This window comes from Myotis yumanensis, unplaced genomic scaffold (genome assembly GCF_028538775.1).
Source record: "Myotis yumanensis isolate MYYU_CA2020_CCGP unplaced genomic scaffold, mMyoYum1.0.hap1 SCAF_3, whole genome shotgun sequence".
Taxonomy (NCBI): domain Eukaryota; kingdom Metazoa; phylum Chordata; class Mammalia; order Chiroptera; family Vespertilionidae; genus Myotis; species Myotis yumanensis.
The window spans coordinates 20,889-72,070 of NW_027223754.1; the positions used below are offsets into that span (position 1 = coordinate 20,889).

The 51,182-nt window shown below is 49.4% G+C and overlaps 1 protein-coding gene and 1 long non-coding RNA gene across 2 annotated transcripts; one reads left to right on the forward strand and one right to left on the reverse strand.

Moving 5' to 3' along the window:
• Nucleotides 1-7,153: 7,153 nt before the first annotated feature.
• On the reverse strand, nucleotides 7,154-13,340 carry LOC139004810 (uncharacterized). The gene is made up of 4 exons (XR_011470598.1): nucleotides 13,211-13,340; nucleotides 12,731-12,844; nucleotides 9,241-9,344; nucleotides 7,154-7,300 (listed from the first exon to the last, which is right to left on the reverse strand). It is a non-coding gene; the product is annotated as an uncharacterized lncRNA (long non-coding RNA).
• Nucleotides 13,341-28,560: 15,220 nt separating this feature from the next.
• Nucleotides 28,561-32,894, forward strand: LOC139005539 (beta-defensin 104A-like). The gene is made up of 2 exons (XM_070407765.1): nucleotides 28,561-28,609; nucleotides 32,752-32,894. Exons 1-2 carry the CDS (start codon nucleotides 28,561-28,563, stop codon nucleotides 32,892-32,894), a joined length of 192 nt encoding a protein of 63 aa, XP_070263866.1.
• The last annotated feature ends 18,288 nt before the right edge of the window (nucleotides 32,895-51,182 follow it).

Below are 51,182 nucleotides of genomic sequence, written 5' to 3' on the forward strand. Positions count from 1 at the left end.
CCACACAGGAGAAGGAGCAAAGCACTTCTGAAAGTCTATTCTCTTGGAGACAGCAGACTGGAAACGCTGGGAAATGAACCGTGAGAACGCTGCACACCCACTGGCATGAAGCTCGCACCAGAAAGGGAAGCAGCCCCACACCTGCCCGAACTGTGACCAAACCACTGGACAACGGGTCCACCTAGCACCGCAGCACACGCACTCACCGCTCCTCCTTCCTCCCACGCTCTGCCCCGCTCACCTGCAGCCTCCTGTTGGCAGCCACTCCAGGGAGGCCCGCCTCGCGCTCGCCTCAGCCTCCAACACACGCCCGAGGGCCCTTTCTCCGAGCAGCTGAAGCCAAAAGCAAAGGAGGCGCCAAGCGCCAAGGACCAACAGGACAATGCACGCACCTTCCCCTGAAGCGACCCATTGTGCCCTGCAGTGGGAATAGCTCCCTCTCCTCAGGACGAGCACTGCATTGCCAGCTCCTCAACCTCACCCCTGACGGCACCTTGTCTCTGGGCAGCAAAGACGACAGAGCCGTAAGCTGTGTGCCGTAAACTGTGTGTCGGGGCTTCCCTGCTTCCGGTGCCTGGAAAGCCAGAAAAGGCGCGTGCTAGGGCGGTCGCTCTTTGTGATTGAGATGAAGCTCACCTGCAGGCAAGAGCTCTCGCAAGCAGGCAGCCCCCATCCTGGCGGGAAAAGCTGAATTCTTGCCCACGCCCCTAAACTAACACCCAATAAGTAACAATGAGAACCAGTGACGTAGCTTCCTTCTGAGGGAACCCGATAAAAGCAAGGTGCACCCTCCTCATCCCCTCTGCACACCATGGCTGCCTTCCTCTCTGAGCACCGCCCGCTCAGGTGCCCAAAGAGCCGCCCACACAGATTCGCGGCACAGGTGACTGGAATCAGCGCACACAGGACTTGCCATAGTCGAGGGAAAATTCCAAGGAAGGTCAAGGAAGCACCACATGCTCTGTCAATCGATACTGGGATGCAGCGCGGGGCCCCGTGAACCCCGCAAGCTTCCCGCCGCATCCGGCAAACCCTGGGTAAGTTATTCCTTGGAATCCGGGGGGGGGGGACCCTCCCTTGCCTTTGCAGAGAGTCTGACTGAACTCGAACTGCACTCTTTAATGGAGGGGGGCGGGGGGGGCCTCCAGTAACGTCAGGGAATCACAGCAGGAAGAGCCATGGAGAACGGGAGGGGAAGGACGGGCGGCTACAGCTCACTGGGGAAACCAGTAAGTGAGAATCTGAGCAGAGACCCTGGGCCACACAAATGCGAGCTGGAAGACGTGGTCCAGGCAGACAAATGGCCCCATCCTCCCAGCTGCAGAGCTCCATAGTGTTCCTAGGGGCCCAAGAACCTGCTTTGGAGATGTTGGAGGGCATAAGGATAAATGAAGAGAGCAGCTCATGGGGAAATGCCACACACAGCGCATGTCAGGGACTGGAACCCCACAAGGAAGGCCTCAGAAGGCAGCAGTGACGCACTTTCCAAAATGGCACCCAGAAGGCTGCTGGGGACAAAAACTCCCAGCGCTGAGAGCTTGCTGAGGACAACAGCTGAATGGAACAGCATCTCAGCCCGCACCAAGCAATGCGGGGATGCTGTGCAATACACATGAACACTGCCTGTGTGCGACAACAGAAAGTGCACAAACTGCACATCCACCCGGTAACTGCACAGCCCGTGTGGATGGGGACCGCAGAGATCCCTGTGGGGACCAGGGAAACCTGAGGTAGCGCTGCAAGCAGAGGAGAAGGTCAGCCTGACAAACAAGTAAGTAAGAATCCCCAAACGCTCCCCACACGCTCCACAACTGCTCCCTGTGTTTGCTGCCTGAGATGCCTGCTGCTGAATTCCGCTGTACCCACCCCTCTCCGTGCAGGCTCTGCACCTGCTCCCCTAGCACTCCCGGGTGATGCCAGAGGAAACAGGGCCAACAATCCTGACACATGTTCCTCCAGGATCCCAGCAGCTCCGTTGGTGATACAGCCACTGTGAGGCCGAGGGACCCAGCGATGGAACGCTTCCTGGAACCACCAGCGGCAGGCACAGATCGGCAAGGCAAGTGCACACCTACCTGACTTCCTGCTCAAAGCTGTTGGGCTCGCAGAAATCTGCAGACACAGCAGGCAAAAACCATGCTCGCTACATTGGAGACCTATGAGAATGCAGACACCACATGGCCGGTAAGACAAGGAAACGTGCTGCACCTACCACAAACTATGCCACGATCCAGGAACACCTTGATGGCAACAAAAACTGGACAGGCAATCAGCAGGGGGGGACAACGCTGACTCACTGTAATTCACAGCTGGGCCAGCTCCTGGGGATCAAAGCAGACCGGGCTGAGGAGGACAATGCAATGGCTTCCTTGGAAATGCAATCTGACGAAGGGGATTGAGTCCAATTGCCGATTTCACATCCATGCACTGCTGAGCAAGGAAGTGAGTGTCTGTGCATGAACACAGAGGGAGCAACTGGGCACCCATCGCAGCTGAGTGCATGACAGTGGCACTACAGCGAGAGAGCAGGAGCCACCATTGAAGGCAGGAGGCACATAAACAGGTTGTGGGATTGGGGGGAGGGGGGAGGCTGCAACTTTCCGTAGCGGGATGGGGGGGAAGGCACAGGAAGGAGGCAGGTAGAGTAGGCTGTGTTCCAGAGGACCAACCAGCATCCCTGGGGTCACAGCACAGGAAGGAATGCTCCCACAAAAAGTCCATGGGATTTAGGGGAGATGACACGGAACCTGAGAGGCGTTGGTGGAGTCTCACACTTGCAATGGTCACTCCAACAGGATTCTGGAAGATGGGGAAAAAAGGAAAGCGGTTCCTGGGAAGAGAAGCAGAGCTGGAAAGAGGACAGATGAAGAGGTGAGTGGTGGGGTTGTCTCCAAAGAGATGGAGGGCTGAGCTGCAAGGCACCAGGGAGACAGGAAGGCTGATAGGCAGCTTCTGGACAGACGCTGGCTGAGGTTGGAAAAGGGGACCTGGAGAGCCTTCTCAGTGACTGCTGTGGGGAGAACAGGAGTGGCTGTGTGGGGGACGGGTGCAGAACACAATGGCTGCCCTGGCGCTACCAGGGCATGGACATTCCCAGGGCAAAATTAGTGACCAAGGCCCATCCCTTTCCAGCACACAGGAGAAAAGGTTCCAGGAAGCATGATGATGCTTATGGAGCCCAATGCCTGGAGAACGTGCTGCAGACAGGCGACTTCCACGGCTAGGACACCCTCAGGCAGAACTGCCCACCAACACCCACAGCCATGGACATGGAAGGGGACTGGGATGCATCAACCTGAAAGAGCAAAGCCAGGAAGGAGCGAGTTCAGCTGCAGCCTCCATTCCCGAGAAGCTGCAATAGCCACCCTGGACTCCAAACACCCTAAGACTGTGCCCTGCCACTCACAGCCTGGCCTCGCACCAATCCCTTGTGCTCGATGTACCTCCCATGAACCCCTTGCCCCAGCTGAAACCACACCCACTTGCTTGCAAGTCCCTGCCCTTGTCCATATACCCACAACCCTTTTGCCTGTGGCTCAGTGACTCCATGGACCGTTGGGGACAAGATGCTGTGTGAAGGTGGACCCTGGGGAAAAGATACAATGGCAGGACACACAACAGGACAGAAGACACAGTAGATGTGAATGTGTTACAGGCAAGGAAATGGGGAAAGACCTCTTCTGAGGGGCATAAGCCCAAGCTCTGGGGTGAGGCTTACACCAGCACATTGCTCGCTCAAAAAGCACTGGGGACGTGGCAACGGTGATGGAGGAGGCGGACATCACAGGACGGCAATGGGCTGAGGGAAAACATTGGAGCAACACCCTTGGGGGAGAGGGACAGCAACACAGCACTCCTGTCATTGGGCACAGCAGACTGCAAGGGTAGGATGGACCAAGGCAGTGGGGGGAGGGGGCATACTTGTCCCCACACAAGGTGACACGACAAGATCCACCAACATACACAGACTAACGTGGCACGCACAAAAGGGGGCAATAAGGGAGGAGAGACACATGCATCGGGCTCACAAATCCATGGTCTTCATCACCCTTTTTACACAGGCTGCTCTACCACATGAGCCATACTCCCTGTGCATACCCTAAACATTGGCCTCAAGTTCACAGATTGAGGACACATGGAGGGAAAAAAGGTGAGGGCACAGAGAACTAGACTCAGTGGGCTTCAAAACACTGACTTGATTTAATTCAGAAGTGTTCGGGCTCAAAAGCTAACCCAAAAAGACACACAGGGGAAACTGGCATCTGTGAGAAAGAAGGCACTGCGCATTAGGAGGTGGCACTGAGTGGGCGCAGATGCATCATCAGGACAGGGGGGGAGGCAGGTGGGTGAAAGAACCGGGATGATTTCCGGGGGTGAGGTGCTTGAAGACCAACAGCTACTCCCTGTACTGGCCATACAGCATAGAACACTGCCAGCATCAGTGCTTATCAGGATGGAATCGAAATCTCCCTGAAGTGCAGACAAATCAGGAGGCTTTCAACCACACACATTGACCCCGCGGGCAGGAGGGTGGGGGGACGGGGGCCGGTGGCACAGAAAACAGACACAACAGGGGAAACATGGTCGCCCATAGACAGGCAGACACACATGAGGGCCCTACAAACTACAGGGACAAAGGTGAAGGGGACAAGACATGGCGGAGGCCACCATGATTTTCCTTTGGGCAATGGGCTCCACCACATACTCCATGCAGACTCTGAGGTACCTGGGAAGAGGTCCTCTCAACTCCCCAGGTCAAGGCCACGTCCGAGGAAGAAATTACCAAGGACAGAGAACAAGCTCAGGTTCAGTTTGTTCCGGCCCCAAGGAAACCCCAAAAGCCCAGGGTAAGGCCAGCACAACCGGGCAATGGAAAGTAGAATGCAGCGGGCAACAGTCTGCATTGGGTGGGGAAACTGGAGGCACTACTTTGAAGGACGGGCATGGAGCCGGGCGGCAGGCCTCGGCTGGCCATAACCGTAAAAGACTGTCACGCGCACTACTTCATGGCGTTGTTTCCCTTTTTTTTCCCCCTGCAAAATGCACCAGAGTAGCAGCGTTCACCCCTAGGTTGCCTATGCGCCGGGAGCGGGGGGGGGGGGGGGGGGGGGGGGGGGGGGTTGGAGGTTGCACAGCGCGCCTGAAATATGGCCATTTTGGGCCTCTGGCTGCGGGGGCCCAGGAAACTGCGGGTTTGGGGGGGGGGCGGAGAGCAGCGCTGCTAAAATCTGGAAGCCTTCTGATGCCTCTTGCACTTGGGACGGGGCGCAGGGGGTGAGCAAGGTGAACACGTTGCGGGGGGGGGGGGGGGGGGCGGGTTGGAGACAGGAGCTTCTACTGGCAACATTTGCAAGGCCTGGATGACAGGTCAGAGCCACGTCTTCTTTTCTCATGAAACAGATGCTGGCTTCACCCAGAATGGTCGCCTGGTTACCACTTTAAACCATCCAGCCACAGGACCTCCACGTGAGGGAGGGGGGGGCAGGACCATAGCTGGACACTCCAGAGAACAAAACCACCCCATCCCTCCAAGAAGCCACAGGATGGCCAGTGGCAACAGGCACCTGGCACCTGGCACCTGGCACCTGGCACCGCGGTTCTGAGCCTTCCTCGAAAGAGCAAGGCGTGGGCAAAGGGGGGGGGGGGGCGGTCTTCATTCACAGGCTTTCCTCAACTGCAACTGCCTTATTAACAGCAGCCCATGCACCCCTTAAACCGGGATCAGAAAAGGGACTGATGCTCATCTGGCAGCAGGGCAAGAGGACGGGCACTTGACAGGTAAAAAGGAGGAACTGTTTTTGGGGGGGCTGTGGGACAATGGGAAAAGTGGCCTACACTGACTGGGACTCCCGGCTACACATCACCATTACACACATTGCCTTTGGACACGACCTGGAGCAAACATATAGACACCAAAGGGGCTACAGTGAGGGCTACAGTGGGGGGGGGGGGGGGGGGCAAATGTTGGAGAGGTAAAGGATCACATGTGACCCAGGTGAGCAACAAACAAATTGCAGTGAGGAACTGGGCCAAGTGGGATGTGGGCACAGGACAATACAACGCATTCATTGATGCACAATAAAGAACATAAGCAGGTGGGTACTCCACTAAGTTTGCAAGCCAGTTCAGTGGACACGGTGTGGGGGACCACTTTCACAGGCATTCATGCAACAACTAGGCACAGGGGAAGATCCTGCTACCCCTGTAAATGCTAACCCACCCTTGTCACAGGAGGGGTGTGCACACATGTCTCTACTTGCTACTTCTACGAGAACAGCGTCAGGGGACAATACTCTATGGACCAAACTATGTGCGGGAGAGGGGCAGCTGGTGGGACACAAGACAGAAGGCTGTTCATGTCAACGGCTTCCAACAAACCATGCCAAACACCTTTAGATCATCCATCGGTGACTCCACAGAGGCTTCCCCTCGGTTCTTCACTTCCAAGAAACATGCGAGGGAGGGCAACAGAACAGACAAGCACTTGAACAGATGGGGCCCACCTTCACGCAGGGCTGCGGATGTATGCATGCTTCACAATCCAAACACACATTCAGCCTGATGCACCTGAGGCACACCATTAAGTCAGGTGCATGACATAGGTCTGAAACATGGATGATGGGGACACAACATGGAGTTCCTCCGAAGACATGGGTGCAGGGTAAAGTGTGCTGCTTACAGATTCAACGGCTCAGAAACAGCAACACACACTGGGAGCCAACCAACCCCTCCATGTGGACTCGGGACTCACACTTAGAAAGAAATGCTATAAGCAAACAACTCCATGGGCCCCAGACAATACTCTCCCAGTCTGTGTCTTCTATGTCTCCCTCTTCTATCCTTAAAATGAAACAACAAAGATGCTCAGAGCCAACCCAACCAATACACTTTGTGTGTGTGTGTGTGTGTATGTCTCTGTGTGTGTATGTCTCTGTGTCTGTCTGTGTTTCTGTGTGTCTCTCTGTCTCTGTGTCTGTGTACACTCATATGGACACTAACATAGGAAACCACACAATTCACTCACAAATAAAACGGTGCTCACAGGTCCTATGGGAGACATATCAGCTCCCCACAGGCAAAACCTACACAGATACAGGGCGGTGAGCACACACAATCACAGCTTCCCTTCTCTGAGAAGCCGCACCATGAGGGGACCCTGGGGCATCACAAGCACAACACATGTCGTTCCACGCTGGCCAGCTGAGGGCAGGGGCACAGGCCACTCAAAAGCAAGGCACAGATCCCTCCAGAACAGCAACCTCAATCGTGTCAACATGGCCACCAGGAAAGTCACACAGACCTAGAAAACATAAATATCCATTAGTGGAAGCCATACACAACAGGTAAACAGAAGTTGAACCACAGAAAACCCATTCCTTGCCCCTACACAGGCCAGCAACCCACCCGCTCGCTCACTCGCTCGCTCACTCACCCACCCAACCACCCACCCAACACATGGAGTTCAGGAAGCTCCAAAAAAATACAGACCTCAGGGATGCCCCAAACACTATAGCCTACTCTATAACCCATACAGTTATCAAATATGACTGCCGTGGACTTCAACATGGACTACACCACTTAAACCTGCTTTTAGATCATGGGTGCAACAAGGACCTCTTCTGCAAGAGGGGGATCCCTTGGGAAAGGACTTCACTTACTACAATGATATGGCACACTTTACAGCTGCCTACAATGGACTGTTTGCAGGGACTATGGCTTTTCAAGACTAACCAACAGTATGTGGGAAAACACAAACCTACATACCCAAATGTCAGCCTCGGCAAGGTTTCCCTGACAGGGCAACGGCCCCCCATCCACGCCACCCATCTGCCCGTGATGGTTGCCTGCTACAGTGCCATCTCCTACACATCTTGCTTCATACATCTCCTCAGAGATTCTAGGCCCAACCAAGGCATGTCCTTCTCAACTCACAAAGACAACAAGAACTCTGGGTCCCAAAGCCATGACCTTTCCAACCATGGGTGTTCTATTCAACTTTCATGCTATCTATCCATAGCTCCTATGGATCCACCTCTCACTGGACCTCTATGTCCAAAACCTACATACCACAACAGCAGGAAAAGAACCCAGGCAACACAGACATACCCTCTTCTACTTCCATGTTTTCTGCAAGATGACAGAAACAATCTGCCCTTACCTCACGATCCCGTGAGAACAAACAACAGGCTTCCCTGCAGGGGGCTATCACCACGCACAACTGGACAGACGGACCCTCTGTGGGAGGCCATGCATGGCTCCAACAACACACTTTCCAAGGGTGGCATACACACCCAAGAATAGGACCAAAACACTCCACTCCTCTACAGTGCCAGGGGACATACAATCCACAGAAGCTGGGGATCACACACACAAAACTCCCATGGATGGCCCTGACAGATTGGAACAGTGAACACACATGGGAACGGCAGGCAGGCAGCCCTAAAAGAAAGACATACCAGGCTCAGAATAGCACAAATCTGACAAAAACAACGTGTGAAAGCCACTGCTCAGGTCAGTTACTACACAATAGGACCTCCTCACACTCCAAAACCGCACATGCGGGGCACTCACATGGGGACTTATTGTTTTCACGGGGGGAAAATAACAATTCCTAAGAAAATACAACCATACACATATTAGACGAGCATCTATCTCTCCTTTCAAAGCTCAGGACAATGGCTTCCCGTGCACCTGCACAGCACAACAGAAGGGCAATAGAGAAAGAAAAACAGGCCCAAACAGGCCCATAGAAGAAAAACCACACCTATGGAGGATCTGGCCTCCTCTCCTGCATGGGGGACACTCAGGCACACAGATCACACCTACAGGACAGGGATGGACACAGCACCCATTTACAACACAAGGCTCTCCACGCCAAAGGCCACCACGATCCACAAGGAGGAACACTGGACAGGGAAAAAACATCTTCAGGCCGTGACCCAGGAAAGCCTCACTCCACGACACACTCATCCATCATGCCCCTATTCGTTCTCTCTGTTTCTCTCAGCTGAGAGAAATGACAACACTCATCCATCCTTTAAACATTCACACACATCCTGGGCTAACTTACAATTGCCAAAACCAACCCACATGGACTTCATCTCTAAATCACTCAAGCTCAGAAACATGCCCATGCCACTTCAAATGCTGCCATGGCCACAAACCGCTTTGGATCACTGCACAGAGCATCAACCTGCACCATCAAATACCCCAGGTTCCATGACACCCAAATATGGATACCTTTCAGGTAGGCACAGCCGTCGCCAGTTGAAGCTGTGAAGAAGGTAGATGATCCATGGTTCCACCTCTGCATCCCATGCCTCTCTCTCCCTCTCCATTCTTCTCTGTAACACAATCCAGAAAATAGACTTTCATGGAAAAACCTGCCATGATAGACATCACCAACATCAGACCCTTCCATGCATCCTCTCACCCTCCCTTCTTTTCAATGGACATTCCCCTCTTTCAACGTCATTCTGCACAAGGTCCATATACAGTCCCCGTACATACCACTGCCTTGGGACACACTGTGCATTTTCAGAAAGGATGGGCACAGATGAGTGGCAAATAAAACCATGGCAAAAGAAAGCCATCAAAACAAGGACATCAGGATCGTTCCACCTTCTTTCATTCGGGAACATCCAGGCAACACACATCCCCAGACACTTGAAAACAGCGGTCATCGCTACCCATCACACTCCCCCCAAAACCTGGGAGCTCCACCACCGCTGCAGCTTTCACGAGGGACCACTCAAAGACAGCAGACCATTCACACACCACAGAAGGAGGACAGACAGGCACCCCTCAAAACAAACAGCACAAAAAAGGCATGCTCTGCAAAAAACCTACATGGACAGCTTTTAGGACACTCAAAAAGACACTTTGTCTTCTTAAATAGAAAAGACGGGTGCTAAAGAACACTGAACAGACAAGAAACCCATGTGGATAGCCCACTCCGCCAGAAAACTTGACAAATAGATTGCATGACGACGAGGAGAAAATACACATTTCTAACACAAGCAACAAAAATGTCCTGAAGTGGCTCCCCTAGCTCCAAGCACAAACACCGCTCTTCACATGGCCTGATCCTCCCTTCGTCACACACTTCCTCTCCATCCAACATGGGACTTCTTCACTCAAACACCACCCACCACTAGACAAAAAACAAGGACACCCTGACTTGCAAGGGCCCTACCCAAAACTGCTTCACCCAAAGGCCCATCCTGCACTGTCCTTCAACCTTCACTTCCCATCCGAAACTCCCTTGCCCTCCTGCCCAGCGCGACTGGAATCCCTGCAAAACAGCCTTTCACAACCCCTAGTACGACAGCAAATTCACAAGATACCGTGGGGATACTTTCCCTTGAGCAACTGCTTACGTGAAAAGCTCGCTTGGGATGACACACATAGACACCACCTGTCAGACCCTGGCCTGTAGTTCCAAAATACTGCCAAAGGGAACGGACCGAACACTCCTATTCCGTGCCACCCTACATCCGCTGCAGGGGACTGAGGACTCACAGGCAACACAGGCAGACGGAGGCTACACTGAAAATACAACCCGTCCAGGCAGCGGTTTCTTACACATGGGCGTGCCACACAACATGGATGTTTCCTTTCACTTCCAAATAACATCCACTTCCTACACCTGTCAGGACCCAGGGAACAAAGGACAGAAAACACCACCTGGGCCTAACACACAGGAACGCAGGACCTGCCAGCAATCAAGGAACCCACACTCGCCCAGGAGGTGGACGACACACTCTTACGCTGCACCACCACAATCATCAAACATCAAAACACACACCATCTTCCCCATGAACCAGCTCATCAGAGAGGAACCGAAGGGATCCAAGCACAACATTCCAATCTTCTTCACAAATAATAAATGGCTTCGCCAATTCACACAACATCAGTGCCAACACATGAAACATCTCTCTCACACACACACACACACACACACACACACAGGAATCCTACCTATCTGTCCCAACTCAACAATCACAACACCAACTTCCAGGATGCCCAACTTTCACTGCATACTTACTGCAAAACTTGGGGGACTACAGGGTCCTCCGTACCCCAGCCTCTCGATCCCCTACAACACTCCACACACGGGATCTGATTCGGCACCAGCGGCACAGACTCAAAACAAACCACCATCAAAACCTCCTGCTCTGAGCCATGCAACAGAAACACATACCTGCTTCCTTTTCAACTACAAAAAGGAATGGCAAGACTTTAGCGGGTCCACATGGGACACGTGCACATCCACAAACACTTACACGGAATAAGAATCACTCAACAACACTGCAGGACACAGCCTCTCTGACAAAAACACAAAACACATCCTCATGGCCTCACCTGTCACCTGTTCGGATGCTCGCTCGCTAAAATCCTTCCAAACATACTGTGCTGGGTGGGCGGCATATCTGGCACTTGGGCAGATGGCTCATGCTGTGCTGTAGGTTCCTAAAACACATACATAGGAAGGGATTCACATCAGGCCAGGCCTTGACAAAGGCTCTCCTGGCCCTGGCCCCTTCCCAGCACACGGGCCTTCTTTCTCCAAAGGCCCAAAAGTCTCATTCAAAATTGGGGAGACAAAGGACTGCAAAAAGGATACACAAACACAGTTTCCTCCAGACTGGAGGCCCACAACTTGAAACACACATTTTTCTCTGGGCCTCCACACAATTGGCTGATAAAATACAACTCCTAGAGTCGGCACTGCCCTTCAGCCTCTGCTTCAGCAGGGTGCTGTCACTAGAGTCGCTGGCCACCTCAAGAAATCCTTGCTTGCTCTTGAAGACCTCATTGGAGTCGGTGGTCTTATGCTCACAAATGTGGCTCTACAACAATACCGTGGCGCTCAACTCCTCTACAACACGACATGGCCACCTCAGCAAACGCTCCTGCTCTCGGAACCTCATGTCACTTCAACCGACTCTCACCCTTCTAAACCACAACACCTTCTTAACTCTTCACAGCAGAAAGACATCCACCCAAGGGCACGCTGGGTCACCGCACAGGGAAGCTCCAAAGGACAATGACCTCCCATGGATGGCCAAACAGGAACGTCCACCTTCCATACATGACTTCCCATGAAAAAAAGAAGCAACGAACATTTCTACGTCAGCCTTCACCACACACAGTGGGAAGGAACCCAAACCACACCACACACACTGTTGGGGGCGGGGGGGGGGGGGGCGTGGGCAGGGCGGGCGGGGCGGGGCGGGGCAGGGCGGGGGAGACCCTCACACACATGCACTGCACCCAGCACAGGATTCTCACAACTCACCACCACCTCCACCGGTCCACCACGGCTCCCTCCAACAGCTGCCCACACGAGTCCTGTGCAAACAATGGCACCAGACGACGACCATCAAAATGCCACAGGACCAAGGATCACAGCACGCACGGACCAACACCCATCTTCCCCACACCCACCTTGCTGGGAGGACCCCACACACACTCACACAAACACACACGACCTGCATCGGACCAAGTGCTCCCACCTACAACCAAGAAAAACAAACACATGCAACAATCAACACAACTCTAGGAAATTCACAATGACAATTCAACAATCTCTCACATCCATCTTGCTTTCTCTGCTCCCCTTCCTTCCTTCCTTCCTTCCTTCCTTCCTTCCTCCCTCCCTCCCTCCCTCCCTCCCTCCCTCCCTCATCAAAATCTACGGCACCAAAGACACTGCCACGGCACCCACCTGGCCTCTTCCATCACAGCCAACAGCCAGCGGGAATATCGGGCTTCCCGCAACCTTCTCACAGGGAACATCTTGGAAGCACAGGCAGAGATGAAGGGACACAGGGACGGAAAACTGGGGAAAGAAAAAAAAAACTAAAAGACCTTTTAGAAAAGGATCATCACACGCTCTTACAATTCGACTACGTTAAGGACACTGGCACACACACAAGGGAGGACGAATGGACAGTCTCCCATGCCAGACAACATCCTGGTCGGCTCAGAAACAAACTTGGACGCCAACACGGCACGCACTGCACACCTACATGCTCCACCACACACCCACAACACACACACGTCCAAACACACCTCTCCCTCAACACCCACTCAAACCACACTCCAAAAACGCCACCGCCTGCACAAGGAAGCACCCAAAAACAACACATGCGCCCACTCCCACACCAACGGGACAACAAAATCACCACACAACTCAACCGCTTACCTCAGCCGGCAACGGGTGGGTCACTTGCCCCACGAACAACGCACGACGACACACTGCTCAGGCATTAAACTTCCATCCCATCAGCCGCACAAAGCGTGGCTCAGCCGGAATGTCTACAAAATCCAGGCAGGGGAGTCGCCGGCTTTGAAAGCACTTTGGGCGGGATTGGCAACGCCCGGAACTTTTCGGGGCGGAGACTTCTTCACACATACCCGGAGGGGACACATTCCAACCTGCTCACCGAAACGCAACACTGACTGCCCTTCAGCAAAAGGACTGCCCGCACGGAAATCATCTCAAAAGCCACTTCTGGAGAAACGGGGACCAACGCCGTGGTTCCATCCAGCAAAATGGCACCTATCCCTCAACCTTGGGGACAAGACGCGCCTCGCAGGGCCTCCCTTTCCTCATCAGGACACGGACCCACTGGGATCCCTACACACAACCTGCACTCTCATCGGAAACAACACAATGCATCCCCTGCTACTGCCAAACAGCTTCAGCGCCTGGGACACACGCCTCCTCACTCCTACACGGTCGCATTTCCCTGGCCCCACCACACCTGCCCGTCTTCATCTAGGCTCCCACAAACACGGACGCCGCTCACCACACCCTACCCCGACTGGACCACAGGATACCGTTCACCGGCCCTGGGACACACACACCGCCTCTCCTGGCGACACACCACACAACCTTCAGCTTCCTGACATCACTCAACAACCAACCATCTCACCTGGCTTGGCTCCTCACTAAACGTCCCTGCCATCGGGCCTCACAGACACGCACCACACTCGGCCCACTCTCCCGGCCCACACGCACCTCGCCCCACCAGACAGGCTCCGTCCCACACAACCCACGCGAGCGCTGCACCCTCTGAAACCTCACCCTTCCTCCCCATTTCAAACCTAATAACATCCAAACAGACACAACTTCCAGCCACACACCACCATCGCCTGCCCTCTCCACAGCCACACCCACATGGCCATGCCTGCAGGGAGCCACAAACCTCCACCCTCATCCCCTCAACAATGGCCCATCCACCGCCCCATCAACCTTTGGCCCCAGGGAACCCCAGCGCTGGCTGATAAATCCTCCCTTCCCCCAACTGGTGGGCGGGGTAGGACGTAACCTGCAGCCCAGAAACACCTGAGGGACTAACCAGGTACCTCATATGGACTAGACATTGGACCACCAATCCACACCTGCCAAATACCCTAAGCCCTTGTCCTATATGGACAATGCAGTAAGCCACCAATCAGTGTGCGCCGAGTACACTAAGCCCCCCACCCCTTCCCATTCTGCCCCTCAAAAGGCGTGCCCACCCCTGCACGTGTTGCTGTTCTCCCCTCGAGAGACAGCCCGGCAGGTGCTTCTCCTCTAATAAAGCCTGTAGTCCTGGTTTTAGGCCTCCGTCTGATCTTTCACTGGCAAACAACAACGCCTCGCAAACACATTTCTGCCAAAAATCTCCAATGGCCTCTTCTCTTTGCCTTTGCAAACAGATGCCTTCTACTCAACTCCACACGACACTGGCTGCACGACAAAATCACACGCCACACACGGATGGGACTCACTACCTTCCCCGACAATACAAAACGCTTACCACATGAAATGCATTCAGAAAAATCACATCTTCACACAACACCTCTCTCTCTCGCTGACACCATCAGCAAACAGGGACACACTGGCCGCTGCCTACTGTTAGGTCGGAGAGAGCCCAGGATTGGATACATGCAGACATAGCATGAGACAATGGACTTCCCCTGGAATGTCTCAAAGATCAACATGCCAGACACAGATACCGGCTTCTTCTCCCTGAATCCACATACCCCCCCCCACACACACACACACTAACTTCTTCCTCAATACCCCGCTCACCCCCTGCGGCTGACACTTCCTCATTAAAGGCCGTGATAATCCCTGAGACTTCCTCAGCTCGGGCCCCCCGCCCTCACCAAACACCTCCATAAAAAGATGCCCCTCCCTCCCTGGAGGCGGGAAATTCCCTGGACCCACCTTTTGGGCCAGTGGGGCTCACCCGACAACACAAAGAAACTTCTTTTCTTTCTGATTCACCCGGTTCTCTTGCTTCTCTTCGCCGCTTTTCTGGGCCACCTCACACCTGCCATAGGGACCGTGCCACACAACACTCAACCACTTACAAAGGAAAAGACATACAAATCCCTTCAAAACAAACGACTTGACCAACAGCTCTCTCTCATGGCCTCATCGCTCACAGCCTAGCTAGACCGAAAAATGGCACAAGCTCACCTCAGGACCCCCGCACGGAGCCCCACGCCAAACCTCACCTCTCACCAACACGCCCTACCACTTGCACACTCCAACTTGCACTTACATCCGCCTTACGGCTCGCCTCACCGACCTTCCCATCTAAACGGAATGCCATACCTTGGCCTCACAACCACACTCGACAACTCCTACAAACACAGCCCCGCCTCTCGCCTCCACCCCCACACCACCTCTGCCCTCACAGCAAACAGCAACCCCTCTTGCCCATCGCTTGACGGTTCACAGATGCATGACCATAAAAACTCCTTCAACCAACAAGCACAAACCACACACTCGAACAAACACTCTGACCACGAAACCCATCTCAGACGACCATTCTGCTACAAATACATACAAGGACCAGGAAAAACACAACCACAACAAAGCCACAGAACCATCTCAACCACATGCACAAGGAACACTCAGGGAAAAGGGGGCTGCATGGAGGCAAACGGACCCTCTGGCGAATCTCAACAACACGACTCAGAGGCTCCAAATACACAATCACGCCACAAACACAGACCTTCTGCACCACAAACATTTCCTTGGGCCTAAACAAACTGTCCGGTATTCGCTGGCACCCTGCCCCGGGGGCGAAAAGACCCCCTCCCTCTCTTGGGCCGGTGAAAAACTGACCTCATCACACTGACGTCCAGAAACTGCCCTACCCTGGTGGAAAGTCCCTGCCGGACAAACAGCTCCTGGAAATGGCCAAAACCGCAGGACAGACCGCAGGTTTCACCTGACCCCGGACAACCCCCACTGCCACCAGTCTCTGCCAGCATAAAAACTTGCCCCTGTTCCAGTCTGGCGCGGCTTCTCCTGCTCCCCTCTCCGAGCTGGTGAACCCGCCCGTGTGTTCCCAATAAAGCCTGTTTAATCTAGTCTCTGATTGGACTCACGGTTTTTCCTTGTGGCGGCGTAAAACCTAATACAAACCTCCTCCGCCCCTTCCTTCCTTCCTTCCTTCCTTCCTTCCTTCCTTCCTTCCTTCCTTCCTTCCTTCCTTCCCTCCCTCCCTCCCAGCAACGACATGACCAGCCCTTGCAAATACCCACAGCCACTTCCTCCTCCCAAATCCGAAAAACTAGTCTCAACGACTTGGCACCCCGACGCTGCCCTTGCTCTCTCCACACAAAGGAACTTCTTTGACACATTGAAAATCACACCAGGACAGCTCAATGCATCATTTCAAATCCACGCACGCCTCACACATGGCGGAGGAAGGACAAACCAAACTGGACCAAACCTCTAGGCTTGGGGGGGCGGGGGGGGGGAATAAACGGACGTGCCTGCAGGACACTCAGGCTTAACCATTCAAACAATCACAACAATACAGCGAGTTCAGCTCCAAGCCATGGGGCGGGGCTGCGCCCTCAGGAGGACCAACAAATGCAACTTCAAAGGAACAAAGACATTTCACAACTACCTCCGCTCACACACAAAACGACAAAAGCCTCCATCCACATGCAAATCCATCTTGCTCAGGGAACACAGGGCCCGAGGACACCACCGACCAGGACAAACTCCTTTGCAATTCAACCATTCCCTTGGCAGGACATCCTCACGGAGGACTTCGGCCTCTTCCCTTGCTGACGCCGCTGCAAAGCACTTCCCTCAGGGACTCATGCAAACCTGCAAAGGCCACATTCAGCACATCCACCAAACAAACACAACAACCACAAACATCCCATCTGCTTTCTCCTACGATGACAGGGTTCAACGCACTTCCATGGCATCACGGACTCCAGATCAACACTCCATCCTGGCATTCAAACCACTGTTGTGCCCAGATTTCAAGATTCCCAAGAAACCACATCAGGGAGCCAATTCGATGCAAAAGCATAAGAATCTGTATTTCAAGCTAGCTTGGGCTCCCCATCCACCAGGCTCACCGACACCAAGGCAAACCAAGTGGCTGAGCGAGCGAACCCCGCCTGAAGACCGGTTATATAGGGGGGGTTGGAGTAAGCGGAGGAGAAAGAACTGTGCTCTGCCGCCTGGGTGTGGCTAGCAGAGTAGGACGTAGCCCCTACCCTGGGGCAACCTAGCCCTCGCCCTTTCAACCACATCCTAGCAGGGGAGGAAAATGGGACATGGCAGATACCAGCTTGTCCAATCGCAGCTACCAATTCATGGCGCAAACCTTACATCCAACACCCACCCCATCACAGGGACTCACCCAACATGCTCAAACACCTGGCCAGCCGTGGGCTCACAAACTCAAGCCTGCACGGGCACAGGGGCACAGAGTGGGGGGTGGGCAGGCCACCGACCCTCCCTCCTCACATGACCGACGGACCTAACCCCCCACCATGCCAGGAAGACCCTTCACATGCTTCACCTGAGAATCCCATCCTTTTCTGAATGACTCACATACCAAGCCTTTGCCACCTCACCCATCACACAATTCCATGGCCCAGCGACAAACCAACCCTCCACAAAACAGGCTCCTCGCAACATTGGGGACTGCTGGCCTTGCTTAAAACACTCTGGGCTGGCGGAGGGGGGGGGGGGGCAAAAACAATGCACTGCACAATGGACAGGGGGACCGCGGGCCTCAGGGCACATGACAAATGGAAAGACACCTTTTTCCTTAGCACCAGCTGAGCTGCCACGCGCTCACACTCAACCACCCATTTCAGGGGGGATGCAGGCAGGCTTAGGCATTTGGGTCCATTGGGCTCCATGAAAAAAAACACAGGGGCACACACTGCAACAAGGGACATGGCCACAACACAACCAAGCCAGGGGCGCTCACATCTCCATAACACAATGGAACACCAACACTCACATTTGCGTAACAAAGAAAATGCAAATAGACCACAAAGGTCAAGATTTACCAAAAAAGACAAGGAAGCCCTGGATTCCGGTGAAAAACAAGAAAGCCCAGAGGGAAGCAGGAGGGACGACCTCACAAGGCCCATGGCAAGGTCAGCCTTGGAGCCCAGGACTTACTAGGCGCAGGGATGGCGAACCTTGGGAGCTTGCCCTGTCGCGTCAGCATTTTGAAAAACCCTAACTGAGCTCTGGGGCCTTGTCACAGATAGAAATTTTTTGATATTTGCAACCATAGTAAAACAAACACTTATACTTTTGATATTTATTTTATGTATTTAAATGCCATACACTCTAACCAATGACCACGCCAGCACGGACACATTCCTGGTTCCTACCTTACCACATTCATTGCTGGGACTACAAGCCGCAATGCCTAGGCTCTGCCTCCAGAGACACTGTCACATGGGACTGCGCAGCTCAGGACACTCACAGGGAAGTGCTGCGCTCCACAATGCTGCTCTTCACCCTGAACGACATGCTCCTGAGAGGTGGACCCACAGCAAAGGCTCATGGATGTCCACCCCACCTCTCTAATTGGGAAAAATTCATACAGGTTCCTATACATCTGTCACCTACTGTTATGGGTTGGCTCAACGAGATAGACCACCGACTCAGAATTTAAATTTGAAAGCCTTTTTATTAAGCTGGCCAGCTGACCACAGCACCTATCTCCCCCTCTGGGAGATTCGGAGCATGTGGCAGAGACCAAGGGTGCAGTATGATCCTTTATAGCAAGACTGTGTTAAGAAAAATTAACTACAAAGCATTCCATTAAGGTTAAACAGAGTAACACCTGGCTGGAGCATATCATAACACATTGTTTTTCTAAGACAATCTAACAATCCTTCTTCCACTGACCCTGACGCACTTCTTACTCATACATCCCCCCTCTCCCTCCAAGCACATTCAATTTCTCATGTCTCATTCCCCCCTCAACACTTTCCGTAACCCTTTACTCTATAACATTGTAACATTCAGTAACTTTTTCATGGCTCAGTCCCCTGCCCCATAACACTACTATGTGTCAGGGTCCCAAAACCACTTATTTTACGGAACATGTGGACGCAAATGTTCTACAGAGACATCATCCTCATCCTACACAATGGATGGATGGTTGGGATCATTGACTAAAACTTCTATGCTGTTCTATCAATTTACATAACAATGCAAAAAGCAGTTATGTCTTTCCAATAGAAAAGTTTTAGGATATGGTGAAGCGGGGTGATATTTAGGGAAACTGCAGCACACTTGTCAGGTTAGACAATTTAAATGCCATTGAACAAAGAAAAATCAACCAAAAAAGGGACTTTGCCTGTCACCTCTAACACGCGTGTCATAGGTTCGCCATCACTGCACTAGGAGAACCAACCACAAGGAGAATATGGACCCAGCAGAGGGCATAGCAGGATCTACACCCTTGACAGCACATGGAAAAAAGGAACCTAGTGGGACCCTTGTCACCCTCCCTACGTGCAACTCTGCACTTCGTCGTCAACACATCTCCACACTTTCTAGCAGGGAATTCATTCTGCCATTCCGGCCGACAAAAAATAGGGGTTCCAGTACAAAAAAGACATAGCCACGGGATCACCCCTTTCATACACCCGTTACCAAAGGGCACCTCTGCCCACAGTGCCCACTCACGAGCCTCACATCCTGCAGGGATGACAAGCAAATCTCTCCCAACACAAACACACACACAAACATTCCTCCTCACCTAGGTCTTGGCTCCACCTGCTGGCCAAACAGGGACACGCCTTTCCAAATGCAATCCTCTCACCAAAAGGGACAGACACACATGGGCTCCCACACAGCTTCCTGGGAGGAACTTGACAAGACTAGGATGCTCTCCTCCCTCCACACTTCCATTCCAAGGAACATCTTTTCATTCGGAATGCCTGTGGGTTTTTTAAAAAATCTTATTTTTGAACCGTCATATTCGCACAAGGAGTGAGTGGAAGAAAAAAAAACCATGCAAACCTTTCACTTTCAACAAAGATCGCTTCTCTTTCCTCAGCAGATTTCAAGCACAGTGACCTTAGCATGGCAACTTCAAAGGATTCACAACATTCAGAAACAAGGACGCACTGCTTCATGCTGATCACATTCACATTTACTATACGGAAAATAACAAAGCAATCCTACTTTATCGCATGGGCACTTCCACAGGAATGCCACGTGCTCAAAATAGATGCAGGAATACATGTTTATTTCCGCTTAGGGTGGATGGAAATGGTTGAAAATTTACATCTTTCACAGGAAAGATGAACACTAGCCCACGATGCTCGCTGCATCAGCTTCACACATAGACCTGCTACAGCCAACACTCTCTGCTTTCTGTCAAAAGGCCACAAAATCAGCAGCTTGGACACGATGAGAGAGTCACCTGACAGGGAACCTCAGTGCACCCGTCTCCAAGATGCCCCTTCAAAGGGCTGCAAGGGGTGCACAGGCTTTTTTCTTTTCAACGACACCTCTCCATTTGTTCTTTTTAGAAATTATAAATTCACGAAATGACACGCCCCCCAACCCGTTTTTATTGGTTAATCCTCACACAAGGATATTTTCTTCTTGGATCTTTCAGGAACCATGGAAGGGAGGGATGAAGTGCAAAGAACACACACAGAAACATCCACCGCAGGGAGAGACATCCATGATTGCTTACCTCCTGCACTCACAGGAGGACAAACCCAAATCCCACAAACATGTCCCTCACTGCCAATCACACACGGGAACCTTCCGGACATGTGCTTACAGCTAAAACACATCATTTTTAGGACGACATCCCCTTAACCTGGGGAATATAACACAGAAAAGAGCTCAGCGCACCAGACACAGGAGAGACACAGGGGTGGCTGTGACTGTGGCTCCTGCCTGAGAAATAAAAGTCTCAGCAACAAAGGAAAGCCAACCAAGAAACCAGAAACACCAATCAGAAAGGATATGTGCACCCATATGTTCATAGCAGCACAATTCACCATAGCTAAGATCTGGAAACAGCCTAAGTGCCCATTAGTAGATGATTGGATTAGAAAACTGTGGTACATCTACACGATGGAATACTACGCTGCTGTAAAAAAGGAACTCTTACCATTTGCAACAGCATGGATGGACCTGGAGAGCATTATGCTAAGTGAAATAAGCCAGTCAATGAAGGAAAAATACCACATGATCTCACTCATTCATGGATAATAAAGACCATTACAGACTTTTGAACAATAATAGATACAGAGGCAGAGCTGCCTCAAACTGATTGTCAAACTGCAGCGGGAAGGCCAGGGAGGGTTGGGGGGCAGGAGGGAGGGGGGTAAGAGATCAACCGAAGGACTTGTATGCATGCATGTAAGCATAACTAATGGACATAAGACACTGGGGGGGAAGGGAGGGCAGGGGATTGTCAAGGGCGGGGGTGGGGGGGGAAGGACACATATGTAATACCCTTTGTAATACTTTTAGCAATAATAAAAAAAAAGAAAGCCAAGTGTGCAATGCCACTTGTCCAAGACACTATCTCACTTCCCACATCACACCTGGGGGGGAGCTCTCCTCACATCCTGCAAGTGTGCAGCTCACCTCACTCTCAGCCTCACACACAGCAGGCGCTCTGACCGCTAAGCCATCAGGGGCATGGACCTTGGCTGCGGGCACATATCCAGTACGGGAGGTGCAGGAGGCAGCTGATGGATGTTTCTCTTTCATCAAAGTTTCTGATTCTCTTTCCCTCTACCATCCTCTATGTAAAAAATAAATAACATTGAACATTGAACTTTACATATAAAATTTTTGAGGTTAATTATTTTTAACAGTATTTTAAATCTTTAAATGAGAAACGATAAAGAGTATATTTTGTAATTATATTTTTATTGATTTGGGAGAGGGAGAAAGAGATTGAAACATTAATAATGGAAGAGAATCACTGATCAGTTGCCTCCTGCATATCCTCCACCAGAGTTCAAGACTGCCCTGCAACCCGGGCATGTGCCCTGACCTGAAATCAAGCCATGACCTCCTGGTTCAGTCAGAGGTTGACACTCAAACTCTGGATGGGCATATAAACATTACTATTCTTAATAATACTAGAGGCCCAGTACACAAATTTGTGCACCTGTGAGGTCCCTTGGCCTGGCCTGTGAAATCAGGCCAAAACCAGTTCTCTGACATCCCCCAAGGGATCCCGGATTGTGAGAGGGTGCTGGCCAGGCTGAGGGACCCCTAAACAATCGGGGCCAGGGAAGCACTGCAGGAGGGCTCGAGGGCATGTCCCGCCTGTCTCACTTACTCCTGATTGGCTGGACCCCAGCAGCAAGCTAACCTACTGGTCAGAGTGTCTGGCCCCTGGTGGTCAGTGCACGTCATATTGAGCAGTTGAGTGGCCTTAGCATAACATTAGCATATTAAACTTTGATTGGTTGACTGGCCAGCTGGACAACCAGACACTTAGGACATTAGGATTTTATTACATAGGATTTCTAGGTATATAGGCCTTGTCAGTGCCTCAGGATGGCTGGCTGTTTTTTATGTTTGTGAATGTTATCTATCCTTGAAAGCCTTTTGACTTCCACTGCTGATGGAGGTGTCATAGACAAGGGCAGATGTCCATTAGTGATTAGGAACCTGATAAGGTTCATTGCAACAATATTGGAGAGTCTTTAATTAATGTTTCCTTAAATGGACAAAAATGTCCTGGTGTTAAGTCGTGGTCATTGACCTCTTTGTCTCTGCAAGAATATTGTGACATTAATGTTGTTAATTTATCAGTCCCTGTAACCTGGTTAATGAACCTTTATACTAATGTGGAATGTCTCCTTTTGGTTTTTCTTTTATTTGAAAAATAATAAGATTTAAAAATTAACAATATTTAAAACAGTTATAAGAATTATCATTTTTATTTTATTTAGACTATAATCAATGTTTTTTGATTTGCCAGCATTTTTATGAATTCAGGTATTTCTTAGAGTCTTATAAATATTTAATTAAATATATGGCCTGTTTAGAAATCTGTACTTTACAGTAAACCACTCCTTCTCATGAATTTTAAAAAAGACTAGAGGGCCAGTGCACAAAATTCATGCACTCAGGGGTGGTGGGGGGGGTCCCTCAGCCCAGACTGCACCCTCTTGCAGTCCAGGAGTCCTCAGGGGTTGTAAAAATGACAGCTTAAGCCTGGGGAGTGGGCCTAAGCTGGCTGTAGGACATCTTTAGCGGTGCTGCAGAAGTGGGAGAGGCTCCCACCATCGCTGCTGCACTCACCAGCCATGAACCCAGCTTCTGGCTGAAAGGCCCTCCCCCTGTGGGAGCACAGTGACCACCAGGGGGAAGCTCCTGCATTGAGCGTCTGCCCTCCGGTGCTCAGTACCATCATAGCAACTATTCATTCCATCATTCCATCAATTTCATATTAACCTTTTATTATATAGGATGTAATTTATTTGAAACAATGATTCTATAAATGCCAAACATAAAGTAGCATGGTTATAGATTTGTTAATAAAGTAATTGATAAAAACTTTGCTTTTTAATGATTATTGTACAATGACATAGAGAATAATAGAAAGTCCATTTTTTCAGATTTAATATATAACTTCCATTAATATATATGCTTTAAAACATTGAAAATGGATTATCGAAAGTGCATATTGAGCATTAGAAACCATTCATAACCTTCCAATGTGTGGACCGCAGAGACCTGGAGTATTACTGCCGAAAAGCCTCACAGGGAACCATTACTCCTGGCTGCTTAGTGTACTGACAGGACACGTGCTACCATTGGGAGTTGCCTGTTTTACTTTGGCTTTGAAATTTTGCAATTTTTTTCTTAGTGCAGATTGAAATTTTTACAGCATCCATTTTAATGAAAAATAAATGTATATAAATGGAACATAGATATTAGTATTTTGGTTATTAATATTATCATTACTTTATTATGTTACTCATGCCCCAAAGCATTGAAAAGAAATTAATTAGAAGGTGGCCACGGGGCAGGACTAGGCGAGATGAGCCAAACACGCCCTGGAGCCAACCTCCCTCGGTCCCTCCCCAGCTGGCCACACCTGGTGTGGCACCGCAGCTCAAAGGGCATCTGCAGAGTGAGCAGGGTCCCTCCAGCAGGTGGGGTTCCTCAGCCTGGCCTGCAGGGATCAGGCTGAAACTGGCTCTCCGACATCCCCCGAGGGGTCCCGGATTGCGAGAGAGCGGTCCACAGGTGATGCACCCTAGAACTGGGCTCCCTCCTCTCTGGTTCCGGGGTGCATCACTGAACCACTGCTGCCAAGTCACTGCAGCTTGGCAGCTCCTGCATTGAGCATCTGCCCCCTGGTGGTCAGTGCGCATCATAGCTACTGGTCAGAGAACCTGGGGGAGTGGGAGACAGGGCTCAGGCACAGATACAGGGATGAATCTCCCTGTGAGCCCTACAGTGAGAGGTCTAAAGTGTCTCCCATGCTGGGGCATAGGGCTCAGCTGTTCCCAGAACCTGGTCAAAGCCCCAAAAGGAGGGGCAAGGAGGGATCTATTTCCTGGGACTGCTGTTCCAATGACTACATACTGGCCTCAACAAGCAGGAACATGTGCTCTCCCCATTCTGGGGCCACAGTCCGAAATCAGGGATTTCTGCTGATGTGCTCCCTTGAAGGGATCCAGGGAGGGTCCTTCCTACCTCTTCAGCTTTTGTGGGCTCCTGACTGCATCCCTTCAATCTTCACGTGGCCTTGCCTCCTTGTTCATGTGCCCACTTCCAGTTGATCACGTGCCCCATCTTGTTCACCTGCCCACTCTCTCATGTTCACGTGGCACCACCCCCTTCAGACCTTGGATTGTCTCTGTTTCTGAGGTGCCACATCCCGGTTGGCTGTCTGCCCTGCTCTCACACCTGTCAACAGTCCCTTTGCCAAAGCCCTTCCAGGAAATCATTTGCATGTGCAATCTCTTTCCTGCTGGGACTCTGACAACTGGGATTGAAGAGGAGACAGGACAGCAGTGGCCCATCCAGAGTCCATGCAAGAGGTCCAGAGGGGCTATGCCAGCCGTGGGCAAACTACGGCCCACGGGCCAGATCCGGCCAGTTTGAAATGAATAAAACTAAAAAAAAAAAAAGACCGTACCCTTTTATGTAATGATGTTTACTTGGAATTTATATTAGTTCACACAAACACTCCATCCATGCTTTTGTTCCAGCCCTCCGGCCCAGTTTAAGAACCCATTGTGGCCCTGAGTCAAAAATTTTGCCCACCCCTGGGCTATGCAGTCCCTGGAAGGCTAGAGGAGGGAAGGATGGTGAGGTGGGGGTGCTTACTAGGGACCAGAAAGCCCTCAGGGCAAATGGGGCACACACAATCACCACACACTCCTGTGAGGAACAACTGTGGCCCATTGTATAGATGAGGCTACTGCAACACAGAGAGGGCAAGCAACTTTCTTAAGGGCACACAGCAGTAAAAGGGCAGAGCTAAAAATGGAACCCTGGGCTGCCCACAGCCTGTGTCACCTTTACCTGTGACCTCTGGGTAAGTGGTCACCTTTCCCTCCACCCCCGCCTCCTCCAACCCCAGTGGACAGGGTCCTGTCATTGCACCAGTGCCTCTGGATGGCTGCTGTCTTTGCCCTGCGGTCTCTCGCAGTTGGTAACCTTAGCAGAGTCCCACTGCATTGGGGTGAGCGCCTTGTGTGAAGAACCCATGCCTCCTCTCGAGGTGGTCTGTGGCTGACATTACAAAGTACCATTATTCTTCCTGTGTCTGGTTTCCACCACCTGCCTCCCCTAGCAGATTTTGTTTTACCTAAAAAAGAAATTGATTCTGGGTCTGCAAACAGGCTGACATCCTGCATTTGTTCTGTGAGATGTGGCTCTGCCCTGGTACCACCTGGTCCAAGTCCCTGATGCACACCACTTCTGTGGCAGCATCTCTCATCCCATGGAGTTCTCATTCAGCCCACAGCACCTTCATCACTCCTTTGCACCTCAAAGGGACCTGCTGAGCCTGGGCCCCAGCTTGTCACTAGTCCCCCCAGGTCCTGCCTGCAGCCCCAGGGTCCTCAAACAAGTCTGGGAGGGGCCGGTGGGTTGACCCCTTAGACAGAGGGGAGCAGACACCAGGTGAGCACTCCACCCATGCCCCCACCCCCAACCCACCCACTGGGAAACGTGATGAGCACCGAGCTGGCTTCCAGCTCCTGGAGGGCTCGGCTTGGACAATGCGGCCACCTGAGAGGACCTGTCTGCAGAATGGCAGGTGGAACAGGACTCCCAGGGCAGCTGAATGCTCACACGGCCCCAAAACCATCCTTCAGCCTCCACTTTCCCTGCTGAATGGTAACCAGGTGTGGTTTCCGCCCAGCCCAGCTGCCTGCCTTGGGAGGCAACAGAGAATGTCGGCCTCTCTTGGCCGAATCCTGTTACTGTAGAAGGTAGACCTGGTAGAGTAACACTTGCCGCCCAGCCAGTGCCCACCAGGAGCCAGCCCAGCACATCCTTCCCGTTTCACAGGTCAGAGCCAGGCCTAGGCGCTTCCCTCAGCCGGGATGGAGCAGAACTGAACTGGGAATCAGGATGTTACGCTCCTCTGTATGACATCTATTTTTCAAAATGATTTAATCGAATGAGGTAGGTTTTATTGTAGGTGTGATCAGAATCTCAGGTGAGCATCAAATATTATACACAGGCCTAACCGGTTTGGCTCAGTGGATATAGCGTTGGCCTGTGGACTCAAGGGTCCCAGGTTCGATTCTGGTCAAGGGCATGGACCTTGGCTGCGGGCACATCCCCAGTAGGAGGTGTGCAGGAGGCAGCTGATCGATGTTTCTCTCTCATCGATGTTTCTAACTCTCTATCCCTCTCCCTTCCTCTCTGTAAAAAAACAATAAAATATATATTTTTTAAAAATATTATACACAGGCCCAAGCCACAAGGAAAAAAGCTACAGTAAAGCTCCTAGACGTGGGTCACTCAACAGAAATCTTGATAGCGGACCTTGTGCTCCTGTGTGTGTGTGTGTGTGTGTGTGTGTGTGTGTGTGTACATCCGCGGTCACGCACGGACACTCCTTGACCTGCATGGTCCATCGACATCCATGAGCACTCTTCAGTCCCTGCCTGCTCGCAGACAGCGCCCCCTTCTGGACCTTCTCCCCTGGGGTCTACCCAGAACTGGGGAGGTACAGGCACCTGGCCCTGCCTTCCCCAGACAAGGCTGCAGGGGAGGGGGGGGGGGGGGGGGGGGCTTGTTTTGGCTCTCCTCGACCAGCAGAGGGCGCGACGGGCCTGCCGAAGCGTTTCCCAGGCCTGGAGAGGACTTGGGAGATTCCACAGGCGCCCGAGGAGCCCCGCAGGGCAACTTCTCCACGTCTTGCATGGCGGCATCTGTTTCCTGGGTCGAAGAGGGGACCACACATAGTTAGACAGGCTCGGGTGGGCCCAGGACAAGCCTCTTGGGCAATGGCGGATCCGGGGCTGTGGGCTCTGGTGGAAAACCTGGAGGACTCTCGGGCATCTGGTCATTTCCCAGCCTCTCCAGGGTGGCAAGGGCAGTGACAGCCCATCAGGGAGGGGTAAGAAATGTTTGGGGGGCTCTCGTGAGCCACACGATCCTCCCCGGGTGTGCGTGGCTGCTGATCCTGGGAGGGCACCCGGACGTTTTCGTGCATTCGCGGCCATCCCGAGGGCACAATCCACCCGATTCACGTCAGCACAGCTGGACATGCGCCTCGGAGGCGGACATGGAGCCATTCCAGAGATTAGTCCCAGGAGTGGAGACCCTGCTCCACGGGACAGAACTGCGGCCTGAGGGTGCTGGCTGGTCTGGGAAGCGCGCGCCAGGGGCTGATGGGCTCCAGACGCGGACACGCCTCGTGAACAGAGACTAGAATCAATGCGCACAACCACGCCCCCCGAAACGATCCACCATGAGATGTACTGCCATAAAAATCATGATGTGCGGCCTGGTTGGTGGGGCTCGGTGGATATGGAGCTTTGGTCCTCAGTGCACACCTGCTCTGCCCTCCCGACATCCCAACTTCTTCTTGGGAACTTTCCAGAGTAAAACCAACACCCGGAGGAGCTGCAGGCTGACACCCACCAAGGTACGTGGGCTCGGTGCAGCCGAGCGCAGAGACACTTCTTCATGCCTCAGCGATCAAGATCGGGTTTGGTCTGAGAACAACGCATAAATGGGGGTATTTGCTTCATTTTTCATGGACGCCGAGCTGATCTCTCCAGACCCCGGAACTCATGAAGACGATCCTCTTTCTCCTCGCTGTTTTCCTCCTTCTGGCCCCAGGTAACATGAGCCCCTTTGCAAGATGGGCATCAGAGGGGGTGGACGGACGGAAGACAGGACCTGCCTCGGGGAGGACGTGGCCAAGGTCAACTCCGGGAAACAAGGGCGCCCTGGGCCCCATGGCCCTGCGGGGACCACTGGCTCCAGGAGGTGGCAGGCCCCTCGTGCCTCTTCTACAAACTCTTCCCCTTTTCCATTACTGTCTGGGACGGGGTGTCACAGGTTTGCAGAAACACAGATAAGCCAGCAAAGGTGCCCCTGGACCCCCTACTATCATGCTCACTAGCCAAAAGAAAAATTTGCAAAAAGAAAGAAAAGCAAGGGTAACTATCTATGGTTCTTTTAAAACATAGCTGTGATAGAGAGGAAGATGGGTAATAAAGGAAGAGCTGGAAATCAAAAGAAATGGAGCTTAGAGGCGCTATTCGTGCCAGTGGGTGCGAGTCAAACCAGCTGCAATGCCTGTAACACAAGCTATGCAGCTGGAGAGTGGGACAACAACTCTACATGCTGACATGCATTTAGCTCTGCAATGCAAGTGCCTTCCTGAAACTCTGCCCGGCCCTAACTCAGGTACATTCCAAGCATCTCTTTTGATTAGGAAGAACCATTTTACATCTCTTTTGCAGGTACAGATAGTGAGGTTCAGGGCGGGGGGGGGTAAGCAGGTGCTGAGTCCTGCAGATGCACAAGGGTGAGCCAGGCTCTGAGACCAGTTCTGTCCACAGTGAGAGGACTTTTCCTTTCCCAACCATAACTCTCACCACTTTTTCCTGTTCCTGGAACCGCCATTGGCTCTAGTCTGATCCTCCCAAACATTAAAGTCTAAGACTAGACTCACCCTGGGTTCCAGAGACCAAAGGAGGGGTTTGCAGAATTCACAGTGAGCCCGGGTGCACCCCAGATGCCAGTCAGCTCTGTGCAAGGTTCAAAGTGTCTATGCTCGCCATGCACGCCCCTGCACCAGGAGATTTGCAATAAGCCTGGGAAAGTAGATTCTGGGTCAAGGACATGAAGATCGGGGCCTACAGTGAGCCATTTATTTCACTGGCTTTGACGCACACATCAGACACAGACCAGGTATCAATCTTGTGAAGATTTTATGATATAATTTGATCTGAGCACATGAACCTTTGCCATAGATGTGTCTTGGGTGCTCACATCTGCGCAGAGTTGCATGAGCCTCTAGATGGGCGTCTCTGAGAATTCACCAGGAGCCTGTGGTCACCAATGCTCTTCCTCTTCCCAGAGGCCTCTCTTCCTGGACCATCACTGAGAGTTGAACCCAATGCAAGGGCTGTTGTCAGAGTGAGGGCCAGCACCCTAGCCTGAGACACCTTACAAATTAGGAGGACAGAGAGTACAGACCCCTTCTGTGGGAGCCACAGTTCCCTGGTCCTTCAAATGCAGGGTGTTTATCCGTATGAGCTTCTATGCTGTGAGAGGCAGGACCAGAGCACGCGGGGCACCCATCCCTCTTGTTAGTGCATGTCCATGCTGTATGTTGACATTCATTGCAATCTGTGTCCATCTGACTCTTTCATTGCAAATATCCAAATTTGACAACTCTACAGTGTGGATTCTGATGTGCTGTCTGTCCTTAACTTGAAGCTGGATGCTCTTATGGTTGCTACTGATCCAGTCCTCAAGCCAGAACCGGGCCCCTGTGCAGACTAGTGAAGAGAAGGCATGGGGAGCAACTCACCCAGCTCCCCTTTCTGCTCTTGAATGCAGAGGTGGACGTGGAGAAGAAATCAGACTGACTCTTTCCAAAGCAGTTTCTTCATGTTAGCACACTTCTTTCTTCTTTACATTTATTTTGTTTTCACCCCAGCCTCGGACATCCCCCCATCTCAGAAGGGCTCTTCTCTCACCTTATAGCCCTTTGAGTGTTGGGGGAAATTACTGACTGCAGGTGTTTATAGGAACAAGCTAATAATGGCAGTCATGGCTCAGTGGCTGAGCATCAACCTATGAACCAAGAGGTCACAGTTCTAATCCTGGTCAGGGCACATACCCAGGTTGTGGGTTCTATCTCCAGTGTGGGGCATACAGAAAGCAGCTGATCTATGATTCACTCTCATCACTAATGTTTCTATTCCTCTCTCCCTCTCCCTTCATCTCTGAAATCAATAAAAATATATTCTTATAAAACTTTAAAAAAAACCCAATCCAACAGATTTTGATAGGAGAACAATAGTGTCTGTTTCCCAAAGCCCCCCAAACACTGGGAGCCAAATCTGTCCTTCCTGTTCTGAGACCAGATAGAAACCATTTCCCCTGCCCTCTCATGGTAGGAGAAGCACCAACTCAGACAGAATCTTCACCAACTAGTTCCCTCCCTGGCTGTGCCTGGTAACCAGATGTGGCCGAGACGAGAACTAATCCCAGTGGCCCTTCCCTTGTGTAGCCAGAAATGCATTTTTTTTTGTTTTTTTGTTTTTATGATAAATGCCTCAAGCTTAAAGGGAAATAGGTGAAATCTTGTCAGAAAAATGAAAAGCTTGTTGCTCTCTGCCAGAGGGCTCAGAAATGCTGCCTCATACTCCAGCCATGTTCCAACAGTGACAAGAAAGAGAACATCATCAAGGAAAAGTCTTCTGGGAGAACCATGGACTATCTAGCTACACCTTCTCCTCCCCAGCTTCTCCCTTGAGACGCTGCAATAAAAATGAGTGGCTGGCTTTCAGCAACGTGTCACGTGCTTCGCCTGGATGGGGAACATGAGTAGCTAACATTGACTGTCCCTTGTCCCTGGGTTCTTTTTCTGGGGTTTTGTTGCTGTTGTTGTTGCTGTTTTGTTTTGACAAGGGAACTGTCCTGAAGCCATCTGATATTTCTTTTAAAGAGGGACTCCTGGAGTCTATAAATAAATAGACCTCTAGCTTCCTCTCAGGCAGTCAGCCCCAAGCAACCTGCTGAGATAGATAAAGATGATAGAGAGATAGAGATAGAGATACAGATGTAGACATAGTTATAGAGGTAGACAAAGATGTAGACATAAACATAAATACAGATATAGATAGATGGATAGTTAAACAAATAAATATACATCAGTATAGATAGCTATATTAATAATAAATATAGATGGATAACCTACTTACCAAAAACTCTCATGTTGGGGAGCACAGAGACTTGGTTGGAAAGTTTGTAAGGAGGACATTCTGAGAAAAGGGAAGTGTGTGGAAGGCCGCCTGCCCTGTTTATCTGAATTCCACCTTAGGGGAGACTTAGGGGAGTATCAAAAGTGATGCCTCTAATTATTCCTTGACCTTTCCAAACAAGTCTGTGCATGTGCATGCCCCCGGGTGTTTACTGGAATTCTTATGCTTAATCGCTGGGTGCCCTTGCTTAAAGGACACTACAAACACATGTGTCCTCCCAAGGTTACTACTGATTCTATCTTAAAGATAAACTTTGTCTCAAACTGCTATTAAAATAAAAGGCTAACAAGGCAGGCAATAGAGGTTGCCTGGTTCCTTTAGCCAGGCAGTCCCTTAGCCTCTCTTTCACAGTGAAATTGTGTTGGAGTAATCCATTCATCTGACGTTCAGGAGTTGCTGGTCAGCCCTGGCAAGGTGGTGCCCCATGCGAGGAGCCCCAGCAACTCACCTGTTGAGATTAATATCTTGACTCCATGCCTTTAATTGGAGACATTGAATTACTGCCTAAGCATTTGTTTTGCATCCATAATCTGGATTCAAATTTGCTGATGGGCAAATATCTAAAATAAAATGCTTATTTTTTTCTCCCTGCCTGATCCTTCCAGAATTAGGAAATTATTATTTATTCTTATTTTTATGTCAACATAACTATTTGTGTAAGAACAATAAGAATATGTTATCCTTGTAACAAGACACAATTGGAAACAATGGTTATGTTACCACAGCTTTGAATGGAATGTCATCCTTGCACCTAGAATTTGGTGCCTAGATTCCAGTTTAAGGAATTGAGTTGACTTTATGGAGTCCGGTTCCCAGCCTTATAGGCGGCACTTCATGGCAGGCCAGGCACCCGGGTGTATTGTGGGGACCTCAAACATTCTCTATGTCATTTCAGCCTTTCCCCACAAAACCTGTTCCAATGTCTTGCCTCTTATCCTCAGGTGCAATTGATCACAATGACTGACTTTGTTATTTCAGTGAGAGGTGACCTTGATGCAGACAAGATATGTGGCTATGGGACTGCTCGCTGCCGGTGGAATTGTAAAAGACAGGAATTCAAAATTGGAGTCTGCCCCAACACTAGCCCATGCTGTTTGAAAGGACGGATGGCACCTCATTGAATCCTGTGAAATACCCAAGCCCACTGGGGCCTGATCCCTAGACACGCTGACGGCCGGACCTCAGAGCCTCCCCTTTTTGAGAGCTGACAGACAGAAAGTCCAGGCGCAGCCCCTGAGCTGGATATTAAAGGAGGGTTTGCTGAGAGGCAGAGTGGAGGCAGCAGAGCAGGGGCAGCAGAGCCTCGGCTTCCAGGCCCCCGACAGCTCTTCTCTGCTGTGAAAGGAATGCAGGTTAACTGAGTTTCAGCACTGTAAATCCTAACTAACATATATCTAATCAGCCACAGCCTAAGTGAACATCGTGTTTTTTGTTTTGGGCCTGAATTATAGCAATTGATCTTGATAATATTGGTGTTGTTTTTCTGATCAGAAGTTTTGCTCAGCAGTCATGTGTCTTTTGTTCTTTACTTTGGAAAATAAATCAATATTAAGGGCAATTGGTTTGGTATACACTATAATGCAAAATATCAACTTCTGGGGAGGAAAACAATGTAGGTTGACCCAAGTGGATGTCTATGAGCGTCAGAGTCAGCAGGTGGCAGCAGAGAGCACATGCCCTGGGGAGTGTTAAGGGGTTGCATCCACTCACTGACCCTAAGGAAAGGGAGTAATAGAACCCTTTTCCTGGCTTTCCTGTCAAAACTGTCTCATGGTAACCAAAAGATTTATGACGAAAAGCTCCTCTCTGCAAAAGTAGCCCAGCTGATGAATGAAGTAAGGATAGAATGAGAATGCCACTATTTTGCAAACACCCAGGGGACTCATGATCTAGTCCAGCCGTGGGCAAACTACGGCCCGTGGGCCAGATCCGGCCCTTTTGAAATGAATAAAACTAAAAAAAAAAAAAAAGACCCTACCCTTTTATGTAATGATGTTTACTTGGAATTTATATTAGTTCACACAAACACTCCATCCATGCTTTTGTTCCAGCCCTCCGGTCCAGTTTAAGAACCCATTGTGGCCCTCGAGTCAAAAAGTTTGCCCACCCCTGATCTAGTCCATAAATGTCAGGGGCCACTATAGTGAACAAGAACCACGCCTGGTACTGTGTGCTCCTGGTAGACATACACGCTGCCACCTGTTAAGCCCACCTGTGCTCTTTGGGCCAAATAAGGTGGATCAGCCCATCTCCCTGGAGCCATCTCACCCACCCAGCTTCATCCCTGGACAAGCCCCCTCCTAGATTATTTCCACAAGCACTCAAGATGCCTTATCACTTCCTCGGAAAATACTTTGGAATGTATAACTCAGAGAAAAATGTAATCACAGTTCTATTTCCACACCTGGAAAAAACTAGCACTCACTTCTAAATATAACTCAACAACCAGCGAGTGTCCAAATGCTCTCGTGTTTCATAAGTGCTCTTGTCAGTCGGTTTCTGAGAATTAGCACCCTAAAGGCCCACATAACGCCATTGGCTGTGTGTCTGAAATAGCCCCTTCCCCTCAAGTATAATTTACATAGACATATTCATAATGACTGCTCCTCTCAGCCAGGAAAAAGTCACACTATTTTGCAAAGTCATACTCTTTCATGGCTTCATAGCAAAAGAACAAAGGCAGATTGTTCTAATTTATTGTTTCCAGAATTAGTAAGACATAGTTGACGTACTGCCAGGAGCCGGTCCATCCTTGCTGCTTGACACAGTCGCTGCAGGAAAGAAACATCTGCACAGCATATGTTTCAAGGGACCTGGCATATATAGCATATTGTTCTTAATATGTTTGCTCTCTTTAGCGCCATGTGTTTTAACCAAGGTCACCTCTCCGAGAAAGGTTGTTTCCCCAGGTGGGGATCTTTCCCTGAGGTTAGGGAGGGGATACAACCCCTTAATTAAGTGCCAGGCGGGTAGTTAAGCTACATAATCTTTACTCCCTAGAATGGAGATAAGAAACGCCCTAACCTTTGTAATAGAAATTGACAGGATTAAAATCGGCTGGTATAAATATGGTTGTAACAAGACAATAAACATCAGATCCTGATCAGTTCCTAACCAGAACTCCGACCAGAACTTTGGCTGGAGATCCTGGCTAGAGGTCCTGACTAGGCTGCTGATCAACTGAAGGCTGTCTTCGTGTCATTCCTTCTTCGCCGACTCCGTCCACACCTTTGGGGACCCCTGGACCGGCTGGGATTGGACCCCAGCAACGTACTGCATACACATTCGGAAACTCGACAGCATTGCTGTCTCTTCTTTCTCTGAAGGATGGGACGGATCTGAAGGCTGCAGTTTGAAATGGAAGACCAATACGCCTTTGAATTTAGCCTCATGAAAATCAACAGAAAGAAGAATGCAGTTTGGACATTTTCCACTTGTGAATTATTTGAATGAGAGAGAGAAAGAGAGGAGAGAGAGAGAAGAACATGGGGGAGCAGATCTACACCAAGGTCCTACCTGGGAAGAGGAACCGGCAGTGATGAGATGGTCAGCACCTCCTCCTCCTGGCCTCCAGGTGGAGCTCATTACCTCCTGGAAAACTCGAGTGTGAGATGCAGGAACACCACCTCGAGCATCCTCCTTGGTCGTGCAGCCTCTGCTGTCTTGCTCCCCCTCTCCTTGGTTCAAATGACCTGAGATCTCACACCCTGATAGGTTAGAGGAGAACCATGCTATGCATTAGGTGTATGGACAACATCCTTTTAGGAAGAGCTAGAAGCAAGGATGAGATATTCTGCAAGGGTCCTGGTGCCATCCCCATCAGGATGGAGGTGGCTTTCGGCAGGCAAAGGGCTTGATCATTTCTCTGGGACACAGAGTGTTGGTGGACGAGGACCACAGCTCAGAATATCGTTCCTTTAGGGAAGGTGTGACTCCAGCTGCCTCCTAACAACCTCCCAGACTTTGCCCATCAAAGCACAGAATCAGCTCCTTGTGGGCGGGTTATTCTTTTCAGAAATGTCTGGGAAGGTTGTTTGCCTTTCAGTTCCAGACAGGACCTGAGAGGTGACTATTTGGGGCTCAACTTCTTCATCTAATTAGATCAAGTAATTTTAATGAATTAGAACAAACCTTTAGCTGAGTGGTGCTTATGAAAACACTGGCTATATATATTTTTAAAAAATATTTTTATTGATTTCACAGAGGAAGAGGGAGAGAGAGATAGAAACATCCATGATGAGAGATAATCATAGATTGGCTGCCTCCTGTATGCCCCCCCCCCCCCCCCGCCCAGGGGATAAAGCCCACAACTCTGGCACGTGCCCTTGACCGGAATCCAACCTGGGACCTTTCAGTTCTCAGGCCGATGCTCTATCCACTGAGCCAAACTGGCTAGGGCAACACTGTTATATTTTGATTCATAATTCATCAATATTGGTACCTGAATATTTCTCCCTCTATCTGTGACTCTTCTTTTACCCTACCTACTCTTGCTTTTTCATCTTAAAAAAAAAAAAATATATATATATATATATTTATTGATTTCAGAGAGGAAGGAAGAAGAAGAGAGAGAAACATTAATGATGAGAGAGAATCATCAATTGGCTGCTTCCTGTACCCCCCCCCCCCCCCCCCCCCCCCCCCCCGCTGGGGATTGAGTCCCAACCCAGGCATGTGCCCCTGACCAGAATTGAACCTGGGATCCTTCAGTACATAGGCCGACGTTCTATCCACTGAGCAAAACTGGCCAGGGCACCCTGCTCTTTCTTTCTTTTTTTAAAAAAATGTATTTCTTTATTGATTTCAGAGAGGAAGGGAGAGGAAGAGAGAGAAAGAAACATAAATGATGAGAATCATTGATCAGCTGCCTCCAGCATGTCCCCCACTGGGGATTGAGCCCGAAACTCAGGCATGTGCCCTTGGCTGGAATCAAACCTGGGACCCTTCAGCCGCAGGGCAACGCTCTATCACTGAGCCACACCAGCCAGGGCTCTGTTCTTTCTTATTCACAACCCACACAAGGCATTCAGGCACGGTATTTATTTCCTGAGAAGATGGCTTAGTGTTCATCCAGCCAGCAAGGGAGGACAATATGTCCCCTTGAGTCCTCTGTGACCAGAACATTACCTGGAACGCTGCCCTTCCCGGGTGCAGGCCATGCTGCCAGCTCAGCAATAAAGGGCCCCACTGCCTGCCAGCCCACCAGGCCCTGTGGCTCACTGTCCCACAGCTGCATGGAGCGACTCTTCTGGCCACAGGCCCTACTCCTGGTAGCCCTGCTGTTTCCAGGTAAATGGGAGCTGTGACCTGGGCCAGAGGGCCAGGGTCTCGCCCCTGGTCACTCAGGGATGGGTGTCCAGGCTGAGTGGGGAGACCACAAGCCCTGGGAGCCCGTTTACTGGTGGGGATTTTAGGTGAGAGTCTCCTGGCTGGCATCCCAGCAACACTGGCTATACCGATGACCCAGGCTTCCCAGGAGGAAGGCTCCAACCCCGACTCCTCTGTCTTCCCTCTCCCATGCCCTCCCCTCACAGAGGACAGTCTCCCTTCTGTATCTGGGAGAACCTTAAACTCTAGGGGTTGGCTGCATAGACACCAAACACCCTCTGCTGTATCCACACAGGGCTGTGTGGGACCAGGCATGTGAGCCAGGGAGGCACTGAGGGCCCCAGGGCACCCAGGGATGAGGCCCTCAGACCTGGAACCAATGACTCTCAGAGCCTTCACCACCCAGGAAAGCGCTACCTTGTGCCACTCACCCCCCTGCTAGCGGGTAAGTAAGCCTCCTGCGCCCAGTTCACCCGCTCCATCCGTGTGTCTTCTGAGTTACTGGGGCAACCCTGTGCCTAGGACCTTCCATGAGTAATAATGTTATCCATGCACAGCTCTTCACGCTGGCTGTTCTAAATGTTTGGGTATATAACTTCCGTTATGCAAGATGAATAGATTTCAGAGGTTGGCTTACAGCTTGGGCCTCCAAGTTAACAACGTTGTGTTTCCCGTTTATAAAATTGGTTAAGATGGTAGGTCTTATGTTGAGTGGTCAGACCACAAGAAAATAAAAGCAAAAGGACACAAGGAAACTTTGGGAGGTGATATTCCTGTATTACCTGGATTGTGGATGGTATCACGGAGGTATAGGCATCATATTGTGTACACTCAGGGTTTTAAATTATATATTAAAAAAAAGAGTGCTGATAAGAAAACAAAGTGATGAGAAAATAGTTTCAATTGATTGACCAGTTGATTCTTTGGTCTAGCAGCTAGACTCTAGCCAAATAATTATACTGCATCTAGCGAAGGAAGTTAGGATAGGAAAAGGGTAACTCCCCTTCACCTTGGATGGGTGTGAAGGTCAAATCCCAAATTGGTGGTGGAGACTCTGATGAGATGGGGGCACCCTTGGGGTGCAGTCTTCCCCAAGGACATGTACCTTGATCTCTAATCCTGGGCCTCTGCTTTCATTGTGTTCGTCTATATTTTTAACATTTGCCCCTTGCTCTTGTCTATCAGTTATCCTCAAAATATGCCATTGATAAGAAAAACTAATGTTTAATAATTTCAGTCCTTGAACTATGGAGTGAAATATCACTCAAGTAACTTGGCACCTGTTCAAGGGACCAAGTGGTCACTCAGGCACTCCCCCATAATGAGGGGAAATTTTTTCCAATTCTTTAAAATTCTACCCACTGTCTTCCCTGTTCACCTTGCCTAGCCTAGCTGGCCCACCTCTCCCACAAGAAGGGCTCAATCCCCCTCCCAGAGGACCACTGCATTTGTACACATTTGATGGGGCCATACCACTTCCCAGGTTGCCTTAGAGAGTTCTTATCTGTCCCCTTGCACAACCTTCTAAGTCAAGGAGTCACATTTGCTCTGTAACACACCCATCACTATTAGCCTTCCCAGTTGCCTCTGATTTGGCTGTTCATTTTACAGGGATCTGGAAGGTGACATATAAGTCCAATTCAAGAATCTGCCTTTTCTACTCTCAGAATGGTTGCATGGAAATGTGGGAGATCATATGCAAAAGACATCTCTTTCCTATCCCTCACCATCCTTCCCATAGCCCTTTGGGCTAAAGTTATTTTTGAGATGGTCTTAAGAGACTAATGTTGGCTATTTCTTTATACAGACTATGGAACAGGTTTCAAAGTTGTCAACTGCAGGAAAAGCGAAGGCCACTGTCAAGAATATTGTAATTATATGGAAGTACAAGTGGGCTACTGCTCTGAAAGAAAGGATGCCTGCTGTTTACCTCAGAATTGAGGCTGCTGACCCAGAAGCCAGAGGGTCGTCCACCTGCTGTCTTCCTGGGCCGTGGCACAGACCCACGTGCAGGTCGTCTGGGGAAGGACCTGAGCAGAGAGGAGCTGAGCATTGTCACCTGGGCTAGGAAGTCTAAATATGTTACTGTAGAAAAATAAAAATAAAAATGGGCTATGCATAATCTTATAGACATGATCTTAGAGAAAGTGACTTGGCTAGAGATTAACAAAATAACATAATTTTTGCTGGTGATGTGGATGTAATAAACTTTATAGGCAAGCATTCAAGGAATTCATTCTTTTGTATTAAAACTATGTTTTGAGGGTCTACCTTTGTTCTAGTCACTGACAAATATAATGAATTGAGAACATGGATATATGGGGAGAAAAGCACTTACTAAATAGAAACAATGAAATGCTACATCTTCCACCATATGGATCTATCCCAGGTGATGAGTGGAGAGGATCAATAGAAGAGTGTTAAGAAAGGTTCTTGGAGAAATGTGAGTGGGGTTTTGGAAGATGATCAGGAGTTTGTTGAGTGAAAGAGAGAAGCTGGTGTTTACAGGCAACAGATAGAGGTTGTAGAAAGGTGTGGAGACAGGAAGCATGGTTTGCTAAGGAAATACAAAAAGAGGGACTAATTACAAGGATCAGATGAGGCTGGTGTAGGAATGCTGTGTGAAATTCTCAAAAGAAAAGTATTATGCTAAAGACCTTAGACTATTAAACAACAGAAGGTTGCCAGGTGCTCTGAGGCAGTGACATCAACATGGTCTCCAGTTAAGAACATTTATCCTGACAAAAGAATGGGCATGGACTGGAAATGTGTGAGACTAGAGGCAGGATCAGGAGTAAGAGATGAGGGCAATGGGTGGAGCCTGGGGACTCGCACTTGGTGACTAAGAGGACATAGTGTCTGTGAAGAGGGAACAGTGAAGGGAGGGATAACTGAAGAGACTGACCTTACAGGTTTTGTGACAGAGAAGGAAGGACATTGGGTGGGGAAGAGTTGTGTTAACCAAGGCAGCACACAGAGGAGGAGGGGAGGAGGAGGAGGAGCAGGGGGAAAACTAGATTGGCTCTGGACGCATTGAATTTGAAAACCTGAGACATTCACCCATGGATTCCAGGAGAGAGGAAGAGACAAGAAGTAAAAGGGTAAAGTCTTTTACTTAGTCCAGCAGGTGTGTCTCAGTGGTTGAGCATTGACCTAGGAACCAGGAGGTCATGGTCCATTCACGGTCAGGGCACATGCCAAGTAGAGGGCGTGCAAGAGGCAGCTGATCAATGATTCTTTCATCATGGATGTTTCTCTCTCTCTCTCTCTCTCTCTCTCGCTCTCTCTCCCTCTGAAATCAATAAAAATAGAGATATTTTTTAATGTCATTTACTTATAGTTGGAAACAAAATCTTGAAAAAGTATTAGAATTTATCTGGCACAGAAATGAGGAGTTGCTGAGGGAGATGCAGAGGGCACTGAAAGGGGAGAAAAGAGAAAGCTCAGTGGAATGGAAGAGGGTCCAGAGAAGACAGTGGTGTCTGAGACAACAGGGAAGATCTAGAGAAAAGTGAAGTATCCATCTGTCTCCACGTTTTCTGAGCTGCATCTAGTTGAGAGATTGGGCATCAGGGGACCCTGGTCCTAGGTCAAGGTCCATCAGCAATGTAGCCTTGGATGTTTACATCAAGCAAAGTAAGTGATGAGAAAATAGTTTTAATTGATTGACCAGTTGATTCTTTGGTCTAGACCAGCCGTGGGCAAACTATGGCCCACGGGCCGGATCTGGCCCATTTGAAATGAATAAAACTAAAAAAAAAAAAAGACCATACCCTTTTATGTAATGATGTTTACTTTGAATTTATATTAGTTCACACAAACACTCCATCCATGCTTTTGTTCCAGCCCTCCGGTCCAGTTTAAGAACCCATTGTGGCCCTCGAGTCAAAAAGTTTGTCCACTCCTGGTCTAGACAAATAATTATACTGCATCTGGCGAAAGAAGTTAGGACAGAAAGAGGATAACTCCCTTCACCTTGGATGGGTGTGAAGGTCAAATCCCAAATTGGTGGTGGTGATCATCTTCCAAAACTCTGCTCACATCAGCAAAGTAAGCCTGAGGATGTCAGCATCTCCTTCTAAGTGATAAGAACAAAAATGTACTTGAAAGGGCGAAGGCTACGCCCTCCACCTTCCCCCAGGGTAAGGGCTACGTCCTCCATCTTACCTTGGCCACGTGTTGGGCAAGGAGCTTCTTCACGGAAGTCTAAGACTCTGCTAGCCACACCCAGGAACGGGACATCGACTTGTACCTGGCCAATCGGCAAAGCACAGTCCTTTCTCCTCCCTTACTCCAACCCCCCCTATATAACCGGTCTCTGGGCGGGGTTGGCCTCTCTCAGCCACTTGGCCTGCCGTTGTGTCGGTGAGTCTGGTGGATGGAGCCGAGCTAGCTCGAAATACAGATTCTTATGCTTTTGCATCGATTGGCTGGCTCCCTGATGTGGTTTCTTGGGAATCTTGAAATCTGGGCATAACAGTACTAAAGGGAGTTTTCTGTTTGTTTGTTTTGGTGTAAGGGTTAAAATAGTGATAACTATAAGTTGAAAGTGAGGACTAGTGTGCATGTGAGGGGATCTTTGAAAGAAAGCATAAAGCTGAGATGATTGATAAGGAGATGGAGAAAACTAGAGTCCTCTCTGCAAAAGTATATCTAAGTATGTCATCATTCTCCTAAGTCTCTCTAGTGGTGCCCCTGTTATCACTCCCTCTCTCATTCACTCACACATTCACTCACTCATTCATTCTTTCACTCACTCATTCTTTCGAAAACCATGCAGTAAGCATGCACAGTGCTCCAGGAACTGTTCTAGAATCAGGAGGTCCAGTAATGAACAAAATCCCCCACAATCATGTAGCTCACATTCAAATTTGGGAGACAGAAAAGCAATATATGTCAGTAAAAATACGATATATTAGAAAGTGATCAACGATACAGAAAAAATGTTGGGCAGGGAATACAAATTGTGAGGCAGAGGGTGGCGTTCTGGAGGCAGGAGGGAGAGAAGGTCTCACTGAGAGGTAGACTGGGAGTGAAGACCTGAAGGAGGTGAGGGGTGGGCCCTCTGTGGTCTGGTCTATGTTTGATGGGCAGTGGGCGTCCCAGCAAGAAACCACACAGCCAGTGCCCAGGAAGAAGCATGTAGGCTATTTGAGGAATGACAAGAAGGGGGCCAGTGTGGCTGTAGCAAAGGGAATCAGGGCAGAGGGGGAGGTGAAGACATTCTATACTAGATTTAAGTCACATCAAGAAAGTCATAAATTTAACAGAAAAAAGAACTTTCTGGGCATTAAGATTATAAAACAGTAACACCTGTTACCCAGAGAGATTTTGCATCCTACTTTAGGATTTATAAGAAAGAAGTAAAATCTGTTTTTTTCCTATCATTCTCTGATAATTTATGCAGTTCTGCTTGGATGGACTCAAGGGCTTTCCGGGCTGTTTTGGGCCAGTTGACTGTTGATTACACTGTGTGGTTCTTTTCAGGAGTGCAGGGTGAGCGGCAGGCTTGATGGACACCAGCTGTACCTCTGGTGGGAAGAGAGCCTTCAGCTGGCAGGTGGCTTTCGGGTCATTGCAGAGCCAGTGTCAACACGCCCGACTGCCTGGCCGCCTGCTCTCCAGGCCCACCATCCTCACTCAGTGTGCTGCCTCCCATGGCACCAGGAGCCTTCAGGCACTTTGATCCCCCTGACCCATCCACCCCCGAGCCTTCCTGTCATCTGGAAGTCTACTTCCTCCTCGGTGCCCAAGACCTGCTGGGGGGTGGGGGTGGCGCAGGTGGGCCAGCTTAGCCACTCATATCCTCACTTGGCTTCTATAACAATGGCCACACCTGACCTTTCCTCCCTGTGCACATGATCCTGCAGGCATGACTTGCTCTGAGGTGGCTCACCCTTGCCTCTCGGGTCATAGTAAGAGACCTTGCTGGACCCCAGGTTGCCTTGGCAATAAGAACAAAAATAAAAAAATGAGTCTGTCCAAATGAAGAGACTGAGTTTCTTAACATACTGTATGTATGTTTCTTGGTAGATCTTGGAGTGAGAAGAGTAATGTTAGGACATCAGGGACGGGATCGAGCCTGGCTATGGGGACACCAAGCCCAGCCCTGTTGCGAGGCCAGATCTGATTTCTGGTGAATGCACAGTGGGTGCTGCAGTGAAGCACATGCCAGTCTTATGCTTTCAGGAGCAGGCACTGGCCAGAGCTCCGTTCTTGCTCCTCCATCTGCCTCCTGTGGTCTCCTCTGACTGGCCCCCACTCTGCTTCTCCTTCCTCTGAGAGCTCCGAGAATTTCCTTGAAGAGCTCTCATCATAGGAGCCAAATGGGGATATGAGCTCTAGTCTGTCTATACAGGCACCTGTCATGAGCCGATTATAATCCTTATTTCACAGCAGAACAAATTGAGGGCCAGATTCCATGGCCCAACCCAGACCAGGTGGAGATGGGATGACATCCAGGACCCTGACCCACATCCAGCCAGAAGATTCAAGTGTGGCCTTTTCTGTCCTGATGACCTTGGTGTTTCTGAGAGGGCACATGTTGATTCGAAGAAGGCTCCTAGAAGCCCCTCAGGAAGATGGGCACTGGGCGAAACAGGGTGACAAGTTCCTCAGCAAGCTCTGGGAAAGGTGCTGTTCCCACAGAAGGGCAATGGCTCTGTGTGCCCAGGGGACCATGTGTGTGAGTGTGTGGGCAGAGGGAGAACCACATACTGCCAAAGCTGATGCTTGGGTTCTGGTCCCAACCCCAACAGCAATTGCATTGGTGATTCCCGTAACTCCTGATGATAGATGAGTTGTATTTGTGTGAATGAGTTCACCCTGGGAGCAAGTGGCAAGATGACAAATTATGCAGAGGCCTGCCTCCAAGACTCATGCAGGAGCCTAGGTAGACAAAGGAAATGTGATGGGGATGCTTGGTGAGCTCTCCTGTGATGAGTTATGTGGGTCTGGAAGGGAAAGAGGTTGTGACACAAATGAGACAAGAATTTGGGGTAGGACTATGGGGAAACAATGAACAATTGTCCCAGCCTCCCAGCTTGGTCAAGGGTCTGGTGAATGACTGTGAGCTATTCAGAGGTCATAATACGGATGGTTATAGGAATATAACTAAAGAGTTGAGTTGGGATAGTAGGAAGAAAGCCCCAAAGCAGTTTTCAAGGCTCAAGGAAAGGAGGCTGGTGATGCTGCTGAGTCATTTTGGGGTTCTTTATTTGAAGCTACAGGAATAAAACAAACCAAAGAAACACAAGAAAGAACCCACATGGCCTCTGGAAGAGGAAGTCAATGGGAAGATGATTTCAAAGGAATACTGTGGTATGAATCCTGAGCCAGAGAATAAGAGAAGCTGCAGCCTGACAGAGGCAGGCAGTGAGACCCAGTGTCGTTTAGTCTAAACCTGAGGGCTGTGCTGCTGTAATGCAAGGGGAACCAAGCCCTGGGTCTAAGCCTCTGATCATAGAGAAACAGCTTTTTAAAAAAAAAAATATATATATTTTATTGATTTTTTACAGAGAGGAAGGGAGAGGGATAGAGAGTTAGAAACATTGATCAGCTGCCTCCTGCACGCTTCCTACTGGGGATGTGCCCGTAACCAAGGTACATGGCCTTGACTGGAATCGAACCTGGGACCTTTCAGTCCCCAGGCCGACGCTCTATCCACTGAGCCAAACCAGTTAGGGCAGAAACAGCTTTTTATAGACAATCTAGAGCCCGCCCCCCACCCCCGTGGTTTTCGGGGAAGTGAGATGGTTCCGCTGGGATAGTGAACCTTGAAATTTCTGCTTATTTCTTCAGGAGTGAGATATTAAAAGCACTTATTGTACGACAAGCACTGTTCTGGCAGCTAAAGATTCAGCAAAGAAACAAACACACAAAACCCTGTCTGCACAGAGCTGACATTCTGTTGGATAAATAAACAAGTGGAAAGAGTGAGTGACTTTTGTCACCAATTATTTGAGAATAGCAGAACCTTCTGTGAGGGCCACCTAGATGGCAGGTGTGTGGGAGTCCCAGCCCAGTTCCACCTGTGTCTGGGCACTCATTTAGTAAAACAGAGAGAATGAAATTGGAAGTGAAAACCCTAGAACATGTTGGGCAGCAGAAGTCCAGTCTTGAGGTCTTCCCAGCAGACCCTAACAGAAAGTGGGCCAAGACCTTTGCCTTCTGGGCCACAGAATGCCATGTGGTTTTGGAGCCTGGAGGCTCCAGTGCATGTGTGTCCATGTATATTAGAAGAAAACAGCATCTTCTTTCAGGAGCCTGGACTAGGCTCCCGGTCACCACACCGTCCCCAGGAGCTGACTCATGTACTGTGAAGCCACGGCCTGTATGGCCTTGGGTTCAAAGACTTGGAGAAAGGGCTGATGTGCAAATTAATACACAGACAAGAAATATAAATTTGGAAATTATGGGGGAAGCCAGTTGTGATCTTGGTACAAGGGACCAAGTTCCACGAGTCTCCATTCCCACATGCTTTTATTTACTAGAAGACACAATTGCCTTTTAGGAATGCAAACAGACATATCAAAGGTGATGTTTGGTAAACAGTAAGATTATCAGGTTGGGGGAGTTTGCTTTAGGCCTTTGAGTCATCAGCAGTAGGTAATAAAATGCAGATATTCATCCCTGTGAATATCAAAAAACCCCATTCAGCCTTCTGACCAGACTTCTCTCACATTTATATTAATTACTGTTGATCTTGGTTCCTAGCAATGTACCATATGCACCTTATGGCAAACATGGTGCTTAGATTTCCAGGTACCACACTTATAGCCCCCAAGCAATTTTCTGAGGCAACTCTCTGTTTCTCTCACCCAGATAAGGAAACCAAGAGGAAAATCAATGGACAATTTGATGCTTGGTTTTTAATGAATGCGAGTTCTCTTCTTAGGCCCTAAAGTCATATCTTGGTAAGAGTGGGACAGTGAAGAGGCCTCTTTCCTTGTAATCTTTTATAGTGAGTGTCTGTCGCATCTGTAATAAAGTATGGAATATGGGTACCAACTAGCTGGATAGAGTTTCTCTTGCCAAGGAGTTCCCAGGTGCTTGGCTATTACTATTAAATGTCTGTGAGTCAAGTGACATCCTAAAGCAAGAAAGTCATGACAATACATGATTAACACATATGAAGGAAAAAGGGTTTGTGGAGACCAAATATGTGTAGACAAAGAACATGCCCCAGAATCAAAGCCCTGCTACAAGGTAGCGTTGTAGGCTACCTGTAACCTCCTTCCCTGTGCTTCCATTTCTGAACTGTTAGACCTGGAACAATGAAAACCCACCTGCCAGATTATGGAATTGCTGAAGAGAGACAAAACTTGTGGAATTTAATCTTCAATTATAAAAAAATGCACAAAAGCAAGGTATTAGGATTCATTGATTCTATAAAATAACAAATAAAGATTTTTCTATTTGACCATCATCATTTAACTGTTAAGTCATTGCCTCATATCTCCCAAAGGCCAAATAAAAAGTTCTGAAATATGCCTGACTGGCATGGCTCAGTGGTTGAGTGTTGACCTATGAACCAGGAGGTCACGGTTCGATTCCCAGTCAGGGCACATGACCAGGTTGCTCTTCCTTCCTCTCTGAAAGCAATAATAAAAATATATTAAAAAAAAAAAATTCTGAAATATCATGGAAATACACACCATTTTTTATTCCACAGTAAAGTTTTATTACAATGGTCTTTTTTCAATAGGAATCTTTCTGACAGTTAATTATATGTCAATTTCATTATTGCTTATTATTAATAACTAGAGGCCCAGTGCACAAAAATTTGTGCACTTGGAGGGGTCCCTCAGCCCGGCCTATGCCCTCTTGCAGTCTGGGACTCCTCGGAGGATGTCCACCTGCTGGCTTAGGCCCACTCCCTGGGGGATCAGGCCCAAGCTGGCAGTCAGACATCTCTCTGGCAGCCTGGCAGCCCTCGGGGGATGTCCACTTGCCAGCAGGGAGCAGACCTAAGCTGCAGTTAGACATCCTTAGCGCTGCTGAGGAGGCAGAAGAGGCTCCCACCACCACCACTGTGCTGGCAGCCATCAGCCTGGCTTGTGGCTGAGCAGAGCTCCCCCTGTGGGAGCGCACTGACCACCAGAGGGCAGCTCCTGCATTGAGCATCTGCGCCCTGGTGGTCAGTGTGTGTCATAGTGACCAGTCATTCCCAGTCATTCTGCAGTTAGGGTCAATTTGAATATTACCCTTTTATTATATATAATAGAGGCCTGGTGCGTGGGTGGGGGCCGACTGGTTTGCCCTGAAGGGTGTCCTGGATCAGGGTGGAGGTTCCTCTGGGGTGCCTGGCCAGCCTGGGTGAGGGGCTGATGGCTGTTTGCAGGCTGCTCAAGCCCCCAAGTGGGGACCCTCACCCCATGGGGGTTTGGCCAGCCTAGGTGAGGGGCTAATGGCTGTTTTCAGGCTGCCCAAACCCCCTTCAGGGTGGGGGTCCCCACTAGGGTGCTTGGCCAGCCTGGGTGAGGGGCTGATGGCTATTTTCAGACTGACCAAGCCCCCTGGCGACCGAAGCTCCCAGCCTTTCCTTTTTTTGTGTTTTTTTTTTAATTTGCTTCAGCTCCGTGGCCATGGCGACTGGAAGCATGTATCTGGGGTTTATTTACCTTCTATAATTGAAACTTTGTTGCCTTGAGAAGAGGCAGCAGTGGGCCAGGAAGCTTGGCTTCCTCAGCCTCCTGCTTGCTCCAGCTCCGTGGCCATGGTGGCTGGAAGTAGGTATCTGGGGTTTATTTACCTTCTATAATTGAAACTTTGTTGCCTTGAGTGGAGGCCACAGCAGGTGGGAAACTTGGCTTCCTCCATCATTGGGGCAACCAACCCTCCTGCTTGCTCCAGCTCTGTGGCTGCCAGCTGCCATCTTGGTTGGGTTAATTTGCATATAGTCGCTCTTATTGGATGGAGGGCGTGGCTTGGGGTGTAGCAAAGGTACGGTCAATTTGCATGTTTGTCTATTATTAGGTAAGATGCACTGCATAGATAAAATCAAAGAACTGCATAACTTTCAGACTCTAAGAGACCTACAATCACAACACTTTACTCTGCAGATAGAAGAATCCACCACCCAGAGAGATGAAGAATCTGGCCAGAGAGGCTGTCACATTTATAAGACTTTAGAGGCTATTGTACTGGTTTTGATACATTCTTCATTTTAAAAGATCAGTGAATTTTTTTTTTACTTTGAAAATGTGGCCGACACCCAGTCCTTTTCTCTTTATGGGTTTTTAATTAATTATCTCAGGGAGGCATTTGACCCAAGTCCAGTAAGAACCATGTATTGTCTGCCCCCTATTGACATAACATTGAAGGTGAAAGGGTTTTATCTTGGGTTTCACAGATACAATCTGCAGGTGTTGTATTGGGCATGGTGGTGGGTAGTTTGTGCCTGTCCGGGCATGTCCACATGGCATTACCGCTCATTGCATTTAGAAACCCCTGTAGCTGTTCAAAGGCTGGTTCCAAAAACTGGAATGAATTATTCTGGAGAGTCACTTTCTTTAAAAGGAGGGAAATTGTAACAGCACAATTGTTCAGGGCTCCCTTCTGTTCTGATATTATGTGATTTCAAAAATCCTCAAGGTTTTCTCTTTTCGTTGTAATAACATACACATAACACGAACATTTGCTACTTCAAAGTGTGCAATTCAGGGGCATTTACCTACATTCACAATGTTGAGCAACCACCATCACTGCCTTGTTCCAGAACATTTTATCATCCAGTGAGCTCACACTCACCAATCCCCTCCCTCCAAGCCCTTGGCAATCACAGATCTGCTTCCCATCCAGTGGATTTGCTGGTTATGCACATTTCATAGAAATCGGGTCACAAAACATGTGGCCTTTCCTGTCCATCTTAATTTGCTCAACAGAGTGTTTTCAAGATTCATTCCCGTGAGAGCATGTATCAGTCCTTCATCGCCTATTATTGTTGAATGACACCCCAGTGTACGATCGCATCACCATTTGTTTATCTATTCATCAGCTGATGGACGTTCGGGTTCTTCCACTTTTTCGCTATTGTGAATAGCAGTGCTGTGGACATTCACGTACAAGTTGTTATTTGAATATCTGCTGTTATTGTATATGTCGATATAGTTATTACCTAGCTTATGTGAAAACTATGTTTGACTTACGAAGGAGCCACCCAGCTTTTCTATAGTGGCTGCACTGTTCCCATCCCCAGCAGCAATGGATGAGGGTGCCCATTTCTCCACATCCTTGTTAATACTCGCTGTTCTCCATTTCATGGTTGCTTTCTCATGGCCGTCCAGTACACGGGAAGTGGGATCTCTTTGTGGTTTCAATCGCATTTCCCTAAGGACTATCGATGTCGAGCATGTTTGTTGGCTGTCTGTATTTCTTCTTTGAGGAAATGTCTACTCAAGTCCTTTGCCCATTTGATTTTTCAATTGGGTTATTTGTCTAATAATTGTTGAATTGAATCAAGATTTTCTTTTAATATACATGAATGTTTTTACGACTGTCAAATGTTTGCAAGCCTAAGTGTATCTTTTATCTCTCCTTGTTTCATCTTCTTTTATGTGAAGATCATGCCCACCAGAATAATTTTCTTCTGTATTGGAACAAACTGAGCCTTGGTTCCTTTCAACCCACAATTTCATGAACGTGTGAACCTAAGACCAGATTAATGGGCTTAGTCAGGGAGCTTGACTTTCTAGCTTGTCTTCCTGGGATTGGCACGCCCGAGTCTCCAGAACTATTCACGAAATTCTTCCTTAGACATTGCCTTCCAGGTCTGTGACTGGGAAACAAATTCATGTATGGAATTTATGGATGATAAATCCTGACAGTATTCATTTATTTCTCCCCCAAATGAGCTGACTCTCCAACATAGCTCAGCATTTCCAAACTATACAGAAAACAATTTCCCAACTATCATTTCACAACATTTGAGCTGTGGCTTCACTGCTAGGGAAAAAAAACTTCAATCTTTTCTAAATCAGTATAAATAGTGAGAATGAATGCAAAGCATAAAGCCTACTTTTCATTATCTCGTCCACTAAGGTACCTTTCTAAAATGACTCTTATACTTGGATAGATAGGTTGCAGTATTTTTACCAAACAATAGTTCTTGTTTCTCATAGCTAGCTATGCCTTCTCCATCAGCAAGGAGCATGAAGAATTATAATTATAATCGCAAGGGGCAAGGCGAACTGCTTATGACCTTTTTACAGTGGGAGGTTCCAGAGATGTGTGAGAACAAATGCTCCTTAAGAAAAGAACTTCGGCCCCAGCTGGTTTGGCTCAGTGGATAGAGTGTTGACTGAGGTGTCCCTGTTTCTATTCCCAGTCAGGGCACATGCTCGGGTTGCGGCTTGATCTCCAGTAGGGGCCGTGCAGGAGGCAGCCAATCAGTGATTCTCTCTCATTGTTGATGATTCTATCTCCCTTTCCCTTCCTCTCTGAAATCAATAAAAATATATTTAAAAAAGAAAAGAACTTCAAATAATAAACAGATTTATTAATTGGAGGTTTATTCTTCTCTGAAGTAGAAGAAGACAATCAATTGATATGTCTCTCTCACATCAAAGTTTCTCTCTGTGTATCTCTCCCCTGTCTTCACTCTCTCTAAAAATCAATGGAGAAATACCCTCGAGTGAGGGTTAACAAAAAACAAAAAAAGAAGACTTTGTCCAATGAGAGAAGAATCTACCCTCTTCCCCAGAACAGACAATTTCTTGATTTTTCGCATACAGATTTGGTTTACCACATTTTAAAAATAATAGTGTATGTTGTGTTGGGCTTTTCCCTCCTTTCTTAAGCTAGCGGATGTTTGGGTGGTGCACCACAGTGGGATTCTGTCCCCACTTCTGTGGGGGTGCCAGGGCCCAATTACTCTGCTGTGACTCACATCTGTTCGGTCGGTGGTTGTGCTGAACGAGGCTCCATAGATGGCCTTGAGCCTGTGCCTCTGGGCATGTGGGCCTGTCTGTCGGGAGTGTGTCTGAGAGCATCTGGTGTCCACTTTCTGGAGGCAGGCAAGCCATCTGCATGTTTCTGACCTGTCACGGAACTCAGAACCGGGGGCTACGACATGGCTCCAG

Bases quoted from the DNA above. Each gene is read 5' to 3' on its own strand.
- LOC139005539 (XM_070407765.1), top strand. From the start codon at position 28,561: ATGAAGACGATCCTCTTTCTCCTCGCTGTTTTCCTCCTTCTGGCCCCA. The intron at 28,610-32,751 runs GTAACATGAGCC...TTGTTATTTCAG, and splicing joins TTTCCTCCTTCTGGCCCCAG to TGAGAGGTGACCTTGATGCA.